General features: G+C 48.3%; 1 protein-coding gene and 1 non-coding gene across 7 annotated transcripts; one reads left to right on the top strand and one right to left on the bottom strand.

Moving 5' to 3' along the window:
* Positions 1 to 11,902: 11,902 nt before the first annotated feature.
* On the bottom strand, positions 11,903 to 56,486 carry JDP2 (Jun dimerization protein 2). 6 transcript variants are annotated; one of them, XM_078335472.1, is made up of 5 exons: positions 55,087 to 55,296; positions 51,060 to 51,272; positions 45,040 to 45,263; positions 20,982 to 21,086; positions 11,903 to 13,068 (listed from the first exon to the last, which is right to left on the bottom strand). In XM_078335472.1, exons 2-5 carry the CDS (start codon positions 51,067 to 51,069, stop codon positions 12,883 to 12,885), a joined length of 525 nt encoding a protein of 174 aa, XP_078191598.1. In that variant the 5' UTR covers positions 51,070 to 51,272; positions 55,087 to 55,296; the 3' UTR covers positions 11,903 to 12,882. The 6 variants fall into 6 exon arrangements, with proteins under 6 accessions (XP_078191598.1, XP_017832720.1, XP_009004602.1 ...); XM_017977231.5 differs by lacking the exons at positions 51,060 to 51,272; positions 55,087 to 55,296 and adding an exon at positions 56,345 to 56,486; XM_009006354.5 differs by lacking the exons at positions 51,060 to 51,272; positions 55,087 to 55,296 and adding an exon at positions 55,469 to 55,576.
* LOC118145392 (small Cajal body-specific RNA 1) lies at positions 40,512 to 40,677 on the top strand. Its single transcript, XR_004730508.2, has one exon.
* Positions 56,487 to 71,344: the final 14,858 nt, after the last annotated feature.

Raw genomic sequence — 71,344 nt, 5'->3', positions numbered from 1 at the left:
CCCTCCTTTTGCCTTCTCCAGAATGTCATATAGTTGGAATCATGCAGCACGTTGCCTTTTCAGACAGCTTCCTTCACTTAGCAAAATACATTTACGTTTCCTCTGTGACTTTTCATGGATTGACAGCTCATTTCTTTTTATTGCTAAATAATATTCCACCATTTGAATATACCATAGTTTACCCATTCACCTATTGAAAGACATCTTGGTTTCTTCCAATTAGGGGTGATTATGAAAAAAGCTGCGATCAACTTTTGTTTTCAATTCATCTGGGTAAATACCGATCAAGTGCTTGCTGGATTACATGGTAAGAGTATGTCTGGCGTCATGAGAAATTGCCAAACTGTCTTCCACAGTGGCTGCACCAACTTTGCATTTGCACCAGCAGTGAATGAGAGTTCCTGTTGCTCCACATCCTCACCAGCATTTGCTGTTTGCTGTGTTTTGGATTTCAGCCACTCTAACAAGTGGGTGCAGGTAGTTCAGTGTTTTAATTTATAATTCCCTAATGCCATATGATATTGAGCATCTTCTGATGTGCTTATTTGCCATTTGCATATCTTTGGGGTGACAGTTCAGATCTTCTGCCCATTTTTTAATTGGGTTGTTTTCTTATTGTTGAGTTGTAAGAGCTCTTTGTATATTTTAGTTAGAAGACCTTTATTAGACATATATTTTACAAATATTTTCTTCCAGCCTGTGGCTTTTTTCCATTCTCTTGATTATAGGTCATTATTTTTAAACAATCATTAGCTCAGTGTAGTGGCAGGCGTCTGTTATCCCAGCTACTCGAGAGGCTGAGACAGGAGAATCTCTTGAACCCAGGAGGTAGAGGTTGCAGTGAGCTGAGATTGCACCATTGCACTACAGCCTGGGTGACAGAGCGAGACTCAATCTCAAACACACACACACACACTTCTGTGCTTTTCAAGTAAATGTTTAGATAAAAACGATGAAGGAACAGAAATGACTACTCTTCATCACCCCTGACCGGCTAGGCTACTACTATAAATTTCCTAGTAAGGAGGAATTGGCTGCAAAATGAAATCCATACCTCTGTGTTATACTTGTGAACAGCTTTTCTATTTATGTAACTGAGTTACATCAATTGTTTATCCATTTATGGTGAAAGAAAATCCCCCTTATGGCAAATACGAATTACAGAACTGCAGTGCTGTGAGTAGAGGGGTAGAAACTCTAAGGCCCCTCGTGGGTCATCTGCTCCTTGTTGAGAAGCCCAGTGAGGGATGGGGGTCAGCAGCAGGGGCTGCCAACTCCTCCACCTGATGCAGAGCAGGGTCTGGCCCACCTGACCAGACACTGACCCGAAAAGCCCTTCCTTAAGAAGCTGAATATTTCATTCATGCTTACTTCATGAGCCTCAGGAACTGTGACCTTGGACTCCCCCTCACAGTCCCCTTCCTTTCTAATGAGGGAAAGGGTGTCTCTGGAGCCTGGGCTAGAGGCTGCTTTAGAAATGCAAAGGCTTCAGCTACTTGAAGGGAATGCATTTGAGGGAAGTCTCTTCTGGTTTCTTCTGTGCCTTCAAAGAGGAACAGAGCTTTTTCAGAAAGTCTGTATAAAGTCAGAGAGTTCAGATGCTCAAGTCCCTGGCCCCTAGGGGATTCCTTCTCAGGTGGTGTACACAAGTAGAAGAGTGGACTAAGTCTTTATTTCAAGAAAAGAAAGGCAGAGAAAGAGAATAATTATACCTTTCACATTTGGTCTATAAATACTGCAGTGAATAGGGCTGGAAGGGAAGGATTTGGGGGCTGTTGGGGTGTGGAATCTGCAAAGCCTGTGACTGGCTTTTCAGGATTTCTTCTCTGAGGAAGGGCAGTCAAGCTGGGATTGAGTATAATGGCACCAACTGGAAAAGCCTCCCTGTGGCCAGGCCCAGTGGCTCACACCTGTAATCCCAGCACTTTGGGAGACCAAGGCAGGCAGATCACCTGAGGTCAGGAGTTCCAGACCAGCCTGGCCAACATGGCAAAACTCCATCTCCACTAAAAATACAAAAATTAGCCAGACGTGGCAGTATGCGCATGTAGTCCCAGCTACTGGGGAGGCAGAGGCAGGAGAATTGCTAGAACCCAGGAGGCAGAGGTTGCAGTGAACTGAGATGGCACCACTGCGCTCCAGTCTGGGCAACAGAGTAAGACCCTCTCTCTCAAAAAAAAAAAAAAAAAAAGCCTCCCTGAGGACAAGGCCACCAGTGCAGGGACAGCCTCTTGGACACCTGAAAGCAGCAACTATGAGAGGTGGCCAAGAAAAAAGGGGTTCACGCAATGTTGAACTGATCATGGGGACCAGGGTGGGGGATGCCAGCGCTGCCTTCAAAATGTTGACATGAGAGCTACATTTGGGGGAGCAGAATAAGATGGTCACAAAGTCTGACATGCACCCAGCTGGAGTGGGTTTTATTTTTTACCTCCAAAGGAAAGTCACCTGACCTTAGGTAGAAGTCTCTTCCTTGTCGCCCCAGACCTGCCCCAGTCCAGCTCTTACCACAGGGACCTGTCTTCCTCCCCAAGAGACTGTGCTCTCCCTGAAGGCAGGGATTCTGCTAGGTGCATATTTGTCTTCCAGCCTGGAAGGAGCTCAGTTACTTTCGGTTGAATTAAGTCCAGTAGTGCTGTCTGTGTCTTATCCCCTCCTCAGTTTCTTCTACAGTAAGTATTAATATATAAGACTCACCTCACGAGAACCCAGCACATGGTTGGTACTCAATAAAAACTAGTACCTATCCCTTAGTCCGCAGGGAGGCCATACTCTTTGCTGCAATTGTGCCGTTGCTTTTTCACAATTGATGAACCTTTACAATCATCATCTACCTTTTAGCCTAGAAAACAATGTATCAGGATATTAGAATTAAAGTATGTATACATATGAGTATATTTATAAATATTTATATATTATATAGAAGTATATAAATTATATATAAAATATATATATTACATAGATACTGTATAATAGATAAACATATTTACATATTTCTACTTATGATTTTTTCTTTTTGAGATGGAGTCTCACTCTGTCACCCAGGCTGGGGTGCAATGGTACAATCTCGGCTCACTGCAACTTCCACCCCCAGGATTTGAGTGATTCTTCTGCCTCAGCCTCAGTCTCCCAAGTAGCTGGGACTACAGGTGCCTGCCACCATGCCCAGCTAACTTTTGTATTTTTAGTAGAGGCTGGGTTTCACCATGTTGGTCAGGCTGGTCTCGAACTCCTGACTTCAAATGATCCATCCATTTTGGACTCTCAAAGTGTTGGGATTACAGGTGTGAGCCACAGTGCCTAGAATTAAAATTTTGATGGAGACACCAAGGATTAGATGTGATGCCAGATCACCACCTGCAGACTGTACACATTTTAAAGAACTGGTTACAAAATGATTGGACCCTTCTCCAGTCGAAACACATAAGAAGAACCCCAAGAACAAAGGTCGAGGGGACATTTGCAGAGCTATTTCCTTGGAGAGAGCCAGTGCGGTGCTGAGTCTCTGCCTTCCTTCAGGCAGGAGGGAGGGGCTGCTACCTTCTCTTCTCAAGCTCCGTGAGGAGAGGACTTCCATGGAACCATGTGAAGAAGTGGCTGTGCTGGACTTAGTCCTGCATGTCTCTGGGCAAGGGATGTCAAGGGCATCCCAAAGCCATCCCAAAGTCAAGGGCTGGACTGTCCAGGGTTCTGTCCAGTAGGGCCATCTGGAGGATGCTGGGATGTACCAGCAAGATGCTAGAAGTGACAGGCAGTCTCCTGGGACATACAGGAAAGAGGTCCCTGAAGATAGAAGCCTCAGAAGAACACACAAGGCACCTATGAAAGGAAGGATCAGCTTTGAAGATGTGCCAAGACCAGTGCACCAAAAGCCAGCTCAGAATCCTAACAGGTCAATGTCATGAGGCCATTCCTGCACCCTTGCCACTGCTCTCACCTCCTGCTCCATCCTTGGGAGGCATCAGAAACTGGCCAGCCAGCTTGGAAGGGAGGAAGGGAAGAAGGGAGGAGAAAGAGATGGGCAAAGGGAGAAATAGAGAAGAGATGGTCGGCTCTCCCTGCCCCACTTCAGGCTGCCAGCTGCTGCAAGCCCCAGCTGGGGAGGGGAGAAGATTTGAACATTAAATAAAACCTGAGATTTCGAGTCTGCCTTAGACTGGAGTGTCTAATTAATACATTTTGCTTAGTATGGCAGAAGACTGTCTGTTATCTGAGAGTGAGCAGGAAAGTTGTTGGAACTTTCATCTGGGGCAAGGAAAGATGATCCTTACTGGGTACATTTCGAAGTGAGGAATGACATATAAAGTTTATTTTAATTTATTAGTTGTGCATTTGAAATAGCCAACCTTCTGGACCATGGATACCTCTGGCTCTACTGGGTCTGTAGGTTACAAGGTGTGAGCGGCAGAGCAGTGTGTACTGAAGCCTAGAGCTGCTGCAGAGCCCTTCCTTGCTCTAGGCTCCACTCAAAACTGGCACCTTGGCTGGGCACGGCAGCTCATGCCTATAACCCCAGCACTTTGGGAAGCTGAGGAGGGAGGATCACTTGAGCCCAGGAGTTTAAGACCAGCCTGGGCAACATGGCAAGTCCTTGTTTCTACAAAAAGTAGAAATATCAGCCAGGTGTGGTGGTGTCCCCCAGTGGTTGCAGCTACTCAGAAGGCAGAGGTGGGAGGATGACTTGAGCCCAGGCTGCTGTGAGCCAGGTCCAGACCACGGCGCTCCAGCCTGGGCAACAGAGTGAGACCCTGTCTCAAAACAAAAACAAAACAAAACAAAACAAAAAACTGGCAACCTTCCAAAGCACTGACAATTGGGTTACAGCACCCCTCCTTAGGGTGGTTTCTGTGCTGCTTCCAAAATCCAGAGAGGTCCACTGGGCGCGTACCTCTTTCTCAGTGATAGGGTGCAAAGTGCAGTAACCTGCCCTTTATTTTGAATGGGATGCTTCAGAATGCCTTGAACACTGCACCACTCACTGTCAACATCCTCAGCATGGCAGGCCCAGAATCTTCGAGAGGTCTCCTGCCCCTCGTCTTGTGCCTGTGTGCCACTAGGGCCTATGGGGCGCTTACAGCTGCTGCCCTATGGGTCTGATTAGCTCAATGCATCACACAATGGGAGCAGGATTCTGTGGAATGTCACGGAGATCAAAGCTCTCTTGGATTACACAATGGGGGCGGTAGGAGAGTTAGGAATCCTCCACCTAGAGAATCAAAGGGAAAAACATTTATTCAATGTCTGCCTCCTGCCTCTCAATTAGTCAAGGGAGGCCCTGCAGGCATTAACTCCCCAAATTTCCAGGTTTCCATATGGGTAAGTGCCAAGGAGGCAGCCACAGAGGCCCCCCAGGACAGGAAGTGGGAGGTCCAGGGTGTGCACCTGTAGGGAGGCTTTGTCAGGTTGCACCTGTGTAAAGTTGCTCACCTGTTCAGAACTGGTCATGCGACAGTCAGAGGATTTTAAATGGAGCAGAACAGGTGGCTAGTACTGACCAACCAGGGGCGTCCCCTCCTTTAGAGAGGTAGCGGCTGACACAAACATGTAATTACTTCACAAATGGTCCAAAGCGTTAGTAGTCGCTTCTTTAGGAACCACCCACAGAGCCCAGAGTCGGTTTAGGAGCCAAACAAAAAAAAAAAGTCTCGGGCTGGGCATGGTGGCTCATGCCTGTAATCCCAGCACTTTGGGAGGTCAAAGCATGTGGATCACCTGAGGTCAAGAGTTTGAGACCAGCCTGTCCAACATGGTGAAATCACATCTCTACTAAAAATATAAAAATTATCCGGGTGTGGTGGTACACACCTGTCATTCAAGCTACTCAGGAGGCTGAGGCAGGAGAATCTGTTGAACCCAGGAGGCAGAGGTTGCAGTGAGCCGAGATTGCACCACTGCACTCCAGCCTGGGCAACAGAGTGAGACTCCATCTAAAAAAAAAAAAAAAAATTAGTCTCTCACAATATTTAGTTTTTAAAGCCAAACAGTATTTCCACCTTACTTAATTTCCTTACTAACCATAAGTTAGCTATTTCCAAAGAACAAAGATATGCCAGTGTGATGAACAAGCTCTTTTCAGAATTTCAGAAGTGTGATATAAAGGAGTAGGACCTGCATCAATCTCATTACTTTGCATTTAATGTATCTGTGAATACATGTATTTATTGTCTACAAGTGTATCTGCCTGTTGTGCACGTAACCATGCTTGTGTCTGTATCGTATCACCTATCTGAGTTTGTGTGTGAGTCTGAAGATTGCATGTTTGTGTATAGTGTGTGTTGACCTTCTGCTATGTGCCAAGCACTGTGACGGGCACTAGGGATGCACCACGCAGGGACTCCATCCTCCCATGGCACTTACACTGGGAAACAGCCTATCTTGCCTACTAGTGAGATGGGTCATGTTAGGTTGGTGCAAACATTAGTGCGTTTTTTGCCATCACTTTTAACAGCAAAAACTGCAATTAGGTTTGCACCAACCTAATAGTTAAGAACCTCCAATTCTGAATATCCTGCTGTGGCAGTCAGAATAGTCTCCTCTCAAAGATGTCCACCTTCTAATCCCTGGAACCTGGGGATACGTCATGTGGCCAGGGGGAATTAAGGTTGCAGGTGGAATTAAGGTTGCTAATCAGCACACATTAAAATAAGGAGATTATCTGGATTAGTGGGGTGGGCACAGTGTCTTCACAAGGGCCCTTAAAAGATGGAAGAGGGAAGGCTGGGCTCAGGGGCTCACGTCTGTAATCCCAGCACTTTGGGAGGCTGAGATGGGCGGATCACTTGAGGTCAGGAGTTCAAAACCAGTCTGGCCAACATGGTGAAACCCCATCTCTACTAAAAAATATAAAAAATAGGCCAGGCATGGTGGTTCACCCCTGTAATCCCAGCACTTTGGAAGGCCAAGGCAGGTGGATCACCTGAGGTTGGGAGTTCGAGACCAGCCTGACCAACATGGAGAAACCCCATCTGTACTAAAGATACAAAGTTAGTCGTGTGGTGGCACATGCCTGTAATCCCGACTACTTGGGAGGCTGAGGCAGGAGAATTGCTTGAGCCTAGGAGGCAGAGGTTGCAGTAAGCCGAGATCATGCCACTGCACTCCAGCCTGGGTACAGGAGCGAAACTCCATCTCAAAAAAAAAAGCTGGGTGTGATGATGGGCGCCTGTAATCCCAACTACTTGGGAGGCTAAGGCAGGAGAATCACTTGAGCCTGGGAGGCAGTTGCAGTGAGCCAAGATCATGCCATTGCACTACAGCCTGAGCAACAAGAGCGGAACTCCATCTCCAAAAAAAAGATGGAAGAGGGATGCAGGGAGTCAGTGTCAGAGCAGTGGGTAAGAAAGGTGTGTGGCCACTGGTGGCTTTGAAGGTAGAATGTGGGCAGCCTCCAAAACCTGGAAAAAGCAAGAAAGTGGATTTTCCCTGAAAGCCTCCAGTGAGGAGCATTTTGGGCTTTGGACATCCAGAACTGAAAGACAAAATTTGTGTTGTTTTAAGGCATTAAATCTGTAATAGTTTATTATGGCAGCAACAGAAAACAAATATACCTGTGAAAACTGGGTTTCCGTCTTCAAAGTCTTCCCTTTGCTTGGCTTCCAGTCCACAGCTCCACTTACAGGCACAGTTCAGTTAGGTTTCGAGTAGGGGCTGGGTTGAAAAGTCAGCATGTGAGGAAGAAGTCTAGAGTCCAGATGAACCTTGAACACTTCCTTAATTTCCCCTCCTGTAGAGAGCAGGGACCAGGATCCACTGAGTGCAGAGCAGAACAATCGTCCCCAAGGTGTCCTCACCCTTGGGCACCCTCCCCCGGGGGCTTCGCCAGCTAAACTCTTCCCTCCCTGTGAATTGTCTCTCTCTCTCCCTCCAGACATATAATTAAATTTGCATAAATTCAAAGAACATATGCTGCAATTCCATTGTAATTTCAGATTTGTTTTATTTCCTGAGTTTGCCAAGGAAATAATAAAAACAAAACCTCCTATTTGTATTGTGGCTTGTTCTCTTTTATTGCAGAATATATCAAGCATAACAGGAGTGTGGAAAGACAGCCTACGTCTATGCACACATCACCCACTTCTGACAAATCCTCACCCACTTCTGACAAATCCTAATGTCATTCTACATTTGATGGTTTTTTTTTTTTTGAGATGGAGTCTCTTTCTGATGCCCAGGCTTAAGTGTAGTAAGTGGCACAATCTTGGCTCACTGCAACTTCCACCTTCCAGGTTCAGGCAATTCTTCTCTCTCAGCCTCCCAAGTAGCTGGGACTCCAGGCACAAGCCACCACACCAGGCTAATTTTTGTGTTTTTAGTAGAGACGGGGTTTCACCTTGTTAGGCTGGTCTTAAACTCCTGGCCTCAGGTGATCCACCCGCTTTGGCCTCCCAACGTTCTGGGATTCGAAGCGTGAGCCACCATGCCCAGCTGATGGGAATTTTAAAAAATAAACAAGGCCGGGCGCGGTGGCTCAAGCCTGCAATCCCAGCACTTTGGAAGGCCGAGGCGGGTGGATCACCAGGTCAAGAGATCGAGACCATCCTGGTCAACATGGTGAAACCCCATCTCTACTAAAAATACAAAAAATTAGCTGGGCATGGTGGCGCACACCTGTAATCCCAGCTACTCAGGAGGCTGAGGCAAGAGAATTGCCTGAATCCAGGAGGCAGAGGTTGCAGTGGGCCGAGATCACGCCATTGCACTCCAGGCTGGGTAACACAGCGAAACTCAGTCTCAAAAAAATAAATAAATAAATAAACAAAAAATAAACAAAATGTTACATCTAGAGTTGAAGTTGAAATCAGTATCCTACTTACCCTTGCCACGCCATGCCTAGTTTCCTCCTCTCGCCGGCCCTCCCATGTGCACTCCCTATGACTGATTGTGATATTGACAGCATTCTTGTGCAGGCTTTTATACCTCTATGACACAGATCTGCGTGCAACCATAAACATTAAAGTATCAATGAACACGTTTAGTTAGAGACATGGCATAAGTGGTGTCCTTCTGCAATTCGCTCCCCTACTCTCCATCTCAACAGTAACTTTCTGAGATTTATCCACATTGATACATATAGTTCATTCTTTTATCCACATTGATACATTCTGGTTCATTCTTTTTACCTGTTAAGGAATATTTAATTTCAAGAAATTACCACAATTTGTATATTTGTTCTTATGCTGATTGGCATTTAGATTGTTTTCAACATTTTTTAAATACAAACAAAGCATCAATGAACATTCTTGTACATGTCCTTTTGCCCCTGTGCTAGAGCTCCTCCCAAGACTAGGGAGGAAAACTGCTAGGTTGAAGGATGTGTTTCGCTTTAGTGTTACTGGCTATTTCCAAACTGCTTTGCACAGTTTCTCACTGGCAGCATATGTACGTTTCCTCTAACCCATATTCTTACCAACACATATTTGTTTCTGCCCATCTGATAGCTAAAGGGTCTTGTCTTTCTCAGGCCATGGTTGCATTCATCAACTTGACTGATTCTCATAGGAACCCTGGGCAGAGGTGGCACAGGTCTTATTTATGGCCACCTGGCAGGAGGGCACACTGAGGCCCAGGGAGGAAATGATGCATCCAGCACGGCTGGTTGTGACCAGCCAGGAGCTGAACAGATCCAGAGGTCTGGGGTCCCAGGCATTCATCACGCCATAGGGACTGTGTATGGGGTCAGAACACAAACTTGGCAGCCCATTTTTAGAGAATAAAACATATTTAAATAACCTGAACTATGTAAATATCAACAACTATCCACACTAACAGAGGACAAAATAATTACCATTTTAGGGAGCCGTTATTTCACAAAACACTTTGTATAGCCGTTCCTTTTTTGATCCTGATAACTCCATAAAAAGACTTGGATTATTACTGTTCCTACTTCACAGATAAGAAAAATGAGGTTCACAGCTAGTCAGTAGATCACATCATGAACCCATTTGCCTTGAAAGTGGGTCTTCTGTACACACCCTTGGAGATGGTGTGCCCGAGAGTTGGGAATTCTTAATATGTGCTGTGAGCACAGGTGGGTCTGTGCTGTCTCTCCCGGCTTCCTGCACAAGTTCCCTGGGAACCAAGGGTCACACCGAAAACATGGAGCATTTCCTCTCACAGGGAGGCTCAGCCCCAGGTTGTATGCCCCTGAAGTCAGACTGGTAATAACACCCTGGCTCTGCCACCTAACGCCTGTGACCTTGGATAGGTCACCTCCTCTGTGTGCCTCAGTTTTCTCATCTGTAATGTGGGGGTGCTAGCACCTACCTCCCAGCCAGGTTGCACAAAACAGCCGAGGTCACACATGCACAGTGGCAGGTGCCCAGAAGAAACTCAAACGCTGGCTCTTGTGACAAAGCCGATAATTGTGACTTCTGGCCACAGGCGCAGCTAGGGGTCCTGGTGAGGAAGGCTCTGCACAGCACAGTCACTGGTGTGTTGACTTTGGAAGAGAGCCCACCTGCATAGGCTCAGGAGGCTCTATTTTAGAGATGCCAGCTCCCAGTGCCCAAGCACAGGGCCAGGGCAGCCACAGCCAGTGGCAGGCAGCAGTCCTGCAAGGACATAAGCTCACTGGAAGGGCCCTTGTAAGTCCTCTTCTTAGTTTTTCTCATGGCTTGAAAAAAATCAAAGGATTATAGTGTGAGGGGTTCCTGTGGGCTGCCACAGCTGACAGTGGGCCGACCAGGCCCTGTTTCCAGGGCAGGGTGCAGGGGAGTCCACACCAAGTGTGTTGGGTGGAGGGAAACAGGTGTGTTCATCACCATTCTCCACTTCTGCCCATCCCAGAAGGCCTTGTCCACCATTTGGGAAGCAACCCAGGTTCACTGCTGTTCTTGATGCAAAGTCATCACCAGCAACTAGTTATCTTAAGTCCAGTGATGGAGGAGAAAGGACACATGATTAGAATGCAGGAATCAAGTTTAGTTGGGTAAACTGTAGCCTTTGCAAGCTTCAGTATACAAGGGAGCTAAGAACACCTCTCCCACCTTCCTCATGCATGACATGCCTTGAGAGCTACCGAGTGCCAGGTAAACAGCAGGTACTGAGTGAATGCCACTGAGCTGCCCTGGCTCTGGGGGGCAGGGATTCAGCTTTGGAGGTGATGAGATAGAGAAGCCATCCACACCCTTCCCCAGATCAGGCACACATTTACCAGGGTAGCAGGTTCGCTCTGTGATCATCGCTCTGAGACAGCCTGGAACTCTATCTAACCTTCCCAGAAACTAAGTCTATAACTATGGCCTCATAAGCTTCCTATTCAATCATGAGGACAATCATAGTCAGTTGATGACAAGAGGAGACTCACAGGCCTTTGGAGGTAGAGTTCAAACACCAGCTCCATCCCTTGCTAGCTGGGTGACCTTGGATAAGTCACTTACCTTCTCTGAGCCTCGCTTAAATCATCTGTAAAATGGGAGGAATTGTGCCTATTTTGTGCTGTTGTGAGAAGGAAATGAGACTACGTCTGCGTGTCACAAAATAAGTCTTCAACAAACGGTGGATGCCAGTAAACTCTCCCTGGGCCTCTTGATTCCTCCTCTGTGAACTGGGGACAAGTGCTGCTCCCTGGCAGGGCTGCCGTGAAGGTGAAATGAGACAGTGTATGGAGCAAGTGCAGCATTCGCTCCTTACGGAAGCCCCACGAGGGCAAGACTTAGGTCTGTTTCATCCTCCAGTGAGTTCTCAGGGCCTGACATACACATCTGTGGAGTGAGTGAACACACTGACTGCTCTCAAAATGGTAACTGCAGGTGGCTTAATGTCTCTGAGCCTCAGCTTCCTCATCTGCGAAGTGGGAGGGCTGTTGTGAAAATGCAAAGGGCCTGCAGCAGAGGCTCCCAACAGTCTCCGACCCGGAGCGTGCCTTGCTCCCCTTCCCCAGGCAGACACCACGCAAGGCAGCTGTGTATGTAAGAGCAATGTTTACTGAGCGATACAGGACTGAGTACTATGAAGGGTTTACAAGGATGGAAATGCACCCCGCCCCCGCCCCAGCCACCCCCGACACCCAGAGACTACAGTACTTAGGAGTTACACACAACGGCCGTAACTGGTGGCTATCTGTTTGTAACAAACAAACCATAGCATATTTATACTGTATCACATCGAGTGATTATAGAAATCCATATATATATTGCTTGTATAAAATCTTTTCTTGTAAAAAATATTAAAAAAAAAAAAAGGGAAAGTATAAAAAACATGTGCAGTTGAAAGCCCCGCCAGGACAGCCAGTCTGTAAACATTCGGTGAGTATGTGCTTTGGAAGGGCGCCCGCGCCTCAGTGCCCACAGCAGACTCCAGCAGGGCTGGCGAGGGTGCGCCCGGCTGCCGCCTCCTGGGCAGGGCCGCGCTGGACCGAGGTGGGTGGGGGCATCAGGGCCCCACAGCATGCCCCTCTCCAGCTTCGCATCAGGGCGAGGGGCAGGGCTGGGGGCAGGTGGGTCGCAGTTTCATTCTGAGTTCCATCCTCAGCCGCATTTTGGTTGCAACTCATGGCTTTTCCTGGCTGTTGGGAGGTTCCTCGGGTGGGTGCCCTGGTGAAGAGGCCAAAGAAGGGCCCAGGGTTGCCTCGTTGGGTGTCTCCCTGGCCTCGGCGCCTCTGTCCTGCCACCTTCAAGCGGGGCCCCAGGCAGGACAACCCTACCCCAGGGTCAACTTTGGTCTCAGCGCTTGGTCCCTCTGGGTTTCCTCAACCCACTTTTCCCCCTGGGTGGCTGATCTGAGTTTCACAAAAAAGCTCGGCTGATGCTGGCTGTGCCGAACCTCATTGCACAGTTTTTCATGCACCAAAGGAAGGGCTCTCTGGGTGCCCCCTCCTCCTTGCTCTTTGTCACTGTTCCTCCTCCTCCTCTTCCTCCTCCTCCACCTCCTCCCAGCCCATGGTCACTTCTTCTCGAGCTGCTCGAGCAGCGGGTTGCCTTCTGACTCGGGAGTCTTGACGCTGTCGGTCCGGACAATGCAGGTGGGGCGGTGCCGGTTCAGCATCAGGATGAGCTGCTGCCGCTCCTGCTTCAGCTCCTCAATCTGAGTCTTCAGCTCCGCGTTCATGAGTTCCAGCCGCTCCGATTCCTGTACGCAAACACAGAAGCACGCTGTGATTTTCACCGGGACTGACTCTTGGGAGATGCTCTGCCTGGGCACTCTGGACTGGCTCTGGCCTTTCTGCCTGCCACGCCTGTAAGAGGAAGCACAAACCCTGCTACTGAGCCCCTGGCTAACTGACTTTCTGCAGACAGTGCCCGCCACACCTGTGACACTGGCCTGCATCACAGTGGGAAGAGTCCAGGTTATATTCTGGGGCTAGCCAGGCTCATGTCCCATCTGTCTCCCCTCCCTCAATCCACCCCAGCTTCAGTGATATTGCTGTTGCTCAAGTATGCCAAATACTCTGCTGCCTCAGGGCCTTTGCACAAGAAAGAAAGCGTGGGCAAAGAAAGGGGCCAGGCGGACCCAGAGCAGGTCTGTGGAGTGAGCACGGGGTGGGGGGCCTCAGATGGCAGTGTAACAGCAATGTGCTTTGATGTGTACAGACACATGTGAGAGACACCTTGGCCTGTGGGATCAGTGAGTGCAGTGTGCTCACATCATTCCTCCTAAAACATGTGCTTCCTAGCTATTAGTCTATAATTACTTAAATAGCCTTTTCCTTATCCCTGTGATCTGGAAGCTTTGCTCACAGAGAGGGAATCAATGGCCATCCTGCTGGATCCCAAATGAGGTTTCCAACAGACCTCAAGTGAGATTCCCAGGGAACTTCCGGCTCAGCGGGAGAGGTTCTGGGGAAGGAAGGAATGTTGGCGATTTGATTCGGAGGTGGTGAGGGTTACATGTCCATAGTGTAGATGGGAGATGGGCATATCAAATCAAGGCTTGGAGGGTCAAGCAGTAAAGCAGACAGCACCTGAATAGTTTTTCTTGGATTATGACTAAAAACTTTGAGAATTGACATTTATTTGAGGGCCAGCAAAGTTTCAGACCAGTGGTTCTCAACTAGGAGTGATTTTTGCCTCCCAGGAGACATTTGGCAATGTCTGCGGACTTTTTTGATTGTCTCAACTTAGGGGGAGCTGTGCTACCAGCATCTAGCAGGTAAACACCCTTCAGCACACAGGCCAGCCCCATAACTGTTTAGTCCAAAATGTCGATAGTGCAGATTGAGCAACCTGTATCAGTCAAACAGCAAGCAGTGGTTGCAACTGCGTGTGTGACACCAGAGGGCCTGTGACCGGAGGGCCTGTGGGCCTATACGCTGCCATCCTCCTGGCAGGGCACAGGTGGAGCGGCCTCCCCAGGGGGTCCCAGGAGCCCTCGTCAGGCTCAATCCCTTCCCTCCAGGGTGCCATCTTCTTCCCACAGCTGGTCTGACCAAAATGCTCCTTGTGCTCATCTCCAGGGTGACAGCATGAGCGCCTGGGAACTCAGAACTGCTGAGACGGGCAGGCCTCGTGACCAGATGCTGTGAGAAAACAGCCTCACTCAAGGGGAAAAAAAATGCTGGGGGAAATTATTAAAAATCAGCTCTGGTGGTTTTTGGTTCCACAGACTGGAACATGCCTAGGAAGTTGGCCTGGTCCTCTGCCCTGAGAATTCCAAGAGAGGCACATCTCAGAGGGCCAGGAGAGACCCCACATGAAACCCTGTGAGTACCCAGGGCAGGGCAGTTAGGTGCCAGTGTCAGCCCCCTGCCCACTGGTGACTCTCTGGTGACATTGGGAACTTCTCACAAACCCTCTGACCATCATGGTCTCCCCAGTCCTAGGGCTTAGCTCCATCTTCAAACTCTCCTGAGCCCCTGCCTCAAGGAGTGTCAGGAACCCACCCATCCGTGAGCGTTTGCTGAGGTCCTGCTGTGTACAGTGACTGCCCTGGGAATGCAAGGGCCACGAGTCCTCACATGGCTCTTACGGCATTTCCACTTTAAGGGGAAGATGTAATTCATGCAGCAAGGCAGAGCTTAGTGTGTGGCCATCAGCCACCCAGGGTTCGGGAGATTTCAGAGAGGGCTTAAAGATCAGGTCTCTCCTGGGGCATGAAAGATGGGTTGACTCTGGCTGGGTTGAGAAGGGGAAGGAGGGGCTTTCGGGTGGGGAAACCTGTGTGAACAAGGACCCAGACATGGGAAAGCTTAGGACGAGTTTAGAAGATGAAACGATTCCACCGTAACCATAGCTCACTTCAGGACATAGGGTATAAAGCTGCAAAGGTGTGTTTATAGCCAGTCTGTAGCTCTGGAAAGCTTATGGGTTGAGAATCTGAGTCTAGAAATAAGTTTCTTTTTTTTTCTTTTTTAAAGATGGCGTTTCACCATGATGGCCAGGCTGGTCTTGAACTCCTGACCTCAGGTGATCCACCCACCTCGGCCTCCCAAAGTGTTAGGATTACAGGCATGAGCCACCGCGCCCGGCCAGAAATAAGTTTCTTAACTTCTCTGAGCCTCAGTTATCCCTGCTGTAGACAGGGGAGGATCGTGAGGATTAGAGGGACTCACAGGGAAAAGCACTTTGTAAACCAAACAGTTAGAGAGGCTTAAGGAATTTCGCCTGTAACACATGAGCAAGAGAATAGCATAAAGAAGAGAGAGAAGAAGAGAAGGAAAACGTCTCAAAGAAAAATCAGCAGATCTTGGTGACTGCCTGGATTTGGAGCAGGAAGGAGATAGGGCAGAGAGCTGTCTATGAACCTGACGGAGGGTCTGAGGACCGGAGCCTGGGAGGGGAGCTGTTCTGAAAAGTGGTGGAAAGGAAAAGGAAGAAGTTTGTTTTGGGTACAGTGAGTGTGAAGTTAAAACTGGACATGCAAGGGGAAGCGTCTGACAGGCAGAATTCAATAGCACTGCACACACAGATCCGCCTCTGAGAAATGACCACGTGTCTAACCAACTATGTGGGAACATCTGTATCACACAGAAAGATCAATGCAGTGTAGGGCAACTGCTTTACTCATGCAGTTATCGTGCAAAGAACATGATATTCTGTGGGTTTTAAATGTGAGGGTACATCATGGAATATCCTGAAATCTGATTGTCTGGCTGTCAGAATGTAGCTGCCTTTTTTTTTTTTTTTGGAGACAGAGTCTCACTTTGTCACCCAAGCTGGAGTGCGGTGGCACAACCTTGGCTCACTGCAACCTCTGCCTCCCAGGTTCAAGCAATTCTCGTGCCTCAGCCTCCCAAGTAGCTAGAATTACAGCCATGTGCTACCACGCCTGGCTAATTTTTGTATATTTAATAGAGACGGGGTTTCACCATGTTGGCCAGGCTGGTCTTGAACTCCTGGCCTCAAGTGATCTGCCTGCTTTGGCCTCCCAAAGTGCTGAGATTACAGGCATGAGCCACTGTGCCCAGCCAGCATGTAAATAACTGCTTTTTAGTTTTACTGCCTTCCATACTCAAAGTGTTACTGGTTGGCTCTACATATTTATTTATTGTGTAAGTGTAAGTTGAGTTCAGAAGAATCTTTTTTTTAAAACCTTGATTGTAGAAGTGGTTAGTGACTTTGTAACAGCAATTACCTAATTTGTTTTTCTAATTAATGAAGGAACTGAGCTAGGATCTTTCTCGCATTATGAAGCATATACCTCTGGCTGCATTTTTGTTTATTGTTTTGCCTTCTGTTGGATATTTATTGCCCTAGAGAAAATGAAATCATTTGTTGTTTTAGAATAAAATTAATGCAAGTCAAGTTCTGCCTCCTACACTGTGGTTGGCAAAGGCAGTAGAAAGAATACAAGGTGAGGGGCTGGGTGTCCTGGCTTTTAATCCTAGCTGTGTGACCTCGGCCACATCACTTCTATTTGGGCCTCAATTTCCTCCCAGAAAATATGATGATAGGCACAGGGGACTTTAAGCATTAAGACTGTTTGAATTGGCTGGGCATGGTGGCTCAAGACTGTAATCCTAGCACTTTGGAAGGCTGAGGTGGGAGGATCACTTGTGTCCAGGAGTTCAAGACCAGCCTAGGCAACACAGGGAGTCCGTGTCTCTACAAAAAAAAAAATTAGCCAGGCATGGTGGCATGCCTGTAGTCCCAGCTACTCAGGAGGCTGAGGTGGGAGGATCACTTGAGCCTGGGAGTACAAGGCTGCAGTGAGCTATGATTGTGCCGCTGCAGTGAGCTATGATTGTGCCACTGCACTCCAGCCTGTGTGACAAAGTGAGACTCTTTCAAAAACAACAAAAGATTGTCTGAATCTGTATTTTTAAAAACCCATTCTAACACACATAAAATGGAATTCCACTAACTTTTTGTAAGAGCTGGGAAGCAGCCTGATATGGCCTTTTGAGCCTGAAAGACCTGTCTGGATTAAAATCCTGATGCTGCTACTTGCTAGCTATGCTTCCATTAACAAGTTTTCGATTTTCTCTTAAGTCTGAGCAACCTGAATATTGTTTGGAGCACAGAGGAAGCCCCAGGTTCTAGTCCTGATTCGGCCACTGTGTGACCTTGAACTTCATCAATGGATGGGACTGCCTTTCCTCCTCCCAGAGCCACTGTGACCGTCAAGGAGAGAGTGGCCATGAAGACCAGAGGGCACCATGGGACTGTGAGATAGCATTATTGCTACCAATCTCTAGAGAACTGCTAGGACAGCAGCGTGACAGAAGCTGTCAGCTTTATACAAGGCAGAAGCCTCAGGGCCACTGCTCCTGACTACAGACAGACGAGGCACTGAGGTAGCCCCAGGGCCTGCAGGGTGTGAACCTGCCCCCTCCGAAGGCCTGCCCCTTCCCCGGGTTCAGGGCCTCGGCTAGTCTAGGCAGGCAAATTCCAAGTACAATAAGAATCTTCCAGGTGTGGATCTAGGTGTCCAGGGGTCAAGGGTGGGATGGTGGCTTTTTACCTATAATATATACACAGTTTTCTCTCAGTAGCCTTGGGCGATTGGTCCCAGGACTCCCCGTTTATACCAAAATCCGAGGATGCTCAAATTCCTTATATAAAAGGCACAGTATTTGGATATCACCAATACACACCTCCTGTATACTTTAAATAATTTTCTAGGTTATTTATAATGACGAATACGATGTAAATACTATGTAAATCGCTGTTATGCTACATTGTTTGGGGAATAATAAGGAAAAAAGCCTGCATGTGTTCATTACAGATGCTCCTTTTTCTGAATATTTTTGATCTGCTGTTGGTCGAATCACAGACGCAGAGCCCTCAGCTATGAAAGGCCACCTGCAGATATATGTCCCAATTATATATATCCCCTTACTTAATAAATAATTAATATTTATTAACTTTGAATATATGTATCTCTGAGCCTTGTAAATAGTTTACCTATTGAAAAAAATACAAGAGGAATCCCCCAGGTCTGCAGGCACTGACTGTCAACACAGCCACCTGCACTCACGTCCTAAACTTCACACCCAACCTCTGCTTCCAAAGCTGGGGAGGAGGAGAACACAGGGGTGAGGGCAGGACTGGGCTTGGGCCCCGATAATGCTGCCCAAATCTCCCCCGAGACCCCAAGGCTGCATGCTTCCCTTTCACTGGAACAATATGATACTTTAAAAAACTGATCATTCTACCTCAATCTGTGCCCCCCGCTGCAGTCAGAGGGATCTTTTGAAGGCATGCGTCCCCTCCTGCAACCCTTCAGTGGCTCTCCAAGACCATATAATTCATCATCCTAAGGCAGCACTTCTGAGAGTGAAAGAAGGGGCTACTAATCATGAGGCCAGGACAACAGGCACCGACTGGGCATGCCTCAGGCAACCCAGCATCTAGCATCACCCTATTATGAGGGATCTGGGCCCTGCCTGCCTCTCCACCCCACCACGTGGTACTCTAAACTCCAGCCAGTATCCTTTTCAATGCCTTAAACACATCTGTAAACAGCACCTCTTGCCTTTGCTTGAGCCCTTCCATTCCTTGTAACCCCCTAGGGCCTTCATCTCACCCCTCTCACTCCTCTTTTATGTCTGAATGGAAGCAGCCTTTCCTTAGCCTAGACCAGGATAGGGCCTCTGCTGTGTGATCTCACAGCTCACTGGACTTGCCCGCTCAGCATGTCACTATTTCTCGTTTCCTGCCTGCCATCCCACTGCCGACACCACCTGCCTGCCCTTGGTGCGGCAGGCACTCACTAAACACCTACTAAACAGACGGGCAGATCAGCAAAGGATGAATGAATCCAAGCCCACCACTCATTAGCAGTGTGACCTTGGCCAAATAACTTGACCCCTCTGAGCTACAGGTCAGTCTCTAAAATGGGGATACATGATATTATCTCACTGGACTGTTACAAGGATTAAATAAAACACCAGAAATGCCTGGCACACAGTAGGTGCTCAGCAAGTGTTCCTGGAATGTGAAGGGCAGTGAGCGCTGTTCATTGAGCACCTACTCTTTATGGCACTCGTGTGTCACTAACACGCTGTCCACTCGGGGGTATCTCGCCTGCTAACTGGCCGATAAGCTCCTGGAAGCAGGGATCTCACACGAAGCTTCTCCAGTCCCTGCAGTTTCTCATCCAGCTCTGCTTACGGCAGGCACTTGGTGCTGGAAATGAGGTATATGACACTCCATCCATCTTGAAGGCCCATGTCTTAGAAAATTCCTGAAGATTTCCAGCCCAGTGTTATAGCACCATCTCTTCCAAGAAGCTCCCAGATCCAGGAATCTAACCCCCATCTATAATAACCATTCCCTGCCCTGGACACTCACAGCCTGGAGGTAGATATGCAGCCCCACGCTGTCTATACTCATGACTACAGAATAGCTCTCAAGTGTGAGAAGAGACCCATAGACTCTCCAGTGTCCAAGAAGACTCGGCTAGTCTAGGCTAGGCCTAGCCTTGTCTCTCCAGCTCCCACAGGAGGACTGTACCTGCTCCTTCCTATGTGCCCCCAGTATACCCAGCACAGAGGTGCACATTTAGTACATGCTTAAAAATACCTGTTGAATCAATTAATGAACAAGAGAGCAAACAAATGAATGAATGAGTTAAAGCCAATATAACAGAGATGTGGGCAAGTTACTTAGCCCCACTCTTCCTTAGTTTCCTCATCTGTAGAAAGAGGATAATGAAGGGACCCACTTCATAAGGTTATTATCCCAATAAAATGAGATAATGTACATACAGCATTTAGCACAGCACCCAACTTTACAAATAGTGGCAACTACTGTTAATGACTGTGTACTTTTAGAATAGGACCTGCCCCGTTATGTTATTATTATTCAGCAATGAACCAATAATCAGGGGTGAAAAGATAAGAGACTACTGGCCTGGACCGACTAGCTTTCTGGTCTTGTTCCCTCACTGCCAGCCACCATTTCTGAGACTCAGGGAAGCTCTCAGAGGCAGGACTCAGGGGAGAAAAACAACAAACATCCTGCTCAGCACATTCCAAATGAAAGGGCAGGTAGGGCCACCAGGAGGAAGAGCAACCCCTGGCTGACCTCTGCATGCAGAGCCGACCTCTGATTCCCAGAGGCAGCAGCAAAGAGCTTGGAGGCCACCTTCAGTGTGGCTGAGGGGCTGGCCAGATGGCATACAGGGCTGGATAAGCCACCTGCAGCTAAGGGAAGGAGCTTTTCCCTGTGCAGATGTAGCCAGGCCACAGGCTGTGTCCACTGCCCACATTCAGGATGTTACCACCTAGCTTCATTGGCACCCACCCTAGACAGCTTTGGTAGCCACCAGGGAACCAAAATAGACAGCGGCAGTCCTGGGCCATCTGGGTCAATCAGCACCAAGGGTCTAACTTCAGTGGAGGGGAACTCGGCTCCTCCTTCTTTCTTGGGGTTCCAAGGGTTGTGTGGGCAGGAACTGCTGAAGGCTGCCCTTGGTTGTCTTGGTTCAGAGGTAGGGGAGGGAATAGGAGGTAGGAAAGAGCAGAGGGGCCAAGGCTGCTTTGGCAGCTGCTAGCAGATGTTCACTGACTACAGAGACATCTGACGGCCTCTCCTGGTCCAGAGTACACAAGCTCACTCCGAGGAGGAACGGCAGGCCCCCCCACCCACCCGGCAGCTCACCCGCTGCAGAAACTCTGTGCGCTCCTTCTTCTTGTTCCGGCATCGTGCTGCTGCGACTTTGTTCTTCTCCCGGCGCCTTTTCCTTCGCTCCTCTTCCTCATCTAGCTGTGAGAGCACAGAGCCACTGATTAGACATTGAGACAGGCCTGGAGTACAGCTTCTCTACTGACACACGGACAGAGGGACAATTTCACCTTTCTAACCCACATCTCGGCAGTGAACAAGGGAACACTTCTGCCAGCCCACTGGCTGGAGAGTTAGAAACATCTCCCAGCCAATCCAAGGATCCTCTCAGAATATCCCAGGGAGGAGTCAGCAGCCCAAAAGGGCAGAAATTCTGCTATGGTTTCCCAAACTTCAAGTGTTCAAAACTTAATCCACAACACAACAGTGTTGAGAGGTGGCACCTGTAAGAGGTGGTTAGTAACAATATTAACGAATGGATTAACGTTGTTATAAGAAAAAGGGGTTTGTTATAGAAGTACATTTGGCCCTTTCTTGCTCTCTTGTACTCGCTTGCTTTCCCACCTTCTGCCCTAGGATGATGCCACAAGAAGGTCTTCACAAGACATCAGCACCTTGATAACGGACTTCACAACTTACAGAACAGTGAGAAATAAATTCATTTTCTTTATAAACTACCAAGTTGGCATACTATAGCAACACAAAATGAACTAAGAGAGAGAAGCAAGCCCAGAGACACAGGAGGGTCCCACAGGTGGGCCTCCTGGGGGAAGAATATGTGAAGGCGCAGACAAAAGGGTTAAAGCTGGGTGAGGAGTGCAGGAGGCCGGGAGCCTGGCAAGTCTACTCACACAGAAGTGGCACCCAATGGGCGGTGACAGCCTTTTCTTTTGCCCAGCCCAAACCCTCTGGGTACAATTTTCCAGGCTAGTGGCTCTCAGGCACTTCCTTTAAAAATGCCTTGGGCATGAACACAGGTTCCACATTCCACTCCCGCCCCTTCCGACCTCCTTGACTATCTTTGTCCTCCCCTCTTACCCTCTGTTGAGATTTAAGATCTTCCCTGCTGCTCCATACCCAATATTCCTTTCTTGGTCCTTCCAAATGCTGGGATCCATTTCCTCTTGTCACTAACAGTCTCCCCAGCCTCTTCATCAGCTTTAATCCTTTGCCCCAGGATGCCCACCTGTGGGAGAGTGGAAGGACGCTGGGACACAAGCAAGGGGCCCCCTGAGTCTCCGGGCTTGCTTCTCCCTCCTGACAAGAAATTCACCATTCATGAAATAGGACCCCTCAAAAGGAGAGAAGGAGACTCACTACCCACTAGCACAGACATCGAATCAAAGTTGTTGATGCTATTGCTCCATTAGTAATAATGACAAGGGGTGCCATTTGTTACCTCCTTTGCTAAATGTTTTATACACGTCATTTAATCCTCACCATCAAAGTCTTAGGAGGGAGTTACTATTACTGTCCCATTTTACAGATGGTGAGACTGAGGCTCAATAGTTCAATTTGCCCAAGACCATACAACTAGAAAATAGCAGAGTCAGGATTCAAACTCAGATTTCTCTGGATTCAAGCATCCTGCTCCTGGCCACTGGCCCTTGAAGCCCCAGTCCATCAGGAGCACTTTGATGTGGTACCTATTGCTGTCTGTTACCTACCAGGAAAATCTGAAGGATACCCAGGACCAGCTGGGCTGGGGACAACCCAGAGTCAGAGGCCATTAGAGAAGCCGCTGGATTGCCCTGGGCTTGCCAACTCTCTCACTTCTCCAGCCAGGGAGGAGGGTGCGGGGGGTGACTCTGGCAGCCCAAGGCCTGGAACAAGGTCTCAGCCCAAAGGGCTATAGGCCAGGAAAATAAACAGCCTCTCTCTGAACACTCCCAGCATGCACTGGGAGCTCAGGACAGAGGGCCTGGGCCTGAGACCAGCACCATGGCAGTCAGCACAGGCCTTGGCAGAGCAGTCCCCTTTCTGCTTCCCCACTACCTCTGAGCTTCTCCCTGTCCCATTCCCACCCCACCTGGGAATCAGCTGCAGAGCCACCTCATCAACACCGCCACACCCAAGCACCTCCCAGTCCCCTGGCCTCCTTTGAAACTGAACCAGAAGTGACAGCTCCTCTGGCTGACCTGCATTTGGGAAAATAGAAACCTGGCCGAAATTGATTCCGCCCAGCCTTAACCTCACCCCCAACAAGGCCAAGGTAACCGTGACGACAGGCAGAGGGAAGGAACTGGAGGAAGTGGCTGGCCGTGCAATCTCCCCTCAGCCAGGAGGGTTTGCCCACAAACTGTCAAGGTGATGTGTGCAGCCTGGGCACTGCTGGGCCTTGTGTCCTCCCCTGAGCAACCAACCTCTGTCCTCCAAGGCCTTACTCCCTAACCTCACCCTGCACAGGGCTTTATTCCACAGAAAGTCAGAAGCAGATGCCAGAGAAAGCTTCAGCAGCAGATGCAAAGAGACCCAGAGCTGGAAGAAAGTTTAAGAGATCAACTGGGCCAGGGTGAGGCCCAGATTAGGGGCCGCTCCTCCTCCCCTCTCCAGCCACATTCACCCGCTCCTACATCACCTTCTACTCGAAATGTCTCACCCTTCTCCAAGCCAGCCATGCCCTCTCAGATATCCTTCCTTTCCCACTTGGTAAACTCTTACTCAACCTCAAGAGTACACGTCACCTCTTCCAGGAAAGGTCCTTTGACTCCCTGGATAGAATCAGCTGCTTTTATCTAAAAACAGAACTACCACTCAACCCAGCAATCCCATTCCTAAGTATATACCCAAAGGAATAAGTTGTTCTACTATAAAGACACATGCATGCGTACGTTCATTGCAGCTCTATTCATGATAGCAAAGACATGGAATCAATCTGAATGCTCAGTGACAGATTGGATGAAGAAAATGTGGTACATATACACCATGGAACACTATGCAGCCATAAAAAGTAATGGGATCATGTCCTTTGCAGGAACATGGATGGAGCTCAGGTTATTATCCTTAGCTAACTAACACAGGAACAGAAAACCAAATACCGCACTGGTAAGTGGGAGCTAAATGATGAGAACACATGGATACAAAGAGGGGAACAACACACACCAGGGCCGACTTAAGGGTAGAGGGTGAGAGGAGGGAGAGAGATCAGGAAAAACAACTATTGGGTACCAGGCTTAGAATCTGGGTGATGCAAGAATCTGTACAACAAACCCGTGTGACACGAATTTACCTATATAACGAATCTGCACATGTACCCCTAAACCTAAAAAAAAGTCAAAAAGAAAAAGAATCCACTGCTTTTTTGGTGCTGCTACAGCACCATAGGAGTCTCCATCGCATCCTACCACAGGCCTCAGTTCACGTAGGTGCCTGTTTTCCCTGCCTAGCCTGGAGGACGGGACCTGAGCATTCCCAGCACCTGGTACAGCGCATGGCACTCAGGAGGGGCTCAGCAAATGCCACTCAGACCAATGAATGAATGAATGAAAGTAAGGATTCCAGAGAGAGATGCTACAGGCTTGGATTCTTTCATTACAAAGTGACTTATCGCCCGTGTTTGCATCTGCATGGCCTCTACCCCAGCGCTCACAGGAGCTTTCTCTGCTGGGATGGCCTCTTCTCTCTATTTGTAGTAGACCAGCAAAACTTGGAGACTGGGGCCTGCCTTCCCCAGAAGCACACTGGCTGAAGGCAGAGTCTAGATTTGGGGGCACAGGCCCCAGATAGCTATGGCAAGTCTGTATGAGTCCTAAGCAGGCCCGTAAAAAATTTAAGGTGTGTGCTGAGGCCTAGAGCCCCCAGTTCCACAGCCACCACCAGCCTCCAAGCCCATCCCCAGGCCTTTCCTGTACTCATGCCCCCCACCTTGACTGATATCTCCCAATGAGGTAAGATGTGACCCTGAAGCCCCATCTTCACACCTTCCCCATTAAAACTGTGCTGCATTGCCCGTAAATCATCCTGCTGCTATTTAAGAGTTGCCCAGAGATGTAGACAACAGCTGTTGAGGCCCTATCAGAAACGAGATAGGCATTCGGCAGAGCTCCTCTGCCTTCATGCCCCACAGCTAATGCGGGCATCGCCATCTACACCCCCAGGCGGGGACCACTTGGAGACTCTCCCCAGCCCTCTTCTGGGCTCTTTCATCCCCAGAGCAGGGCTGTTGCCTCCTCCTTCCTGGTGCTTCTTGAATTCTCTGAAGCATTTGGCCATGAGTGGGTGAAAGATGGCAGAGAATGTTTGCACCACACACGGCTCTGACATCCGAAACCGGAACCCCGAACTGGTTGAGATGATTTGTTTCCGCAGATACAGCTGGAAGAACCAGGATGGTTGAGGAGGAGGCAGGCTGATGCTCGATACATTTAAAGAACTATGAGATGCAGGCTGGGGGTGGGAAGGGAGCATGCTTTTCCTTGTTCTCAAGCTTAGTGTTGGCTCTGTTTTCCCGCAGTTTCCCAGGAAGTTCCAAGGGCAAGACCATCCAGGTCCTGGCAGTGAGGGGTGCTGCCACACCGTACTTTGGATGGAGAGACCTGTGGACTCAGGACCAAGATGGCCCTCGTGCAAGCAGCCCCTCCTCACTCAGACCCCTCCTCAGACAGCCTGTTCTCAAGCCCCTGCCACAACTGACTGGACAAGGCATGAACGGCTGTCCCAAGCTGTACTCACTCTCCTGGAATTTTCAATTGGACTGGGAGATCCTGAGTGCTGGACTATGGGGTCCTGGAGGGCCAAGCAACCAACTTCAGCCACGGGCCTGGGGAGGCAGGAAATTGGGCTGTGAAGTTTAAAGTGAACAGAGACCAGAGACCACATGACAAGAGAGTAACAACTGCTCAGCTCTAAGAGAGAGTCTGAGAGACAAAGAAACAGGCAAAGAGAGGGAAAGGGGGACGGGGAGAAAAGCCGGGCCTGGAGCAGGGAAAGCAGGCAAGGTGCCCAAGGCACACGTTTAAGCAAGTGCAGGGTCAGCACCTGAGAGGGAGCCCCTCCCTAAATGGCCCAGCCCCGTGCACCTCACCCAGGCTAGCTTACCCACCAGGCCCTGAGACAGAGCGCTCCTGACAAACAGGCAGAGACAGACAGACACAGAGACAGTGGGACAGAGAAACACACAGAACACGGAGATGAAGAAGGGGAGACAGAGACAGAGAAAGACAGCGCCACAGGGAGAGAAACACACAGAGATGTGGATGGAAGCCAGTGGCGCAGACAGAGGAGCAGACAGTAGACAGACAGAAGACACACAGAGAAAGATGCTGTCTTGGTCCTCTTGATTCCACCCTGGTGAGGCCTGACTATGCTCCTTATCACTGGGACTAAGAATCTGTCCTGAAAATTCTTCCTTTGGCTTGAAGGGAGAAGGTTTCTGTCACGTGCCACTGAAAGATGCCTGGGACACCAAGCTTCTGCCCTTGGAAGTCAGGTGATGCCAGGGACTAATGAGGAGCTGAAGATGGTCCCCAGTGATCCAGGGGAGAAATCCTACCCAGGAGCAATGTTCCTAAAACCACTGAGAAAGCAGCAGAGCCTGGATGCAGAAGGGCCCTTAAGCAGCAGCCAGTCAAAGAGGGGACTATCTCTGCCTTCAATACCGACCGAGGGGACCACCCTCAATACCAACCGAGGGTGGTCCCCTCAGTTGGTATCGAAGGCAGAGGTAGTCCCCTCGGTCAGTATCAAAGCTCCTGGAGTAGGGGGTCCCAGCAGGAAACAGGTGTTTATTTTTAAATTAATTAATGTATTTATTTTTGAGACGGAGTCTTGCTCTGTTTGTTGCTAGGTTGGAGTGCCATGGCGCAATCTTGGCTCACTGAAATCTCTGCCTCCCAGGTTCAAGAGATTCTCCTCCCTCAGCCTCCCGAGTAGTTTGGATTACAGGTGCTCACCACCACACCCGGCTAATTTTTGTATTTTTAGTAGAAACGAGGTCTCACCATCTTAGCCTTGATCTCCTGACCTTGTGATCCGCCTGCCTCAGCTTCCCAAAGTGCTGGGATTACAGGTGTGAGCCACCTTGCCCAGCCACAGGTGCTTATTTAAAGGACATTAATGAGGGATCTATTTAGAATGGTGGATGGAGCTTAGGGAACCCGGGACCAGCAACAGTGGAGTCACTAAGACCTCTGGCTTAAAGGGGTTAGGATCAAGGGTGATGACTGGAATCCAGAGAGAGCTGTCACTTAGCCATGGGAAATGGTCACCAGACAGGAGCTGTGCTCTTTGGCAGAGGAACACAGCCACTGCTTAACAGGGGTCCAGCAGGGAGGGATCAGGGGAATGAATATCCCAGATTCTTTTCCAAGGCTGGTGCCTCCTAATGGCCAAGTTCAACCAGAAGCCAGCGTGGAAGGACTTCCTGGGTGATGCAGTCCAACGAGATGGGCCACCTGGGCCACAGAGCAGGGTAGGACGAGAATGGATCTGACCGGCAAACAAGACTATCCCTTGTATGCACCTATCTCTGTGATTCACATAAGTCCACCCCCAGTCCTGGCCCCGGTCAGGGCCTGCAGGCAGAAGTCAATGACAGCAACAGTTGAGAGATTCCTACAGGGCTCAGTCATCCCTACTGCAAGTACTTCCTGGATGTTTGCCTGGAGTCAGGCACTGTGGAGTGTGGTTGGCTGACAGCACAATCAGCCTCACCTGAGTGCTCGTTAGAAATGCAGAGACTTGAAGGCTGCCTGGACCTACTGGATCAGGGTCTGCACACAGTACATGTGCACGCAGATTTGTGTGCCCAGAGAAGTTTGCCCTGGAGCCAACTAAGGACTCACACAGTCTATTCAGCAGGTTGTAATGATTCCACCTGCAAAACACACCTCTAACGTGTCCACCACAATCTCCATCCCTGCTGCCTCCAGCCTGGTCCAAGCCCTCATCACCTCTGCCCTGGACCAGTACAGTAGCTCCTAAGGGCTCTCCTTGGCTAAAACACAGTCAGCTTCCCTGCTTGCAACCCTCCAACAGCTTCTGTCACCTGTGGCCCACAGAACCAAGAAACCCTGGCTCCTCCTGCCTCTCTAACCTCCCACTACATGGCTGGCTCTCCTCTATCCCTCAACTCCAACGACAGGGCCGCCTTCCTCTCCCTCACAATGACTAGTTCTTCCCTGTCCCCCAGTTTGCACTTGCTGTTCCTTCTGTGACTTCTTGACGTCTTTGCTGACTACTCCAAACTAAAACCAAGCCCTGTCCTGTTACCCTGTGTATTTCCAAGGTGCGATCACCAGCAGCACTGACCTTTTCCCACATGTTTGCCTGCCCACTATCAGTTTCCCATAAGAACCTTAGTTAATCAATTCATAAACTACACAAATATCTCAGTCTATCACCTCCACCACTATCACCCAGCCACCAGAGCTGAACATGGCATAGAATGAGTGTTTATTACCTAAATTAACTACATTTAATTCGCTGTCTCAGTAAGTCACCCGGCACCGCTCTATCGGCTTCCCCACTTTTGCTGATGAGGAAATTAAGAATATCAAAGCTGCAGAGACGCTGAGTGACAGCTCAGAATTCTAATCCACATCTTTGGGCCCCAGGGCCAGAGCATGTCCTGCTCTTCCAGGGGCGGTGGTCTAGGTGTGATCATTGCCCTTAGAGTTAGAAGTTGTTAACATTTTTTTAAAAACGTTATTGCACAATTTACATGAAGGTGTAACACTCAAGCTCCATGGTTTAAAGGAGGGGGCTTACAGGAGGGCCCCTCACTGGCTCCTCTCAGGCCTGACCCTGAGTTTCTTGGGGCCTCTCTGCAGGTAGCATGGCATTTCTGCCGTGGCAAACAGCAGCCCAGATGTGATTCTGAAGTCTGACTTTTCATAAGCATTTTCAGAAATATAGATTACAGGACCCACAAAGACACAGAATGAGAAAGAGAAACGGCATTCCCAACCCAAAGCACTGAAAATACAGAAACTCTCACATGGACAAAGCAATAAAGGAAGTGACAAGCAAAAATAGAGAAAAAAGAAAAACGAAGCAGCCCTAGCACTAACTGGAGCAGCACAGGTCTGAAGGGCTCCATCTCATCCTAAGAACCGTTGCCTGGGCAGAGAGAACCAGGCTCCTTTGAGACTTGTGGCATCAGAGTTGACAGTGTGAGCTCTGGTTGGTGGGGTTGGGGGGTGGTCTTTAAGATTTGGGTTCCCCCAGAAGCTCCGCTGTAGATCAGCTGTGTGCTCCTGGGCAAGTTACTTGGCCTCTCTGAGCCTCCATTTCTCACTTGTACAGGAAGGTACTGAGCCCTGCAGCACACAGTAGTAATGAGGACTGGGTTCCAGCCCAGAGCCAGGAAACAGGAAGAGCTCCATGATGCCAGCTTCCCCGCCTTCCTTCCCAGGCAAGGCGGAGGCGGTGCTATTGCAGCCACAGCAAGCTTGGCCTGCCTCCGGGTAGAATGCAGCACAGAAAGGAGACCTGCGGAGAGGGAAGAGCAGGGTGGGCTGGGGCGTTCAGAGCATGCTGAGTTGTCAGTGAGCAGGCCGGGAGTTACAGCCCTGCAGCCTCCAAATCTAGCCTAGGGCCTCGCACAGCCAGCCAGGCCCACCAGGGCCCCCCTTGCATGGAGGAGCCACATTTCAACACCAGGGACCCATGAGCACCCTGGGAAGTAAACACCCAAATACCAAACATACCAGACATTCCCCCACATAAACAGGGCTCAGGGAGCCAGGGGCTGCGGTCCCTCCCCACTCCCCCACCCCCCCCCCCATCAACAAAGTAGGGTAGTTCAGGGACATGAAGTCAGCTTTCCCAGCTGGCTTGACCCACAGCCTCCTCTGCCTCCTCCTACCCCAGGAGGGAGGAATGAGGAAACCCCAGGGGCTGGCAGCCAACACCCTTGCTGACCCCCCTGCAGCCAGCAGGGTCCAGGCCCTCCCCCATGGGGCTGAGCTGTCGGAAACTCTCTGCCCTCCTGTCTCCTGCCAGGCCTTCTTACTCAATGGCCAAAGGTCTGGGCCTCAGCTGTGAAATACTGAGCTGTTTCAGTGAACAGCAGGCAGGGCTTTAGGAGAAAATTCAAGACAAATGGTCAGTCTGCGGCTGGGGTTGCAAACCCATATCACCTCCAGGGGTCAAGCAAGTAACTCACCAATACTGAGGGAGGAGGGCTGGACAGGGCAATGCCCACCCCTCCTGCCACAGGAGGGGACACCCCAACAAGCCCCAGTGGGACACAGGCTCAAGTGCTGCTAATTCTTCCAAATTTTCAAGAAAATATAAATTTTTAAAGTAAAAGCTCCCAATTTTGAATGTCAGCAATGAATTCCATTTTGAAAGGAACACTGCATAAGCCAAACAAAACACATCTGCGGGCAGCGCTGGCCCACGGCTGCTGATTGATGACCTCTGGCAAGCAGCGACCCTAGCAGGCTTGTCCTCAGAAGCCTGGGCTCTGGTCACCACAGTGCCATACTCTGTGACCCTGAGTCAATCAGGTCACCTCTCAGGTCCTGGGGCTCATCTTTAATAAGCACAAGTAGCTCCCACTTCTCACTAACCTTCAAACACATCTGCAAGTTGGGTCTTAGGGGCCTCATTTTATTAGTGAGAAAACTGAGGTTCAGCGAGGTGGAGTGTCTGCCTGAGGCTGCCAAGCTGGGAAAAGATAGGGATTGACTCCATTCCATCAGGCCACCTTCCACATGGTGGGCTGGGCTAAAATCTCTGCAAAGTCCTTTCCACCTCTGACTTCCCTGGTTTTTATTCATCCAGTCTTCAAGGGCGGCATGGGCCTGATTGAGGGGAGAAGGGGTTAAGGGTGCCCTCTAACTCCTTTTAAGAAGTTCCTTAGCTGGGTACAGTGGTGTGTACCAGTAGCCCAGGATGTTGAGACCATAGTGAGCCATGATCGTGCCACTGTACTCCAGCCTGAGAAACAGGGTGAGACTGTCTCGAAAAAAAGAAAAAAGAAGTTTTTGCTTTTACAGACTCTTAGTGCCAGGGGCTCTTGGAAGCACCAAGGCTAATCCCTAGATTTTACAGATGAGGAAACTGAGTCCCAGAGAAAATGACTTGCTCCAAAGCTGACCCCTGTGGACAGGGACTGGGTCTTCACAGACCAGCCCAGAGGACACTGCTCAGTCTGTCCTCCTGGGACACTCTGCCTGACTGTGCATCATCTGTCTTTCCTGAATTTTCCATGCCCTGTACCTGCCTGTCCTCTGATCTTGCCTTTCCAGTCTCCTGCCTCTTCCCATCCCTTCCGGGCTATTTTCCAGGTCCCATCCATGGCCTGCTACTCTTCCTCACTCCATATGCACAGCCCCTGGATCACCATCCATTTTCACTTACATGGTTTCAGCCACCACCCATACACTAATGCCAACCAAATCTAGATTTGCAGACCCAACTATCCAAGTGCCAGCTGGGCTGGATGCTCAATGTGGACATCCCTGAGGGCTCACTACCTGCCTCCCCACACCCCGTCCCTCTTGTTATCTCCAATTTTGATCACACCAACCATAGATTTTTTTTTTTTTGAGACAGAGTTTCACTCTTGTTGCCCAGGCTGGAATGCAATGGCATGATCTTGGCTCACCGCGACCTCCGCCTCCCAGGTTCAAATGATTCTCCTGCCTCAGCCTCCTGAGTAGCTGGAATTACAGGCATGCAACATCACACCTGGCTAATTTTTTGTATTTTTAGTAGAGACAGACTTTCTCCATGTTGGTCAGGCTGGTCTTGAACTCCTAACCTCAGGTGATCTGCCTGCCTCAGCCTCCCAAAGTGTTGGGAATTACAGGTGTGAGCCACCATGCCTGGCCCAATTCTAGATTTTAAATCTTCAGATTTGCTCCCCCATCCATCACCACTGTCACTTTCCAGGCCCACCGTCTCTCTGGTCCACTGCCCCAGCCCCTTAGGAGGCCTCCAGATCCTGCACGACCATCCTCCACCCCAGCCATCAGAAGGATCTTTCTAAAATGCAAATCTGACCCAGTTACTGTCCACCTTACCCTCCAGATGAAGCCCAAGCTCCTATGTCAAATGAGGTTGCTAGGACTTGGCCCAACCTGCTGCAGTCCTACCTCCTGTCGATCCCAGGGTTCTGCTCTATGCTCCTGAAACACTGAGCTGCCATAACCCACACGATTCCCTGGCCTGCATGCCTTTGCCCTGCTGGCCCCTTAGCTTACTTCTCATGTCTTCTGTACATGTAGCTAGAGCATCACCTCCCACAAGAAGCCGTAGGCTGAGGAGTTGTCCTTCTTCTCTGAGTGTATCCTGGCCTCTACTGTATTCTATTCTATCCTCTGTTTCTGACTCCTTCACTAAACCTGGGCAAGAACCCAGGACACCTGACTCCAAGTCCATGGCTCTTTCCACTTCACTCCAGCTGTCCCCAACACCAGGATGTAATCAAGCACATTCACCTGTGAACAAACCCACACACTGGACGCCGTGCTCACTCAATCAGCTCAGCCAATCACCAGGTGAAGGCTCTGAACAAGAGCTGGCAGAGGCAATGGCTCCACCTGCCAAGATGAGTCACTCAGCTCCCGTGGCTGGGGGCAAGGGTGGATAAGCCCTTGCTCTGTGTGCATAGCATTGGCAGGAAATGGTGTAGGGAGCAGCACTGCAAACTCAGCTCCAGCCTGAGATTCTGCAACTGAGAAGACCTAGAGACTCTAGATCCTGCCTGCATCCTCAGGCCAGGAACTCAAGGTCAGAGAAGGGGAATGAGTGTGCCCAGGTCCTGGGCCAGACAGTGATAAGACCAACTGGAAGGCTACTGCTTTCTGGGAAGAGGCTGGGGATGCCTTCTGTATGAACTGAAAGCCTGACACCCTACAATCCTTATGGGGCTCCAGAGGCCACAGGTGGATCCTTCCAAACTGACCCCTCGGTCTCCTCATATCTCAGCAAGATGAAGCATGTCTCTGACCACAGCCCTCCCAACTCCCCTTGTCCATAGTAAAAACCTTCTGCATTAAGAGAACCCCAAAAACAATAGGCTGCCAAGGTGTGAGCCTGGTTTATATGAACAGAATAGGAAACGGCAATTCTCTCAAAAAGCAGTGGAGAACAGCCCCATTTCCAAAGATGAGAAAATACAGCATTGTGCTTGGAACAAAGCCTGAGAAAGCCAGCTACGTAGGGTGACACCCATTTGCAGCCGGTCCTGCTAAGGAAAAAGCAAACACTGTTACTATAAAAGTGAGAAAGAGTCCAGGAGACATAGGAAAAATCACCTTGGCACGGCAAAAAACCTAACACTGAAGAGAAAAAGAGATGATGATTGCTAGGAAATCCTTTTGCTGGAGAAGAGCTATTTGGGGAAGGACGTCTTTTGCTGCAATATGTCTATTTCAGGCCCGTTTCATATTTATGATTTAGTGGGGTCTAGTTTCCCACTAGGCAATCAATCTGTTTTCTTGTGCAATTGACAGTCACTTCAAAAGATGAGAAAAGGAGAGAAATGGTGGCCCCCACAAGACTCTCGCCACCCTCAAAAGACTGGTGAGAAGCAGAATGCATCTGGCAGGGAAAAATCTGTCTTCTTCTCAAAGAGTTAATAATACAGCTGAAACTCACTCTTTAACAACAACAAATGGTGTAATATGCCTTGATTACACTGGGTCAAAAATGGAGACAAGAGCTCCTGGAAAATGACTCTATCTACAATTAAATGAAAATGCAGTCGTTGCACAGAATATTTATGAACAAGGCTGTTCTGAAAGTCCCGAGCTGGCCAAAGTAGGAGAACATTTCAAGTGCCATCCTCTTAAAGCCTTTGGAAGTCATTTGTCTTTCATCATGAAGGTGAAAAACAAGGTCCTTGGCTTAATTATTCTCTACCAAGGCAATTCCATTTAATCTGTATGCAGGGTGTGTGGCTAAAACATGCATTTCAGCCCATTTCTTTCAAGCACAGATAACAGACAAATCTCCCAGCAAAGGCAACCTCTCCATCAAGAGTACTGAACACCTACTAATACAAACCCCACCGAGGTGAAAGGGCCAAACAGTTCACAACCAGCGATATCCAGCCTGGAGGATGGTAGGTGGGGTTTACCATGAGTGATTTCTTTAAAGAGATGGATGCAATTTAAGTGCAGAGAGGAGGTATGGAAGGGCTTTGCCACATTGAGGCAGATGGGGTGGGTCACAGAGCTCCCCATCGAGAGGGCTGTGGAGTGGATCATCATTATCAGACCAGAACTGCTGCAAATGAGGGCTCCTTTGGCATGAGAATAGCTTCTCTGATTCTCCCGTCTAAAACAATAAAGGAGCCAGCCTATTGACAAGCTCGGCAGCTTAATTAATTGGGAAGTCCCTTAGGGCGTGGACACAGCTATGCTGAGCATCTCCAGACGTGGAAATAACTAAGGTGTTTGCTGACTCAGAGAGCAACCCCTGCCTTACATAGATTCAGGGGACAATACACGTTAATGAGTATCCAATGGCAGGTGGATCCATCTAGGAAACTTGAGATAGGTGTTGAGAAAAATGTGGTTTTAGATCCTTTAACCACTCTCAGAATTATAGCCAGTCAGAGCTGGAAGGGGTGATCAGGTCATCTACATGAGCAGGGAGCATCGGAATCCTCTGGGGAGCTATTGCATCATGGATTTCTGGGCCCCACCCTTTAGAAAGTGTGCTTCAGTATGTTTAGGGTAAGGCCCAAGAATCTGCACTTCTAACAAGCTCCCAGATGCTGGTGGCCCTGCAGACCCCACTTTGAGTAGCATCCATTGGTTTCAGCAGCAGAAGCATCTTACTCAAATGATACCACAAAATACTCAATAGGTCAAGGTGGTGTATATTTTACTTAATGACTTACTTAAGGGCTTACAATTGCATCATATCCTTATTATAGTCATTCAATGAGAACAAAAGGATGTGTTTCAGCTGGTGCAAAACCTTTAATTCAGAGGTTATCTGGGATAGTTGCAGGTTTCTGATAATCTCGTATCCAAATTATTCCTGTCTTCTGTTTTTCTTTTCTTGCACATTCAGATCAGTAGTTAGTTACAGATGGTAAGTAGGAGGGAGGGAGAGGGAGGAGGGAGGGAGGGAGGGAGGGAGAGAGGGAGGGGGAGAGGGAGGGGGAGAGAGAGAGAGAGAGAGAGAGAGAGAGAGAGAGAGAGGCTGAAAGAGAGAGAGAGAGACAGACGACAGACAGACAGACAGATAGATAGGCTGGGCGCGGTGGTGTAATCCCAACACTGGGAGGCCAAAGCAGGTGGATCACTTTGGGCTCAGGAGTTTGAGACCAGCCTGGGCAACATGGCAAAACCCCGTCTCTACTAAAAATACAAAAATTAGCCAGGTATGGTGGTGCATACCTCTAATTCCAGCTCTTCGGAAGGCTGAGGCAGGAGAATCGCTTGAACCCTGGAGGCTGAAGTTGCAGTGAGCCAAGATCACACCACTGCACTCCAGCCTGGGCGATAGAGCGAGACTCTGTCTCAAAAAAGAAAAAAAAAAGATAGATAGAAGATAGATAGTGCCTCATCAGCTTGCTTTCCACTCTCAATGCTCATCAGCTAATGAGAAGTAGCAGGAAGAGCTTTGTTCTGAAGTCTGTGCAAAATAGATTAACCTGGCACCAGATGTCACCTTGGTAGTGCTCTCCAAGGTGTTAGATCTGATAACTAATAGGTGTGAGCATGTGTGTGAATCTTGCCTTTTTTTAAATAGATAAAATTATGCTTTAAAAATGCAACCCTGGCAAGTGACTTAATCTTCTGAGCCTCAGTTCCCTAACAACTCATGCGACTAGTAACTACCTCATAGGGTGGCTGGAACAGATCGGAGATGATGCCTCCAAAAGAAATTTGCAAACTCTAAAGTGCATTGTTTGTGTGTGGCTTCTGTCCTGAACACAGATGTCCTCGCTCCTTCAAAGACCTGGGCTCGTTTCTTACCTGGATGACCAGGATTTTCAGCTAATGTCTACAGGTTAGAACACCTACCAGCCCCACTCAGACCAACTGAATTAGGATCAATATTTTTGAAAGACTTTTCGGGGAATTCTAATCAGTAGCCAGAATTAGAAACTGCTGTTCTATATCATATATCCTCCCTAGTTCTATCTTAAATCCTATCAGATCACTCTCCTTGCTTCTGGATAGTTACTAGCAATGAAAAGAAAAAAAGGTTTCTTCACTGCTTTGGCCTAAAAAGGGGTTTGAATAACCCTAGCTACTAATTTTGGAACATTGCTACACACTGGGGGATTTGCATACATTATCCCTTTCCAGCCTCCCCACACACCTGTAAGGCAGATATTATTCTTCTCCATTTTTAAAAGAGCTGTATTGAGATAAAACTCACACATACCATACAATTTGTCCATTAAAGTATACAATTCACTAGCTTGTATGATACTGAGTTGTGCAACTATCACTACAATCAATTTTAGAACATTTTCATCACCGCCAAAAGAAACCCCATATCCCTTGGCCATCACTCCCCACTCCTCCCATCTCCCCACCCCTAGGCAACCACGGTACTGGCTCTACTTCCCATCTCTAAGGATTTGCCCATTCTGGACATTTCATCTAAATGGAACCACACAATATGCGGTCTGTTGCGGCTGGCTTCTTTTACCCAGCACAATATTTTCAAGGTTCATCCATATTACAGTATGTATCAGTTCTTCATTCATTTTTATGGCTAAATAATAATCCATTGTATGGATAGACCACATTTCATTTATTCATACACCAACTGATGGGCACTGGAGCTGCTTCCACTTTGGAGCTATTGTGAATAATGCTGCTATAAACACTCATGTATGTTTTTGTGTAGACATGTTTTCCTTTCTGTTGGGTATACATGTGTGAGTGAAATTGCTGGATCACATGGGAACTCTGTTTAGCCCTTTGAGGAACTGCCAGACTGTTTTCCAAAGTGGCTGCATCATTTTACATTTCTGTGATCAATTCATGATGGAAGCTTCTCCACATTCTCACCCATACTTGTTATTATCTCTCTTTCTTCATTAAAGTCATCCTAATGGGTGCAAAGTACGATCTCGTTGTGGTTTTGACTTGTATTTCCTTGATGGCTATGATATTGAGCATTTTTTCACGTGCTTATTTGCCATTTATATTCTTTCTTTGGAGAAATGCATATTGAGACCCTTTGCCCATTTTCCTACTGGGTTATTTGTCTTATTGTTGAGCTGTAATCATTCTTTATATACTCTAGATACAAGTCCCTTATTAGATCTATGATTTGCAAAAATTTTCTCTCCTTCTGTGGATTGTCTTTTTACTTTGTGTCCTTTGAAGAACCAAAGTTTTAACTTTTGATGATGTACAATTTATTTTTTATTTTGTTGCTTTTATTTTTGGTGCAATATCTAAGAAACAACTGCCTAATCCAAGGTCACGAAGATTTATGGCAGTTTTCTTCTAAGAGTTTTCTAGTTGTCACTCTTAAAGTATTTGATCCATTTTGAGATAATTTATGTCTATGGTACTAGGTAGGGGTCTATTCCCCCTATTTTTACAAGGGATGAAATTGAATTTCAAATATCTAGTGAACTCTCCAAAGCCAAACTATTCCAGTGTAGCACTCCCGCTTTGCTACATTGCCTCCAAAAAGGCAAGAGTTTTTATTCACGGGGCCTGGGGAGCTGGTTGCGGGTAGGGAGGGCTAACGAGGCAAACTGTGGAGGAATTTGCCAGAACATACACATGCACTACGGTCAGTAAAGGGGGACCCTGCAGCCACAGAGCAGAGCACAGTCAGTGAGCCCCAGCATATGGAAGGTTGTACACAACCTCGAGGGGTGGCTAAACCCAGAGGAGGCCCAGGCCCTCACTCCCAGCACTTTCACATCCCTCCTGAATCCACCCATCAGTTCCTCTAGATCTCCACGCTCCAACCTCAGGCCAGGTTGCCTTGTGCCTTTTAGGCATAGTAGAAGGAAGAGACACTTAAATGGCTTCACAGTTGTTCAGCCAGATGAGCCTCACCCATGAGAGGGCTCAGTTTCCCAACTCTGAGTCCATGTTGCCAGTAGACCTGGGAACATCAAAGTGAAATGGTAACGTTGACAGTAGAGTGACAGCCCTTCTTAGGGCTGCTAAAAAATTGATGATTGATGGGAATCCAACAATGACATTAACACCACAGGAAACAAGATAAGGGGTCACAGAGGGCAGCTTAGGGGAAAACAGAGGCTTGAAGAGCCTTCTCATTTATGGTTTGTGATGATAACTAAAACTCCAGCTGCATCTAAACTGCATAAACAACCAGAAGCAGGAAAGCGTGCTTGCTTCCCTGAAGCCCAGGCTTACACTTTAGAAAGGTCAGTGCTGTCAGAAACGGTGCTTCACTACACATGGACTCAGCCTCTAACAAGGGCAATTTATGGACACACTGAACTGCAGTCAAGGTCATCTTTCACACAGCACCTCACTTAATCTTCAGGGTGAAACTCTATGACGAAGACACGAATCCAGTCACTGTGTGGAATATGTGCAGGAAACTGCACCTATCCAACTAACATTGAAAAAGTTAGTTTGGGTTTCCTCCTGTTACAGATGAGGAAACGAGCTAACTTTCCCAACGTCATGCTGGGAATGAGCAAGGGAGCCAGACTTTGAACCCAGAACTTGCACCTAAGCCCAGAGCTCTTCCCAGGCCCCAGAAGCAGCTTCTCTGGTTAGGAGGCCTGGATGGTACCCTGCTCCCACAACACCTAGGCACCTCCAACCACTCAGACCCACCATTTCTGAGGGCAAAACACCCTCGAGTCAATAAAAGCCCAAGAAACAGGTTTTTGATTCAATTATAAAAACTACCTTGCATGATCAACACATTTGAAAAGTGAGTCACAAGCCTACCTTATATCTGTGTCTTATTAAGTGCCAGGCATCATGTGAAACCTTTAGCAGCATTAGTTCATTTAATTATCATAGCAACAATAAGGCTTGGTGGCTTACGCCTGTAATCTCAGCACTTTGAGAGGCTGAGGTGGGAGGATTGCTTGAGCCCAGGAGTCCACGAACAGCCTGGGCAACATGGCAAAACCCCTATCTCTAAAAAAATACAAAAATTTTTTTTACCAGGCATAGTGACACATGCCCGTCGTCCCAGCTACTTGGGGAGGCTGAGGCAGCAGGAGTTCTTGAGCTCAGGAGATCAAGGCTGCAGTGAGCCAATATCATGCCACTACACTCCAGCCTGGGCTGGAGTCTTAAAGTGAGACTGAGTGAGAATCTATCTCAAAAAAAAAAAAAAAAAAATCATAACAACACTAATAGGGAGGTATTATTATTCTCACTTTAAGATATTAATAGAAAACCTAAGAAGCCATAAGACTTCCTGAGCTTTTCAGAGGTGTGTCATTGCTGCTAAGGACATAGAGATCCAGCCACGTCCTCATCACCACCTCTCCAAGGGACCCTGTGTTAGGGTAACAGTGGTGTGACCAACCTCTGATTTTAAATAAAAGCTTCAGAACCCTTGTGAATGCTCTGGATATGGTATCAAATAAGACTCAACACCGCAGGGCCAATGTTCAACACACTCATAGCTGCCTTTAACTATCACTCATTCTCCCTCAAATTTAATTTTTTTAAGCTAACAGCTTTCAAAAATGTGCTAACAAAGTAATGGAACTAAAGTGGAAATTACAGATTTCAAAGATGAGTTGGGAGATTCTGTTCCAAGAGAGGACAGATTGGACCTCTCTGCCAAACAAGTATGAGACAAAAAAAGCATCTGAGTCAGGGGGAAGAAGGCCAATGCTATTCCAGAGAGCCACAATTAAAAACCAATTATGCAAAGCTTGCTAAAAAATGTCAGTGGGCTGCCTTTATGTTTCAAATCACTAAAAACACAGGCGTGCTTAGGCCAACATTTACCCAGCACATCAGCTGGTTTGGGGCAACTTTCTCTGCTCAGGCTAAACATGGATGCACGTCTTGGTCTCTGTTATGAACAGAGTCTGGGAAGATCACCTGGGGCTGAGTGAACATGGCTTCCAAGGCCGCTCTATCATCCACGGATTCCTATTCACACCTCGTCCAAAGGGGAAAACCCTCTCAATGTTCTCCAGGGGCCCTGGAGAAGATGGGAAATCGCCAATGTGAAATCCACAGACAGACAGTCAAGTCTCCTCTCCAGCTCTGAAACTGATGAGGACACAGATCCAGCCCTCATATGGAATACACACAGGGAACTGCCCTACGTTGGAAAGAGCAGTCCACAGTGATACGCACGCACCAAGTCCTTAGGGTGACACCCTCAGAAAGCTCCCTGACAAGGATAGGAAGAAACCGTTTAGTGACGTTCCCAAAAGTAGCTGAGTTATCTCTGGGCCTATTAGCTATACTGATTCCCAAGACTCTACCCTCGGAGATTCTGATTCCATCAGCCTGGGGTGGGGTCTGGAAATCTATGTTAAGAGGTTTCCCAAGGTGTTTTGATGACCAGCCAAGTTTGGGAATGGTTGGTTTGATTTTTGTTGTATTTTCTTTTTTTCTGCCTGAAGTCAAATTCAGAAATAGAAAAACCTAATGAAATGATTAGCTGGAGATGAGAATTGGGAGACAGAGCAATCAAGGGATAGAAAGTTTAAGCGACCAGCCCTTGATACTAACCGAGCTATCCATATCCCAGCCTTGTGTCAAAGGCTTGTGCTGTGTTGTGATAGCCGGGTTCAAGAAGGTCAATATTAAAACAAAAACGATGAGTCTTTTAAACCCAGTGTGTAAAGATACATTCTGAGTTAAAACTCAGAGGCACAACTGGATAGTGAAGAAAAAAAAGAAAGAAAGCTTAAGCGACTTGCCGAGTTAACACAGCTAATACTGTTCAAGCCAGCAAGCTAGGTCTGTGGGACCTAAACATGGGACACAGATTCAAAATCAGGCTGGCAATACAGACAGTGTGAAGTGGGCTGCGGGTAGGACATCAGCGAGTAGTGGGGACTGCAGTGAACTCAAGACTGTACACACCACAGCAGGCATCTGCTCCTCAGCTCCAACCTCTTGCTGCATATAAGGGTGTGGCCTTAAGTGGCTAGATATTCTGGTTTTTTAAAAGAAGCCAGAGAGTCCACATTTTCTGGCTTTTAAATATAGCAATTCATTCAATTTTTTAAAAAAGAAAAAGAAAACCACACTGTGATTTTGTTAAAAAAGAAAGAAAAAGAAAACCACCCTGTGAACAAGATTCATCTGTGGGTCGACTCCTACCCCCGCCCCGGGAATGACCGTTTTCAGCCTCTTTCCTGAAAGGTCATCCAGTTTAGCCTTCCTTGAACTCCTGAGTCTCCTCTAGAACATTGAGAGGTACCCAGAAGGTTAGGGGTTCTGTCTAGCAGGTTGATCAGTAAGTGTTTGGTGTGTATGCGTGTGCGTAAGGGTGGGGCTTCCGGCCTCCCTCCCCTCCCAACTGAAAATGCATTCCAGACCCAGAGACAGGGTGTGGCCACCATAGCCATGGCTCGCTGCGAGATGACCTGGGAAGGGCCAAGATCTGCAGGCCAATTGGGACCGGTTGGTGGAGGAGTACAGCTGAGAGGGGCTACGGAGGAAAAGTCAAGGAAGGAAATCTCCAGAGAAAGCCAGAGAGCAAAGCTGTCCTGAAAGGGAATACAAGAAAAGAAAGGAGAAAGAGGCAAGAAAGAAGCAACAGCTCTAAAAATCCCATAACCCAGGAAATAACATTCCCAGAGTCCCTGGCCAACCATCAAAATGAGCGGTCTTGCCACTACCACACCCTTAGACTGCTTAACTGTTCTTCATGGTGCTGACCACTACCTGCCCTTATATATCGTGATGCCCTCACTGCAATACACAGCGCTGAGAGATGTAAGGCTTGGTCTGCAGCTGGGTTCCCAGTGCCTGGTGCAGTGCTCAGCACATAGCAGGTGCTTAAGGAACATGGCTTGAACAAACGGACTGCGGGCAAGCAGTTGGCACCAAAACAGTTTAACATCATGAGTCGGCCATATAATAATAATGACATCAGCACAAAGCACTTTATAATTCACAAAACCTGCCATTGAACTTAATTCCTCCCATTTTCTTTTACTGAATTGCTCCGTGCATGTGGACATGGCCCAGGTGACTGCTGACCCCTGCAAGGCGAACAGCCCAAGGCCAGCTCTGACAGAGCTGCCTACACAGCCGCTCAGCTGGTGTGCACGCTTGCACTCGCTTTCTCTCTCTCTCTCTCTCTCTCTCAGCTAGGAGACAATGAGGCTGCAGAACTGCAGGGTTCAGCACTCACTGGGCAATGTCACCGAAATGATCGAATATTCTGGAGCCAGGTTCGTCCAGCCTCCCCAGCCCAACCGAGCTCTGGTTAGAAGCCGGGAAGGGGTGTAGAGGCATGGGAGGCCGCACAGCATATGGTTAAGGCTTGGGCTCAGGGCAGACTGCCTGAGCTAGTTTCCCAGCTAGTGACCTCGAACCTCCCTCAGCCTTGTTGATCTCATCTGTAATGTGGGTATGACCACAACAACACTAATTACTTCAGAGGGTACTTGTGCAGGGTAAACAAGGTACTTCACAAAGAGAGCCTAGTACTCTGTGCAAGTGAGACCTGGCTGTAAAGGCCGCATCATCCACCACATCAGGCCCCAGCGCTATCACATCACAGCAGTGTGACCCTGAGTGACGGAACCCCTTCCCTAAACCTCAAATTCTTCTCTAATATGGGGATAACCTGGACTCCAGAACTGAGTAAGGAATCAATGAAGTCATGCATGTTAAACACTTTGCGCAGGGCCTGGTACATATTAAATGTTTAATGAGCTAGTATCTGATTATTATTCAAGAAACTTTTGCTAGTCCAAAATGCCGATAAGAAAATCCACTCAAGGCTGTTTGCCATATGCAAATAAATCTTTGGACCATAGACTCTTCAGTTGCAAGTTTCCTTCCCCGCCCCCTTTAGGTTTTAGTTACAACAAGAATTAGCTCTCCCCGCCCCTGGGATGTGACCTAGGAAGCATTTGGAGGTCGGTTCGCAGTGCAGGGCTGGTATCCCTCTCCATCAGGACAACCTCGCAGCTCCATCTGCCTCTTCGCCCCCATAGCACTGCAGTCTGACAGCGAGGAAGAGGACATGCAAATATGCCCTAAAAACGGCTTGTTATTTTCGTGGCCTGGATGGTGCACGTCTGTGGGTGCCTGTGAGGACAGCGCATCACTGTCGGGTACAGGGCAGATGCCACCAGTTTGGGGGTGGCTGTAAAATGTAAAAATACCCAACCCAAATAAAAGTGGCTTTTCCAAAAAAAAAAAAAAGGAAAGAGTTCCTCCAGTGCCTTTTGCAGAGGAGAGAGGCAGTAACTCAGTCCCTCAGGCGAATCCCAGCTTGGCCACCTCTGCCCAAGACACCTGGCTCCTCGTCAACCCACACACAGCCTTAGTGCCCCCATGAAACTGCTCAGCTACTGGCTCTAAATGGCAATTTTACTGTGGAATGACCCAGAAACAGATGCTCTCAAGTCACAGACCTGGGAAGGTGAGGAGCAGAGGGCCAAAAGGAAAGGACCCTCCATCATGAAGACAGAATACTAAATAAGCCGGGAAGGGCTCCGACAACACTTTGTTTTACAAGATCAATTCACAAGAATAGAATCACAGTCAACTCGCATCTTCTAATCCACAGTCTTGAGTAGGCACCTATGATGGACCTCATTCATGCGTCTTGAGCACAAATGGCTACAGGGACCAGGCAGTAGAGGAAAATGAAGGCAGATGGTAGTAGCAGAAGCAAAACCAACAATATAAGCAGGATCAAGAATAACAGGGAGGTGCAGAGGCCTGTGTCCCATTGGAGAGAGGAAGCAGTGAAGTGCCTCTGTCCACCCCACTTAGCCATTGCCATGCCGGAACAGGGCAGTGGGTGACGAGATCTTCCCATTTTTTGATCAAAATTTTTAAGTGAAATGTGGGTTTGCATTTTTTTAAAAACACGGAGCTGGCCAAACAAAATACATCTGAGAGCCAGACACAGCCCACAAACAGCCAGTCTGCCACCATGGCCAAGTCCCCAACAGTCCGCTGCAGTTTTTAGGCACGAGTCAGGAGAATGGGAGCTGAGAAATAGCTGCTAATATCCCAGCGCTCCCCTGTGGGTACCCAGACACCCTCCTCCAGGCAGAAGGCCCTCTTTCCAGCACTGCCAGCGCTTCAGCCCTCCCAGTCCACCCAGGCTCACCTTTGCCTATGAACCCTCCCTCCAGGCACAGCCGCCATTCCCAGATGCTCAGCTGTTTCCCACACCTTCCGAGTCCCAGCCTCTTCCCCACCTCCCACCACTGGCTCCTTCTCCTTTCCAGGGTGCAGCTACTCCAGCAGGCCTCTGAAGAAATGGCCCTGCCGGAACCTTGCTGGAGCAGGCCTTCAGACAATGGTCAGACCTGGGCAAGTGGCCAGTAGTATGCCCTGCATGGATCATCAGCCATGCTGGGACTTCCGCTGCTCATCAGTGCCCCGAGAAAAGGGCTCATGAGAGCTGCAGGTACAAGGGACCTGAGGAGGGGGTCCCTTGCAAATGCCACGTGTGGGTGCTCCACGTGTGGGTCCCTAGCAAATGCCATCTAAGGCAGACGCTGCTGGCTGACTGAGGCCATGCTTAGCTCTGGCAACTGCTTGGGAAGGGAGGCCACACTATTCTTCCTCCAATTTCCCTGGTTCAGCTGCAGAAAAGGCCAAGAGGGGTGGAGGCCATGATGTAAGTAATGATAACAATTTTAAAAGATAACCTAATATTGGCATTCTCTTGTCTGCTTTTTAAAACATGTCCACATTCCCATTTTCCCCCCGTCCTCCACCACCCAGAGAGATGGCCGAGATATTGCTATTCATTACTGTTACTATCACTCTTGCCCTGCCCCTTGGAGAACCAGAGACAGGTTGAACATCCTCCCCTGGCCCAGTGCTTCTGAAGCGTTAATATGTCCATGAATCCCTGGGGGATCTTGTTGCGATGCAGATTCTGATTCAGAAGGCCTGGGGTGAGGCCTGAGATTCCGCATTTCTGATAAGCCCCAGGATGGTCCTCAGACCACACTTTGACCAGTAAGGTTAAGGTCCCATGGTGGGTTTAGGGCCAGACCTGGAATCTGCCAGGGGTAACAAGGCTCGCTCACCTCACTTTTCACGGGTTGGGGCCTCTTGCCCAGTTTCACCTCCAGGAAGTGCAAGGGTGCAATCATGGCCCCGAGGTTGCGGATGTCAGCGTATTTCAGCTCCTCCGTGGTCAGTGCTGAGCTGGGGAGTCCAGTCAGGGGGCCAAGCCCTGGCAGGGAGCCTGCAGTCACTGAAGGGTCTGGGATCTGCCCAGGCATCATAGCAGGAGGAGTGGCAGGCCAACCTGGAGTGGGCAGGAAAAGAGCAGGCCAGTCAGCAAGGTTAGGGGCTCCAGGGGAACTCATGCCCCTCATCTTGCCACGACTGTCACTTCTTTCATCCATGCTCCCCAAATCCCTTTCCCACCCAGCTGCTTTTCCTGCTGTGAAGTCCTTCCTGTTGTAGAGGAAAAGTTGCTCAATTCACTCACAGCAAGGTCACCCTTGGCACTACCAGGAGTGTCTGCCTTTATTTTGCAGGCAATGCTTGACCCAGTCGTCGGCAACATGTATTCAGCATGTGCTATGTGCCAGCCCCACGGTAATCCTGCCGCCAGCCCTATTAGGCTGGATCAGAGGTCATTACACAGAGGAAGGAGCCAAGCTTACAACGATAACTCACTCAAGGTTGTACACAGTTAAAACTGGTGGAGCTGGGATGTAAACGGCAGCATACAGTCTCTGAAGAGAGTGAATTATAACAGCAGAACCTCAAGCACCTTTGCACCTGTTTCAGAGGAAGCTATTTTTGGTCTGGCATGGTGCCTCCCCTCCAATCACACATCCTATTCTGCATACTTGTTAAGACACCCTGAATAGGAGATGAAACCAATCAAAGTTAAAGGTGAGTGTGTGAGATATCTATGAGAAAGAGACTGAGGCAAAGCAGGTGGCATTAATTAGCATGTCCTTTCCCTGTGGAACCCAGTACCAGAAAATTCCTCCATGGTCTCTCTTTTTTCCCCCCAGGCTGGAGTGCAGTGGCACAATCTCAGCTCACTATAAACTCCGCCTCCCAAGTTCAAGCAGTTCTCCTACCTCAGCCTCTGGAGTAGCTGGGATTATAGGCACCTGCCACCACACCCAGATAATTTTTGTATTTTTAGTAGATACAAGGTTTCACCATGTTGGCCAGGCTGGTTTCGAACTCCTGACCTTAAGTGATCTGCCTCCCAACATGCTGGGATTACAGGTGTGTGCCACCACGCCCAGCCACCTCCATGGACTCTTCATTCTCAAAGCAAACACATATTCTGGCTCTGCCAGACCCAAAAGGTATACACAGGAAGACATTCAGACATGGACGAAGGATGTAAATTAGACAGGGCAACACCAAGGGAATTCTTCCTCCCTTTACTGGGGGAAGCTCATGGGTAAAGAAATGGTCACTTCAAGACACAGATGGCAGTGAAGAAAGCTGATCTGCCAATAAAGTCAGTTCCTTAAAGGGCTCCTCCTCCCCACCCATCCATCCAGTTACTGACCACATACTATGAGCCAGGAGACACTAGGAATATGGAGGTCAGATGTGCACAGTCTTAGCTTTGAAGCAGCTTTATAAGTAGCATGTTAAGGCCAGGCTCAGCCTCTCAGGCCTATAATCCCAGTATTTTAGGAGGCCAAGGTGGGCAGATCACTTGAGGTCAGGAGTTCAAGACCAGCCTGGCCAATGTGATGAAACCCTGTCTTTACTAAAAAATACTAAAATTAGCCAGGCGTGGCAGTGCATGCCTATAATCCTAGCTACTCGAGAGGCTAAGGAAGGAGAATTGCTTGAACCCAGGAGGCAGAGGTTGCAGTGAGCTGAGATTGTGCCATTGCACTCCAGCCTGGGTGACAACAGCAAAACTCCATCTCAAAAATAATAATAATAAATAAGTAACATGTTAGTACAAAACTACTCTTGGATTCTAGTCCTGTAAAGGAAATCATTTCTTCCTCTTCTCATCTTTCTGCCCAGGGCCATAAAATCAAGATCCTCACTGGCTTGGAACTCCTGAGGGAAAATCTTTGGCCTGTCCCTCCATGTTTACCTGTCTCTTCCCATGGAGTGGGATGTATTTGGGAGAAGAGGGAAGATCATTGTCCACTGGACAATGCTTCTCTGTCGGGCAGTTCATGTACTCAGATGGCCACACGGTTCTTAGGCTGTCTCCTGCAGGAGTGGCCTTGGAGGGTGACCCACAACCACCTGCCCCTATTCAGCTTCCCGGGTGTACATCATTCCAGAGAGGGGCATTCGTGAACCTGTTTTGGCCACAAGCGCAAGCCATATTCTCCATCTCCATTTCACTTTTGAAGGTGAAATTTGGTTCCCTGTCCAAGTCCAGAGTCTATTTCCCAATAAGTTCTATTTCTCTAAGAGGAAACACATGTGAGTAATTTGTACCATCAAGCACAAAGTCTTCCACTGGCCATCACTTTGTCTACAGCAGGGTGTCTAAAGCAAGGTGCCTGGGAATGGGAAGTGAGCCTGCCATTTCATCTGCAACACACCTGCTGCATCTGCCATAAAGCCGTCTGCCCATAGCTTCCTGGCTTGCCCCAATTTTTTTTTTTTTTTTTTTTTGAGATGGAGTTTCGCTCTTGTTACCCAGTCTGGAGTTTAATGGCACGATCTCGGCTCACCGCAACCTCTGCCTCCTGGGTTCAGGCAATTCTCCTGCCTCAGCCTCCTGAGTAGCTGGGATTACAGGCACACGCCACCATGCCCAGCTAATTTTTTGTATTTTTAGTAGAGACAGGGTTTCACCATGTTGACCAGGATGGTCTCGATCTCTTGACCTCGTGATCCACCCACCTCGGCCTCCCAAAGTGCTGGGATTACAGGCTTGAGCCACCGCGCCCGGCCACCCCAACATTTTTATGTGGTGTGCTCTGCCTATCTGTGCTCCTCTATCTGTGCTCTGCCTACTGTACCTCCCATACCCAGTCCTCTTAGCACCCTTCCCGCTTACATCTTTTCTCTCCCTCCTTCACCCAGTGTCCCCTGAGCCATCAGAAAAGGATCTGAGACTCAATCACATTGAGTTACAGTCTTAGAGCTGAAGGACACCCTGTGCTCATCTAAACCACATCCTCATTTGACAGGAGGAAACTAAAGCTCAGAGAGGTGAAATGGCCTCCCCAAGGTCACACAGCTGAAGAGGATCAGAGCCAGGGCTCAACTCCTGGTCCCAGGGTTTTAGGCCAAAGCTGTCTCACCCTGCCCTTTTTGTTTCCCTTCCTGGGGTCCAGTAGGTAATGATGCCTTCAGCAGAAGGAATGACTTTCTCATGCTGGGCTTTCAGACACCAGCCCATAGTAGAGAGTCATTGTCTTACACAGAGGACCCTCCACCTGCCCTGGAGATCCAGGTTTAGGAAGTTCCCTGAATAACTCCATGGTAGCCTATATGGGAGCCCAGACACAGAAATAGCCCCTGGGACCTCTCATATGTGGGTGTTCAGTGTCTTCAGATCCCCCAACTCTGAGCTGGAGTAGAGCCCAGTGGCAGCAAGAGAGCCCTCTCTCCACCCTCTGGAATGGAATCTGCAATGCAGAGAGAGCTGCAGCCTGCCATGCTGGGAGGCTGCTCCAGGGCCCTGTGGATGAGCTGCATGTCTCCCCTGCCCTCCTCTAGGGAGAACAGGGAAGGGGCCAGCAGGAAGACTTATTCCTTGCAGCACAACTGTGCCTGGAACAAACCGTGTGGCCACGTGGCCAGCAGTGCCGTGATTCCAGGTGGTAAGCAGCAGTCATGGCTGGTTGTTGCCCTAGTGACCCCAGTGCTTAGCATCATTTCTGGTGCAGAAAAGGTCATCAATAATACTTGTTGAAGTAAGAAATAAGTGAAAAAATGAATGAACAAAAGATAGCAAATTCACGGCAGAGCAAAATTCGGCAAATGCAGTAAGAATCCATCTCTGGAAGCTTAGATGCTCATTATCAGGCTGTGATTTCACCTCCAAGTTATTCATTCCCACAGTAGACCCCAAGAAAAATACTCCAGAGGCTTCTGTGTATTTCCATCTCTGGGAGATGGAAGCCAGACCCCATTCTGTTCCAGGAATGATAGGCTCTGCTTGCAGCTTCTGTTTATTCTCATACAGATGGTATAAATGAGACACTAACAAATGATCCCAAAATATAATGAATTTTCTGCTACTGTGGAATCCCCTGAAGGGGTGGCCACCCCCTGGGAGCAGTGGCCCGATAAATTTTGCCATTCCTGCTCCCCTGTGAATCCATCCCAATGACACACCTTACCCAGGAGACAAGGCACTAGTCTTTCCTTTATAGAAGCAAACGTCCCCTCTCTTTCCTCCCCATGCAAAAGAGCCCCTAACTGCTCAGATGCAAACCACAAAGCCCTCAGCCAGGCCATTCCTAGGAGACAACCACAACAGCTGACATTCACCAGCGAGAAGTCATCCTGAACATCTCTGGGAGTTGGGGGTGGCGGGGGTGGGGGTGGCAGAAGATGGAGGAACTGAGCAGCTGTCTTTCATAATTGGATTCTCATTAACTGCAAAGAGCTGGCTGACGATCTAAGGCGGAAAGGCAACTTTAGTGATTCAAAAAATAAAACAATTTGATGTGATTTAGGGATCTATAAAAGGGGGGAGGGGGGCAGTGGAGGGGGCAGCAGCAAGGAACAAGTAACAGCCAGAAGGAACTTACCCACTTCAAGGAAGACTAGGAAAGATGACAAGAGGTGAAATCATCTCCCACACTTGTTGTTCCATAAGGAAACAATTTAGTAGGAAAAGAAGAACTACGCACTAAAAGCTTCAGGAGGACAAACCAGAGTTTTTTTTCCCTTCAGGGCCCAGGAGGTCTGAAAGGCAGATAAACATGCTTGGTGTCTCCAGGAGTAACCAGGGGGCATAAATAAGGAGGAAGCTCTATATGGTAGCAGAACACCAACATTGGGAAATGGGGCTTGTGCCTCAATATACAGGCCTAGAATCCAAGAAGACTTTGGCAATGGGGGACACTGACCAGGAATAAGTTGGAAGCCAGCCGATGAAGGAAAACTGGTGAAGCACAAATCCAAGAGGCAGATTAACTAGCAAGGCATGAATCAGACAGGTGAGGTTCAGAGGGTCACAGTGAACCCTAGGCTCTTGTTGATCCTAAGATTATGAGGCAGCTCCCTGAAAGCCAGCTAGAAGAAAATGGGGACCAGATGGATCCAAGAGGAAAGAACTGGAAAAAAAAATGAGTCTGGTAGCTGTACTCTCTACTCTTCCTCAGTGGCCTGTGGGTACACAGTTAGGGCACTGCATTATACAAGCAGAAGAAAAGCCACAAAACATTTCAAGTCTAGAAATTAGACCCTCCCAGGAGATAGTAACTTGAAGAGACATTTCAGCCAAAAGAAAAGCTAAAGTTAACTTACTAAGCTTTTTCCTCTTGTTTTCTTCTCTCATTTTTTGTTTGTAAATCTGTAAGATATTAGGTTGGTGAAAAACTGAGATTAGTTTTGCACCAACCTAATACCTTTTTTTAATGGGAGTGTCTATAAACAAATAACAGTCTTATTTTATGCGTCAAATTTATAAGGGCTATTCTTGTTAGAAAGTGCCCAATAATCAGCATTTTCATCCAGAATGGCAAAGACAGGTAAATAAAAAGAGACAGGTTAAGAGAAACTTAGCATCTGCACCATGAATTTCCTGTCTGTAGAAACAAAACTGTAAAGGAGGCTATAAAACCCCTTTGAGAAGGTAAGCTCCCCTCCAGGCCAGCAGCTGGCTTGGGCTGCCATCAGGAACAGGAATGGGTATGCACATGGGTGCAAACAGCCTAAGGGCCAAGGCTTGGTGCCAAGAGAACGTGGAGGTGAGAGTGACGAGTCAAGAAAGGGGGCAGTTTACAGGGGCAAGCCCCATGAGAAATGAGAGGTTGTAAGTCAAGGGCAGGGCATGGGCAATGGCAACTGAGACTCAACAAGAGAAGTGGGCTCTTGCACTCCCAGGAGAGAACAGGATGCAGTGGCCAGGAGTCCACAGAGAAGGGCAGAAAAGTGACAGGCCAGTGATCATGGTGCATAGTACCTGGTACCATGAATCTTTGAGAATCAACCACCAAGCCTCTTCTTGGAGCTAAGGAGTCACCCAAGATGACCTCTCTCTTGGAATCTGAATGATGTAGGTCAAGCAGCTTCCAAAAGTCGAGGGATCCAGAAGGCGAGAAGCAAGACAATGGGGAAGGCCCAAGACTGAGAGTGAGGTCGAGCAGCAAAAGGCCCTCTTCAGACGGTCCCAGCTCTGCAGAGCACAAGGAAGGTGGGGTAAGAATGGCGGTTTGGGAGCCAGATGATCTGAGTGTGAATCCTAGCTTTGCCCCTTCCTAGCTGAGTACCCTTGGGCAAGTTCCCTAACCTCTCTGTGCCTCCCTTTCCTCAGCTGTAAAGTAAGAATAACAATGTTATTTGCCCTGTATGGCTGTCAAGAGGATTAAATTAGTTAATACTTGGAAAGTACCTGGAGCACTGCCTGCACATAGTGAGTGTGAAGTCAGTGTGGCCACCAGGGCCTTCCTTCCTGGAGAGGCACTAGTGCCAGATGACCCCTCAAGGTCCCTTCTGGACTAGTTTCTCTTTCCTGCAGCCATGAAGAGGATTATCCCCAGTGAACTCTCTGCTCTCCCACTTTCCAGCTCTAAACCCCAAGGGAGCAGGGCCACCTTGCATCCTGGAAGTTAACTGAAGAATAGAAACAAAGGGTGCCGGGTCAGGGCTGGGTACAAAGGTGCAGAAGTGGGGCCAGCACCTGCCCTTGGCCTCGGTTTCCTCTAAGGTCTCCTTCACCTTGTAGGCCAGAACATGGCTACATAGACACTGGCAATGAGGTGCCATCAAGAGCTAGATTTCCATTCCTGCCCCAAGATAGAGAGCCAGCATATTCTGCATCCTTCAATCTGTCCATCCTGCACTGCTTGAGAAGAAGACAATGAGGGGTAGCTGGGTTCAGGAGAAGCCACTGAACCCTGGTAGCCATGATCCTACGCAGCCATCCCAGCCATAGAGGAACCTGGAACCATCCCCCAGGGAACTCCTGCTCTTCCCTGGAGACCAGAGAAATGCTTCCAAGGCCTTGCCTATAAACAGAGCTTTGTCCTCTGCCTAATGTAGATGCTCAATAAATACACATGAAGTTATCTCTGCCAGGAATCCTTATCTCAGGCAGCAAGAAGCAGCTGGGAATGTTCAGCCACTGGACAAGCTTTCTATTTCCCCTTCCTGCTTCAAGCCAGCTCTGGTCCTTGGTGGCTGGCAGGGGTTAACAGTTCAACACCTAACACAGACACACACATAAGGTGTGATAACCACCCTGGTCTTTGAAAAAAAAAAAATGCCATTGGCCAGCTGAAGCTTTGCAGTTGGAGCTCCCCAACTAAATCCCGTGGGCTACAGCAGGAAAATGGACTAAAAACAACAACAACTAAGAATGGTGGGCTCTGGCCAGGCCTCCCACAGCCAGCAAGAAGTAAAGAAACACAGGCTGAAAATTCCAAGACTGGGTCGCTAAGGCATTTGTCTCTGCTGAGTTCCAAGAGGCCAAACCACACACACACACGCGCGCACACACACATACACAAACACATGTGCACATAAATGCACACATACACACACACATACACAGGCACATGGAGCTTGGCAGCCCCTAAGTTCCAGAGCTGGTAATACAAGCCACGGAACCGACTGCCAAGACAAGCAACAGAACGAGCCAGGCCCGGCTTCATTGGCCACCATATGCTGCATATGGCCCAGGACGCAGCCAAAACAGTGTTCTCACCCTCCTCAAAGGCATAGGAGACCCTCTGTTTTCAAACACACCTCCACAGAGCCCTAATTAAAGGAAAATGGAAAAATAATGTGCCTGCTGCTCTCCCCCTGCCTATATAGGCATGCACACACACATACCCATACACACTCACTCCATTTTTTCTTCCTCCCATTTCGGTTTCAAACATAATTCATTCGTATGGAAAAAAAGCAAACTGCATCCTGCAGCAGAAAGGCAGAAAAGAATGTAGCTTGCCCTCAGCCCTGGCTCTGATTGCTCAAGTTGAGTTGGGGCTGAATGAATACAGAGCAGGCCGGCCTAGAGTCGGCGTTGGCCCCTTTCTTTCCAGAGTGGAGCTGGAAACAGACACTGGAGAGAGACAGCCCATTGCAACACCAGAGGCCCAGAGAGCCTATTTCTGCCAAGGATTCTGCAGGTTGGAAAAGATGCCCATACACCCTGCAAACAGGTAGGGAGAAGACAACAGACCCAGGGAGTCGTGAGGAGCATTCCCTAGTAGCTGCAGAAGTTAGGCAGTAGTTAGAAGTAGGTGAGTGGGGAGACCCTTATCCAAACACTTGGGGGGCACTGTCATCACTTTGCAACACATCTCCTTGGAGGTGGCTGCAGCCAACCTAGGAGAAAAGCCTGAGGGCTACACACCCAGGATTTCCTGCAGCCCTTCAAATCACACAGCACCCAGCTCTTCAGGAAGATTCTGGAGCTGCCTGCAGCTCTGAACCAAAGCCAAAGTAGTAGGGAACAGAAGAGTCTTTGAGAAATCCATCCTCCCTGCTCTCAACAAGGCAAAACCTTAACCACCCAGAGGCATGAGAATAGATTTTGTTTCTCTTCCTCGATCCTCAGGTTTATATAAAATCAGAGCCACACTCACACCTGATACCTGGTTAAACGCTCCCCTAGAAACCTGCAAAGGAAGATAAGCCATCCATCCAAGCTGCAGCCAGATTTGCTGGAGAGGTAAAAGCAATGGGAAGTGTTTTTTTAAAACCCTCAGGGAAGGGAGGTTGGGGGAAGGGAGATATGTGAATGCAGTTCCTAGCAAGGACTTAAAGGACAATTGGGCACAAAGGTACCCAAACATGGTTCAAACTTCCCAGTTCCTGATGCTCCTCAAATTAAGACCCTGGGGAGAGTTCACCAAAATTTAAGCCTGGATACACACACCTAAGCAGGCTGCAAGCCCTTTCTGAGATACAGGCCTGAGCACATTTGCCCTGAGCACATGTGGTCAGGCCATAGCCCCATGCCCTAGATGCCAATAGGGAGGGCAGCACCCTGGGCAAAGGCCAAGCAATCTTGCAACTGGAGATGACCTAAGGGGTCGGTTGATGTCTCCTTCCACCAGCCTCTCCATCCATGCAAAAGAGCCAGGACCTCCCATCTTCCCCAACCTCCCCATCTTCCCTGCTCCTCCCAGTGACCCAGGCAAAGCCTGGCTCTGCCACCCCAGGGTCCAGGGGTCCAGGAAGAAAGCCCACCCCCACACCTTCCCCCCAGCCTCCACTGTCCCCCTACCTCCCGACAACCTCCTTTGAGGGGAGGAGCAGAGGAGAGCCTTCTAAGCTGGGCTGGACAAGGGAGAGGCTGGTTACCTACAGGAGCCTGCTTGCCTCTTTATATAACCTGGCGTGGAAGACAGGAGAGCCCAAAGGGGACCCTAGTCACCCCTAGATCCCCTCCCAGCCCAGAGCCCCAGAGCAATGGCCATGGGAGAAGCTGCCTTCATTGCATGGAAATCCCAAGCCCTTCTCAATACCCGCCTCCGGGACCAGGTCCTCCGGGGGTCGCGCTTCCTCCCTGCCAGCAGGTCCTAGTCATCCCTCCACAATCGAACCCCCACCCCAACCCCGCACCTCCCTGGCCCTTCACCCTCCATCTCCACCCGCACGGCCCATCTCCGCGGGCAGTTTTCTCCCCACTCACCCCACCTTCCCCGCCGCCCGAGGAGAGCACCTCCTTGCAAACGGACGGGGGAGGAGAGCGCGGGAGGGAGAAGGAGGGAGCGCCCGGCTGCCCAGGGAGCGGACAGAGCCTCCCGTCCTGGGGCGGGAACCAAAAGGAAGCCTCCGGCTACCCGGAGCCTCGTGGGAGGGGCCCGGCTGCAGCGCCCCGCGCGGAGAAAGCTCGGGGTCCTAGGGCTGCGGGACCCTCCCGGCGGGGCTGGGCTGGGGCTCCTCCTCGCACTCCGCCCGCGCGGGGGCGGCTGTCCCAGGTGCCCGCGCCCCGCCCCGCCCCGCCCGGAGCCCCCAGCGCGCGCCCTCGCACCCACCGTGCAGAAGCTGCCGGCGGAGGCGGCGCCCCCGGGGCCGGGGCCCGGCTGCAGGCGCCGTGCCCGCTCCGCGCCGCTGCCGCCCGGCCGCGGAGCTCCGCCCGGTGCCCAGGCCCGTCCCGGCCCGGGAGCCGCCGCGGCGCCAGCCCTGCCGCCAGCGCCCCCCGTCGCGGCCGCCGAGCGTCCCTCCCGCAGGCTGTGGCGGGCGGCGGGACGGGTTGCATCAGCCCCGGCTATATAGCGGCCCCTGGGCGGCGGGGAGGGGTCGGGAATGCGGAACCGGCCGAGCTGCCAGCTCCAGACGTCAGAGGGGGACGGAGAGGAAGGGAAGGAGGGGACCGGGGGGGAGGGGGTGTGGAGCCGGCGCTTCACACCCACTGACCTTAACCTCCCCTGCCGCCTCGGGCGCCCTCCTCCCGCGGCCGCTCGCGCTCCTCTCCCCGCGGGGGCGGCCCGGGTTCCATCCAGTCCCCCGGCTCCGCCACCCCACGGTGCAGGAGCGCGCGAGAAAGCAGGACGCGGCGAGCGGTTATGTAAGCGCACCCCCAGCGCACCGCCGCCCGACTTGCGCCCGCCAGGCAGCAGCCGCAGCCCTGGGAGAGAGAAGCGACGCCGGGGCCGGGGGACAAGTCAGAAGCCCCTTCACGCACAGCCTTTGTGGACCCGGTTCCTCAGTGCCGGCGCTTCCCCTCAGAGACAGGGAGAATTTCGGCATAATTTCATCTTTGGACACTTCAGGACTGAGCGGGCGAGGAGGCGATCTCGTCAACCTGCTTTATGTTTCGGTGGAGAAGGATGGGCTGAGATGAAGGCATTTGGGGACCCCTACTCCTACCCACCGGCCCCCGCCAGCGCCCTTAGGCCCCCAGGCGGCTCGCTGCACCAGCCTGCCCTCGGCTAGGGCTGCAGCCTGAGACCGCGGCTTGCTCTGCGGCTGGCACAGTTAGACCCGTGGCACAGTTGGACCCTTCTGCCCTACTCCAGAGGGCTTCTCCTATGCCCTCTGGACACAGCAGTGAGCAGACTCAGCCCTCGATAGACCCCAGGTGACCTTCTTCCCCGTTACAACCTCCATAGCCAACCCCACTCCCACCTTCCATCCTCCTAGAGAGGAAATGGTGAAGGAGACTCCAGAGGAAAAGTGACATCCATGGTGCCTTCCAGTATACAAAGGCAGCGACACAGAGCCCTCAGGTAGAACAGGTTCCCTAGGCATCTCCTACCTCCAGAGCTCCTGGGTACCCATCGAGCCCCCTACCTTCTGCCTAAGCCGGATGGGATTGACGATTTTTATACTCAGCGACTTTCGGCCTCCTCAGAGTGATGTCAGATCATCACCCATAGAAGAAAGGAAGTGAAAGAAAAAGTTCATGCCTTCTTGGAGTGCAGATGCTCAGAGTGAAGGAAACAAGACTGGAGACAGATGGGTGCAAATGAGCAAACTCAAGCATGCATGTCTCTTCCGTGTGAGTGAGTGCCTGAGATCTTATTCTCCTTATTTCCCCAGTGCACTGAAATCTTTCTGGATAAAAGAACTGGGCTAATGGAATGAGAGAGACAGACCGAGTTCCAATGACATTGCCTGACCATTTTCACCTTCGCCACCAGCAATCTCCCTGGCAACACTGGTGTGGGCAGGTAAGAAGAAAGCAAGGCCCTGAGAGAATATTCATTGGAAAATGAGCAGTAATTTGATAGTCTGTGAAAGAACATCATTCTCCACCCCAGAAAGGCCAGTGACACCTTTACTACGGCATAAAGATCAAAGCCAGGGACTGTGAAACTGACTCATCATGTTTCTCCCACAAGACTTGCATCTGGACATTATACAGGACAAAACATGGAACAGAGGCAATACTACTTTATGTGTCTTCCGCTGGGGCTTTGGATAAACTAAACAGATCTCTGTGCAGAGACTAATAATTAGGATGTGTGGTTAGGCCCTCCCTAGGGCTTGTTTTGGACCGTGGCTGGGCCACCAGCAGTCAGTCCTACTGGGCCTTTGCTTCCCCCTTGAATTAAATATGTTACTGGGGTGGCACCAAGGGTGACTTGGGAGGTCTTTAGTCCCCTCTACCTCCCTGTAATATTCAGTAGGTTTCTCTGTTATTTGATACGGACGTTTTTCAATTTCATACAGGATGCTCTAAGACCACAGACTCAAGGCCTCCCTTCCAGCCACATACTCCCTACTAAGCCCGTGTAGTTAATCACTGCCTCTAGGAGTGGCTAGAGGGAGAAGCCATAAACTGGGTCCTTTATGCAGACATTGGGTGCTGCATGGAGCTGATCTACCCCTGACTCTTAGGGACAGACAAGTGACTCAGCCTAAGGCAGTTTGAATTTAAGTTTCCTATCATAACTAGAAAAGCCCTGATGAACTCACCCAGCCCTGGCCAATGGGCTGATGGAGAGATCGTCAGGTCTCCCAGGTGAATCTCATGAGACTAGGAATGCTGTGCATCTGCTGGAAAGAGAAGCTGCCAAAGCTGGACCTGAACCTGCCAGAAGCCACCACATGAAAGGGATCTACAGAGAGTGAAGCTAATGGGAACAAGAGTAGAGCCAAGCCATGGGGAGAAAGACAGATCAAGTTCCAATGACATTGCCTGAGTTCCTGAATTCAGTCATGCCTGACATCATCCGGACCTCTGCAGGCTTTAGCTATAGGAATTAGTAAACTATGTCTTACCCAAGGCAGTTTGAATTTGGGTTTCCTGTTACTTGCAATTAGAAAAGTCCTAATTAATACATCGGGTTGTGCATCTCTAACTTATTTGGACTATTTCATTTTAAAGTTTAATGGACATTGATGAAGCCCATGCTCTTTGCAAAGAGGGGAAAAGTGAAATGGTGAAGGAAAATAATGAATTCCCACACCTGTTCCTCCAAAATCAAAGGAGAAAGTGATAGTTCTGGGTAATCAGCCAATCAACGATCTTTATCCCAGTATTTACTGAAAATCTTGTGCACCTTCAAAGTAAACAAAGTTTAAGACATGATCTCACCTGTTCCTACTTCCCATCTAATTAGGAAAAATAGTTTACAAACTAATGAATAGCAAGACCAAGAGTATCTAAGAGCTAGTGATGTCACACAGGCTAGAAGCACTGTCAGAGTTCACACGGGATTGCTCCTCCATCCTCTACTCAAATTGTGTAGATAGATCAACATTGCAAATGAGTAGCTGGCAGGCTGAAAATCCGGCTTTTCTGGCTTCCACTTTAAATTCATTTTTTAAAAAAAGACAGGCATAGTGGTGCTCACCTGTAGTCCCAGCTACTCAGGAGACTGAAGCAGAAGGATCATTTGAGCCCAGGAGTTCAAGTCTAGCTCAGGCAACATAGCAAGACCCCCATCTCAAAAAACAATTGTAGAAAAAAATCTTTTTTTAATATATCAAAGATTTCATAAAAAAAAATCTAGATTTCAAACTTTCTTTTAAAAATATCAGTCAGGCAACATTGGGCATATGTAATAGTCAGGATAAGCTAGGTTTTGCTGTGGTAACAAATATCCCCCCAAACTCATTGGCTTTACAAAAGAAAGGCTGCTTCTCACCCATACAAGACAACTGTGAATTGAGGTGATTCTCCAGGGCAGCTGTCTTATAGGTGATGCCTCAGTACTGATATCCTCATATCAACAAGTGCCTTCATGGTTACCGTGGCAGAGAAAAAGAAGTAGAGAGGCCAAGTACTAGCAGTGAAATCCTTCCTCCTGGAGTGACATACATCACTTTATGTTTCACTGGCCAAGGCAGGTCCCATGGCCATTCTTAATTTCAAAGATGCAAGGAAGCTCAGTCCTCCCATGGACCATGGAGGAGAAAGGAACCAGAAAACCTTACACAATCTCTGCCACCACATGCATTTCCTTATGGCAGCAATAGGCCAGAGCCCACTACAGGCTGCCCTTTGAAATGGGACTTAACACCCAGTTTGACACAGTCTCCACCCAGCCTGCCTGGCTCTTGGGGGCATTTGACTTTGCAGGTCCTGGTATCAATAAAACCATTCTCAACATCTGTCTTTTAGGTGATGCTGGTGATCCATGGAGTTATCACACAGTTTTCAAAAACAAATGTTTTGCTCTGCTTAAAACAAAAACTTATGCCATGCAGAATTCTTCGGATGAAAGGCAGGCTGGTATCATGAAATCAAGCAAGAAGTTGAAACTAGCTGTTATTGTAGTCTGCAAATTACATAAACCTGTTTATGGTGATTTCTTCCTGTTGTTCTTCCCTCCGTCAATCAAACACCCACCAGGAGAAACAAGCCTCCCAAGCTCTTCCCTGGAGTGGTAGTGACTTGGGAAGGGAGGCAAGGGGCTGTCTGATTTAACATTTTGAAAAATATATATGTGAATATACATACATATAGATATGTGTGTGTCTATATAAATATTCAAGGGTAAAACATTTGAGAAGAAAACTTGTGAGCTAGGAATGGGAAGGCTTCTCTTCCTATATCCACCAATGAGAATGTGATATGTCTAAAGGCTGAAGAATAAACCAGCATCGGTAGAAATGTAGCCATCTCTTGGAAAAGCCTAGCGTCTTCTCTTCAATCTCCTAACACGATGAGGTTTTTGGAGGATGAAGAAATGGTAACTTCTCTGGTTAAAATGCTGGGACAAGCTGGGTGCAGTGGCTCACACTTGTATCTAGCACTTTGGCTGGCCAAAGTAGAAAGCCAGCCTAGGAAACATAGCAACACCCCATCTCTACAAAAAAAAAAAAAAAACGTATTAAAAAAGAAAGGTGGGGGCATGGTGACATGTGCCCATAGTCCCAGCTATTTGGGAAGCTGAGGCAGGAAGATGGCTTGAGCCCAGGAGTCTGAAGTTACAGTGAGCTGTGACCACCCCAGCCTGGGCAACAGAGTGAGACCCTGTCTCAAAAAAAAAAAAAAAAAAAAAAAGCCAGGTGTGGTGGTGGCTTATGCCTGTAATCTCAGCTCTTTGGGAAGCTGAGACAGGAGGACAGGATTGCTGGAGCTCAGGAGTTTAAGAGCAGCCTGGGCAACATAGTGAGACCCCATCTCTTAAAAAAATGCACCTGGGGCAGGTGGAGTTAAGGAGAGGAGGAATATAGTGGATGTATGTTGTTCTCAGCATTCCTTTCTTTGAAGAACCACTTCACTTCTCTCCCTCCTCCCTGTGGCCCTGGAAGGGGCTCATTGTCCCCACCCAGAAGTGTTACCTGAATTGGCCAATTAGAGTAGTCCATATCCAAAGCCACAGTGATTGGTTCAGGGATGAGCACATGACTCAAACAGGGCCAATCAGAGTGTTCCTTGAGATTTGACATCTAAATGCCAAGCAAGAGAGGGGTTCCTTTCCTTTAAAACACCAGTGTATAAAGGTAGTTTGTGGCTGTCAATGGCCATTTTTTTTCTGTCACATGACAAAAGCCTTAGAAGGAAGCCATCACAGAGAGGAAAAGAGAGCCAAGACATGGAAAAAGAGAAATAGACATGAGATTATCATTTGAGTCCCTGAATCTCTAATATGCCATGAAAACACGCTGAATTGGTCTTTGAACTTCGTAGTGTTGGAGTTAATATAGCCCCTTTCTTTTTCTGGCTAAGGTGGTTTGAGTCAGGTTTTCTGACAATGACCACTAAAAGAATGCTGAAGAATGCATGAATAAAATGACCCAAACTCAAGCTTATAAAGGAGTGCTGAACTGACACCATGGAACTTTATCAGTTTGCTATTCTTGCCTCATCTATCATATGCCGCTCAACCTCTGCGAGACTAAATACGGAACTGTACTGAGCTGCCTTCTCACTGCTCAGGATTCAGTTAGTCATTTAAATGACTCAGTCAGACAATCTTGTTTGAAGTTTGCTATGAGCCATGCACCACGTGCCACCCTATTTGAGGAGGCCAAGCAAGAAGGAAGAGATCATCCCTGCCAATAAAGGATGACAGACTAGAGGCCCAAGAAGATGAATAATATTCATTAAAAAATGGGCAGATGAGGCCATAAGTGATTTCGCAGAAACCTGATGCATATGCATTCTGCTTCCAGAATATTATGTTTTAAAATATGTCCTGAAGATACATGGGGAGAGGATAAAAGGCCCAAGTCGAGGATGTCATTGTGTAGGTCATCCTTATATAGGGGGTTCCTGAAGTGGACACCAGGATCATAAATCCTGTTCAAACTTTTTAGATGAAAGATGATGTTTTAGTCATATTAAATTTTAAATCATAGGTGATTAACAAGTAAGTGTTGAGTTAATAAATGAATGAATGAGCAAGGCCAGGCACAGTGGGTCACGCCTGTAACCTTAGCACTTCGAGAGGCCACGGTGGGAGAATCAATGAGGCCAGGATATTGAGGCAAGCCTGGGCATGATAGCGAGATTCCATTTTTACAAAAATAAAAATAACCCAGCATGGCTGGGAACAGTGGCTCACGCCTGTAATCCCAGCACTTTGGGAGGCCTAGGCAGGTGGATCACCTGAGGTCAGGAGTTTGAGACCAGCCTGGCCAACATGGTGAAACCTCAGCCCTACCAAAAAAATACAAAAATAAGCTGGGTGTGGTGGTGCATGCCTGTAATCCCAGCTTCTGGAGAGGCTGAGGTAGGTGAATCACTTGAACCCAGGAGGTGGAGGTTGCAGTGAACCAAGATTGTCTCATTGCACTCCAGCCTGGATGACAGAGTGAGACCCTGTCTCAAAAAAAAAAAAAAAAAAAAAAAGCCAGGTGTGGTGGAACACACCTGTAGTTGCAACTACTTGGGAAGCTGAGACAGGAGGATCATCTGAGCCCAGGAGTTTGAGGCTGAAGTGAGCTATAATTGCACCACTGTACTCCAGCCTGGGCTACAGAGCAAGACCCTGTCCTTTAAATAAATAAACAGAAGCTAGTCTAGAACTCAGTCTTGAAAGATAAAGAGGTTAGGAGACAAGAGGTGTCCCAGAAGATCAAAGAAAGAAAGGCACATTCACAAAATCGCGAGTCTCCTCAGATCCCCTCTCTTTGCCACAGGCTCCCCACAATCATGAAAGTCAAGCCAGGTTGTCAGAGATAAGATCTGAGATCAGTTTGTGGTATTTGCTCAGATCTTAAAGAGTACATTATAGCTATAAAAATGTACAATCTAGAGAGGCCTCAAGTTGTTTTTAAGAGAGGGTTTAATCTGAAAATATAGGCATTAGATATTATATTACAAAGATATTTTCACTTAGCACTCACACAATGCTGCTCCTAGGAAAATCGAAGACCCTTCTCCACTTTTTTTCTTTCTTCTTCATCCCTTCCTCCCACTCCCAGAAGGTGTTGCTATACAGGTTGGTCAGATTTTTCCATAAAATGTTTGGGGCAGTGCGCAGTGGCTCACGCCTGTAATCCCAACAATTTGGGAGGCCAAGGTGGGTGGATCATCTGAGGTCAGGAGTTCGAGACCAGCCTGACCAACATGGATAAACCCTGTCTCTACTAAAAATACAAAAAAAAAAAAAAAAAAAATACCCAGGCGCGGTGGTGGGGGTCTGTAACCCCAGCTACTAGGGAGGCTGAGGCAGGAGAATAGCTTGAACCCAGGAGACAAAGGTTGCAGTGAGACGAGATTGCTCCACTACACTCCAGCCTGGACAGCAAGAGTGAAACACTATCTCAAAAAAAAAAAGAAATGTTTTGGCCTCAGTTTCCTCAACAGTTAAATGAGAACAGCATGGTACCTACATTAGAGGCCATGCTACATGATGTGAGCCCAATACATTTGGCTATACTCATCACCACCACCACCGTCATCATCATGAATATTTTGGTTCAGTCAACTCAAATCCCCCTGCTATGTCACCTTCTCAGATCGGTCAAACCCACAGCGATTTCTCCCTCTTCTGACCATAAGTAGCATTTCCCTTCTAACATCTAATCATATGCCATTTAAGATTTTTCTCCTTATTTCACATATGCATTATCATTCCAACATGCAGTAAGGACAGCATCTTAACATTTTTTTTAACTCCTATAGCACCCACCACATGCTGAGCTTAGGTTTGGCGCTCAGTGGGGTGCTTAAATATATGATTGCATGTACTTAAGTAAAAATGTAAAGAAATAATTGCCTTTGTATCCCTGATAATATTGAAAGCAGTCTGGGCTCTTGGCACTCAAAGAATACTTGTTGAGCAGAGATGTAATTATCAGTCACACCTTACGCAGCATGAACTTGTAGAATATGAAAGCAAGGAAGAGGCCATATTTTACAGATGAGGAAATTGAGGTCCCCGTTGATGACATAGATCTCACTGAACAAAAGTTCTGGTGGAAATAATTCTCAGGACCCTTTTTCTGTTATGTGTTTTAAAACAACCACCAATAAAAAGTTATTTCAGCAAATGTTTATTGAAGGGGAAAAAAAAGTCCCCTTAGGTTTTCTGCGGGAGATGGTGTTTCCTCTTACACTCAACAATTTGGTGGTGTGGTAAAGAGAGGTGTGGGAAGGAGCCGAGGGGGTTCCTATGACTGGGCTGTTGTGTAGGCCTTGGCGGGGGAGGGGTGAGATTTTCACTTCTTGGAAGACTCTTCCAGCTCCAGGCAATCCGGGCCAGGGTTTGACACCTGCAGGTCTGAGCACACCACCCTAAGTCAGCTAAAGTGTACCTTCCAGAGAGCAGCTCTCCCTGCTCAGTCCCTGGGGCTCCTGGAAACTCACCCCTAGAGACCAGAATAGGTCCCCATAGACCAGAAAAGGCCCCCCCCACTCGGAACTGGAGGAATCGGCTGTCCTTGAAAAACAAGGATAGAATGTTTGCAATTAGAATGCACTCCTGTATGAGGAGACATCTCTGCGCTGGCCTCAGGGGTGAGCTGGAGTGGGAGGTGGGCATGGTGGGGGTCAGAAGGCCTCTGGAAGGAGACCTGGGGACAAGGGCTTCTTTGGTAGCCCTGGCCGGGTTCACAGGCTCCCTTTCAGGTTTTGTGCCCACAATTCCCCCACCCTCCTCCTCCTGCCAGCATTTCTCTATCTCTTAAATACACCTCCCTAATCCTCTCCTTCCTCCTTTTTAAAGCCTGCCTTTCCTTTCAAATACTTCCTCAAATGCCAGCTTGTTATGTTTGCGCCCTCCCCTATACATTCCTTCCCCACGAACTCTGACTGAGTATATTTCACACCACAGAGCTGGATTTTTATTCATTCCTTCATTCACTCATTCATTCATTAACAAATATTTGATTATTTCTGTATGCAGTGCTCACAGCATACTGAAATGATGAGGCAGACTGTCCCGGTCCTTAGGTGGATGAATAATGAGCTAATTAACTAAATAATTATAAGCATAAAAAGGAGTATTGAGGGGTGTTAAGAGACAGGCAGAAAAACCATGGGATTGTTGGAAACTTGAAAAGAAAACCTAAAACATTATAATTAAAAATAAATAAATAAAAACCACTGGAACCAGCCTTCCTCCATTTGTCAGAAACTCTTAATCAAATCAGCTTGGTGCCCTGGGACTATCCCACTCCATGGGCACAAGGGCAGTTAACCCTTTAAAAAGCCTTCCTACATGGCCTGGCAAAGTGGCTCACACCTGTAATCCCAGCACTTTGGAAGTCAAGGTGGGAGGATCGTTTGAGGCCAAGAGTTGGAGACCAACCTAGGCAACACAGAAAGACTCTGTCTCTACAAAAAATAAACTTTATAAAAAGTTAGGGGGAAAAAACGAGAATAAAAAATCTTCCTAGTAACTTGTTTGGGGGCAAAGAAATTCCTTGTACCTTTCCTTCTTCCCACAGGTCAGAGTTTCAGAGCTAGAGAGGATCTCTTCAGACTTCACTGCCCAGCCATAATCTTCCAGACCCACTGGCCCTATTGGTGTCTCAGATGGGCCATTTACAGTTTTTACATGTCTGGCCTTTTAAGATTAATGTATTGGCCGGGCGTGGTGGCTCATACCTGTAATCCCAACGCTTTGGGAGACTGAGGTGGGTGGATCACCTGAGGTCAGGAGTTTGAGACCAGCCTGACCAACGTGGAGAAACCCCTGTCTCTACTAAAAATGCAAAATTAGCCAAACATGGTGGCACACGCCTGTAATCCCAGTTACTCAGGAGGCTGAGGCAGGAGAATCGCTTAAACCTGGGAGGCAGAGATTGTGGTGAGACGAGATTGTGCTATTTATTGTACTCCAGCCTGGGCAACAAGAGTGAAATTCTGTCTCAAAACAACAAAAACAAATAAACAAAAAAAGATTAATGTATCATGCAGAATACACAATGTAGAATACAGTGGTGAGGAGTGTGGACTCTGGGACTTGACTGCCTCTGTGTGTGTCCTATCTCCAACTGCGTCCTGTCTCCAATGCTTACTAGCTGTGTGGCCTCGGGCAAATTACTTAACCTCTCCATGCTCGATTCCATCATCATTAAAATGGAGTGTGTATGATAATACCCAATCCATAGGAGTGTCGTGAAGGCTTAATGAGTTCCTGCCCATTGGAACAGTGCTTACCACATAGTAAGGACTCAGGAAGGCAGCTCTTGGATGCTATGGTTTGGCCCTCCCCCAGCAAGATGTCCAGCTGTGGCTCCTAAAACCCAGCCTGGCTTGTAGTCTCAGGCTGCTGCTTGCCCAGGAGGCCAGGCTGAAACTTTTTTCAAGGGACAAGCTGCTGGCAGTAAGACTGCCTGGATACGAAATAAACAAAGGCACTGAAGGATGTGTTGTATGAATTCTTAATTCTCGAATATCAGGAGCCTCTCCAACTGTCCATTGCTCAGACGATGAGAAGGGAGTCCAGAAACACAGTTTTAACCCATTTATGCCGGCATTGCAATTTTTTTATGTTTGAAAAATCAGAGCTTGACAATGACCTTGAGCAGTAGGATATAAATAACTCCCATAAGCTTAGTGTTCCAATAATGGAACACTAGGCATAAATGGGGCAATCAGGGCTCACCTACCCCTGACTTCTGTGACTCTAAACAAAGATTATTTCTATGCTTCGATTCCATTTTTTAATGGCAGAGAATAATATTTGTAGAATCATGGAGTTTGAATGAACATTGGCCAATTACAACACCCTAATATTCTTTTTTTTTTTTTTCTTTCACCCTGTTGACCAGGACCCTTAATTTTCATCTGGGAAACTGAGATTCATAAAAGTCATATGACATAGGCAGCCTGGGGTGGTGGAAAGAGTGCTAGATTTAAATCCTCGGGTCACAGCTTCTTCTCTGAGACTCATTATCCCCTTTGGTAAACGGAAGGTAGTGATTCCTACTATGTAGGGTCACTTTAAAGACTGAATGAGATCAAACATGGAGGCGCCTAACCCCAGGGCTGCATGTGATTGGGTAGGGACTGAATAAATGCATTTCCTGGTTTGACTGATTGGCGATTCCTTCCTTACCTTTTTCACAGGGTTTCTGAAACAATAAAGCCGAGCCAAAAAGAAAGACTTCTTCTTTGAGATCCATGTATAAAAACTTTGTTTCTGGTTCTTGGAAATTTCTCCTTTGGGACTAAGCCTACGCATGGTCTCAAGGAGAAAGGTCTCTTAAGAAGGGTTTCCTATGCCCGTTGCCTTTCTCCCCTCATTGTGTTACTGAAGTATTAATTACGTGAGTGGCCTGAGGGTTTGGCTGTCAACTTTCTCAGAGAGCAACTGGGGGTGAGTCCACAAGTGTTACCCCTAGGTCAGCAGTTCAGGCACCTGCAGCCAGGGAGTTGCACCCTCTCCCTAGGAGGAGGCTCTGCCTTGGGTCAGTGTGGACCTGCAGCCAAGTGCCATCAAAGCACAGACCCAGCCTCGGTGCTGTCCAGAGATGAGCAAGATCCATGGACCCAGTGTCAAAGGAGGTTGGCCAGGTGCTCTTTGGAAGATTGCTGTGAGCAGTAAAAGTAAAACAGCCTGGCGGAAAGTCAAAGCTCTGCGCATTGGTGGAAGAACACAGACTGTGATTTTTTTAGTCCGTTTTTAAGATCAGGGAACCTCTTTTTTAGTCTTCTCCTCACGTCTCATTGCCAGAACTGAGTTACATGCCCACTTCTAGACCAATCCCTGGTCAGGGGGTGGGGTCGTGGTGACTGGTGTAGAGTTGAGTCAGTGGGAGAAGGTATGGGTTCACAGAGAAGTAAATCTAGGCTTTGCTAGTGGGGAAGGGAGAAATTAGAGTGGCAACCAGTGACAGCTGCTCCAGCAACCCATTCACATCCAGCAACGGGAGAAAGCATTAAGAATAATAAATCAGACAGGCTTTAAAGGCAAAGAGCTGGGTCTAAATTGTGCCTCTTGCCAACTGAAAAAGCTTGGGTGGGACTGTGATGGTTTGAATGTGTGCCCTCCAAAATTCACACGTTGTAAACGTAATCCCCAATGCAGCAGTATTAGAGAGTGGGATCTTTTGGGAAGTGTTTAGGTCATCAGAACTCTGCCCTCTCCTTTATTCTACTACAAAAAGGACATGGGAAGTGGGTTCTCTCTCTTCTGCCATGTGGGCACGCAGCAAGACCTCATCAGATGCCAATGCCTTGAGCTGGGACTTCCAGACTCCAGAACTGTAAGAGAATAAATTTCTGTTCTTTATAAATTACCCAGTCTGTGGTATTCTGTTATGGCAGCATAAAATGGACTGAAACAGGACTCTTAGCCTCTGAAATCCTCAGATTTATGTAATAGGACTTTTGTGACTTCCAAATGAGGTCGTTTAATGTTCATAGGATGTCGTCTGTCATAGCTACCATTATCGCTGGAAAGTGAGATGACACCACTAGACCTTCTATCAGAGGAAGTCTTTGCAGGTGCTTTTTGTGGGAAGCCATTCCTTGGGAGTTTTTGTTTCATTTTGTTTTATTTTTTTGAGACAGGGTCTCACTCTGTTCCCCAGGCTGGAGTGCAGTAATGTGATCTTGGCTCACAGCGATCTCTACCTCCCAGGTTCAAGGGATTCTCCCATCTCAGCTTCCTGAGTAGCTGGGACTATAGGCGCATGCCACCACACCCAGCTAATTTTTGTACTTCTTGGTAGAGATGGGCTTCACCATGTTGGCCAGGCTGGTCTTGAACACCTGACCTCAGGTGATCCGCCCACCTTGGCCTCCCAAAGTGTTGGGATTACAAGTGCGAGCTGCTGCGCCCAGCCACTCCTTGAGTTTTTACAGGCTGTGGCCAAATGAATCTTAGTTCAAGGATGACTTCTTGGTCTTTTGGGTCAAGGTTGACTGTAATATCTGCTCCTAATTATATTAATGTCTGGTTCTTTCTTTATCTGAAAACAGTATATCTCAATTTATGTTCTTGGGGCCTGGAAAGAATGTGTCCTTTAAAAAGAAATCCTAAATCACAATGCAAACTACTTGTATTGCTATGCATATGTATACATTCCAACCACAATTATGGCATTAGAGCTATTTCAGAAAATGTTCCATCAATATTAGATGCATTTAAAGTAAGCAATAGAAGATCAGAGTTCATCAAGGATTCTCAACGAATCTCTCAGAGGCAGTGATGCTCGTGGGAAGGTGACTCCCGGATGATACAATCCTCTGAAAGCTGAAAACCCATCCTGGCCTAATCTAGCACTGAACTTTTTCTCCAGAGTGACATCAGAAGCAGCACAATGCCTGACTGGTTAAGGGAAGAAGGGGAACCAGGGTCTCTACCAAGGCACTCAGTCAAATAAGACATGAGTATATCACTGTTTTTCCTGCCTGGTCTGTTGGCATGGGCCCATCAAGAGGTATTTTCTCTGAGCCTCAGAACATGGATAGACTTGAAAACTCTGGCTCTGAAAAAGGTCTTCCACCCCAACACACAGTGAATAAAATTAGTCTGCCTGACGTCTGACTGTCCATCCTGAGTGCAAGGGATTGCTCTTTCTAAAAGGTAGGGATAGCCAACCAATTGGAATCATCTCTTTTAAAGTTTTACTTTTTAAATAGTAGCTAATTCTGGTTGACCACTTAGCACTGTTCTATATGCTTTAGATGTATTAATTCACTTCATCCTCACAGAAACTCGCAAAGCAGGCGCTATTATTATCCCTATTTTACAGATGAGGAAACTGAGGCCCAGAATGGTTTGCTAACTTGTTGATGGTCACAGCTAGTTAGAAGTCAGAGCCAGGACTCAAACCCAAAGAGTCTGGCCCCAAAGCCTGTACTCTTGATAGTACACAATATAATGTTTTTTTGTTGCCTGTTTGTTTTATTTTAAATCGACATTGTTTCTTAGAGCAATTTTAAAGCAAAATTGAGTGTAAAGTACAGAGATTTCCCACATACCCCTGTCTCCCCCATTACCAACATCCTCATCCCCAGTGGTACAATTGTACAACAGATGAATCTACATGAATACATTGTCATCGCTCAAAGCTCACAGCTTCCATTAGGGTTCATTCTTTGTGTTACCTTCTATGAGTTTGAGCAAATGTATAATGACATGTAGCCACCATTATACATTTACAGAATAGTTTCATTGCCAAAAGACAATCATCTGTTCTCTGCCAGTTCATCCCTTTCTTTCTCCTAATCGTGGCAACCACTGATCCTTTTATTTCTCCTTTTACTGCCTTTTCTAGAATGTCACACAGTTGGAATCCTACAGTTTGTAGTCTTTTCAGACTGGCTTCTGTCAGGTAGTAATATGCATCTACAGGTCCTCTATGTCTTTTCATGGCTTGATACCTCATTTATTTCTTAGCACTAAATCATGGTTCCTTGTCTGGAAGTACCACAGTTTATTTATTTACTCTCCTACTATAGGACATCTTCGTTGCCTGTGAGTTTTCAGTAATTGTAAAGAAAGCTGCTATAAGCATCCCTGTGTAGGTTTTTGTGTGGATCTAAGTTTTCAATTCTTTTGCGTAAATACCAAGGAGCACAACTGCTGTATCATAGGTTTAGTTTTGCAAAAACTTGCCAAATTGTCTTCCAAAGTAAGTGGCTGTATCATTTTACATTCCCACCAGCAATGAATGGTGAGTTCCTGTTGCTCCAGGTCCTCATCGGCATTTGGTGCTGTCAGTGTTCTGTATTTTGACCATTCTAATAGGTGTGCAGTGGTATCTTATTGTTGTTTTTTAATTTTCATTTCCCTGATAACATAGGATGTTGATCATCTTTTTATATGCTTATTTGCCATCTGTATACCTTCTTTGGTGAGGTGTCTGTTCAGGTCTTTTGCCCATTTTTAAACTGAGTTGTCCATTTTCTGATCATAGAGTTTTACAGTACAGTGTTTTTAGGGGAGCAGTCATGGAAGTCATAGAATGTCATGGATGAGAAAACTCCAAAGCCATCCAGTCCATTCCTCATTTTACATATGTAAAAAATAAGCCTCAGAAACACAGAGGCAAAGCTGATACCAATGCCCACGAGTTCTGTGCTCCTTCAGCACAGTGCATATGCTGCCATTTCCTTGGTGAGTAGTTATTGCCTGGGTACAGGAGTCATCCTAAAATCCCAGCACTTTGGGAGGCCGAGGCGGGAGAAGCACTTGAGCCCAGGAGATCAAGTCCAGCCTGAGAAACACAGGGAGACCTCATCTCTACAAATAACTTTTTAAAAATTAGCTGGGTGTGGTAGCATGCGCCTGTGGTCCCAGATAGTTAGGAGGCTGAGTCAGGAGGATCACTTGAGTCAGGGAGGTTGAGGCTGTAGTGAACCACAATCACACACCTGGCCATCTCCCCTACACAGTGCCTGGCACCTGTTCAGTGAGTGTGTCGGGGAGGTAGGAAGGAAGGAATGCCATCTGTGTTCCCTTTCCAAAGATCTGGCCCTGTTATCTCTGCTCCAATCAATGAGAGAAGAGACGAGAATTAATATTCTAGATGTTCCACAGTGCAACGGTGGGGGCAGAGGCTAGGTCAGTATCATTCTTTTTTTAAAGACTGAGTCTCTCTCTGTTGTCCAGGCTGGAATGCCGTGGCACAGTCTTGGCTTACTGCAACCTCCACCTCTGGGTTCAAGTGATTCTCATGCCTCAGCTTCCAGAGTATCTGGGATTACAGGCACCCACCACCACACCTGGCTAATTTTTGTATTTTTAGTAGAGGCAGGGTTTCACCATATTGGCCAGGCTGGTCTCAAACTCCTGACCTCAAGTGATCTGCCCACTTCAGCCTCCAAAGTGCTGGGATTACAGGTGTGAGCCACCATGCCCAGGGCCAGAGTCTCTTTTAAAAGGGCATTAATCCCATTCATGAGGACAGAACCCTCATGAGCCAATCACCTGCCAAAGGCCCCACTTCCTGATACCATCACACTGTGGGTTAGGATTTCAACACGTG

This window comes from Callithrix jacchus, chromosome 8 (assembly GCF_049354715.1).
Source record: "Callithrix jacchus isolate 240 chromosome 8, calJac240_pri, whole genome shotgun sequence".
NCBI lineage: Eukaryota > Metazoa > Chordata > Mammalia > Primates > Cebidae > Callithrix > Callithrix jacchus.
Note: the sequence above shows the minus strand (reverse complement) of the source record. Positions and strands in the feature narration are given on the sequence as shown.

Bases quoted from the DNA above. Each gene is read 5' to 3' on its own strand.
- JDP2 (XM_078335472.1), bottom strand. The intron at 21,087-45,039 runs GTGAGCGAGCCT...GTGCTCTCACAG, and splicing joins CCCAACCCGTGAAAAGTGAG to CTAGATGAGGAAGAGGAGCG. The intron at 13,069-20,981 runs GTGAGCTGCCGG...GTTTGCGTACAG, and splicing joins GCACAGAGTTTCTGCAGCGG to GAATCGGAGCGGCTGGAACT.